At 33.7% G+C, this 71018-nt stretch overlaps 7 protein-coding genes and 2 pseudogenes across 14 annotated transcripts; 3 read left to right on the top strand and 6 right to left on the bottom strand.

Moving 5' to 3' along the window:
- The first annotated feature begins 6990 nt into the window (after positions 1–6990).
- Positions 6991–7671, top strand: LOC145604240 (secreted RxLR effector protein 161-like). Its single transcript, XM_081660174.1, has one exon. The coding sequence runs from the start codon at positions 6991–6993 to the stop codon at positions 7669–7671; it is 681 nt and encodes a 226-aa protein (XP_081516300.1).
- Positions 7672–14360: 6689 nt separating this feature from the next.
- Positions 14361–23000, top strand: LOC145604735 (uncharacterized). 3 transcript variants are annotated; one of them, XM_081660665.1, is made up of 11 exons: positions 14361–14546; positions 15886–15989; positions 16079–16210; positions 16292–16365; positions 16471–16576; positions 17158–17226; positions 17407–17471; positions 17560–17658; positions 18615–18714; positions 18802–18895; positions 22592–23000. In XM_081660665.1, the coding sequence occupies exons 1-10, from the start codon at positions 14393–14395 to the stop codon at positions 18862–18864; spliced, it is 966 nt and encodes a 321-aa protein (XP_081516791.1). In that variant the 5' UTR covers positions 14361–14392; the 3' UTR covers positions 18865–18895; positions 22592–23000. The 3 variants fall into 3 exon arrangements, with proteins under 3 accessions (XP_081516791.1, XP_081516790.1, XP_081516792.1); XM_081660664.1 differs by having other exon boundaries at positions 22563–23000; XM_081660666.1 differs by having other exon boundaries at positions 22560–23000.
- LOC145604239 (germin-like protein subfamily 2 member 2 pseudogene) lies at positions 21426–22680 on the bottom strand (annotated as a pseudogene).
- A 1838-nt stretch (positions 23001–24838) lies between the features above and the next one.
- Positions 24839–26501, bottom strand: LOC145605953 (uncharacterized). The gene has a single exon (XM_081662019.1). It carries the CDS (start codon positions 26312–26314, stop codon positions 25127–25129), a length of 1188 nt encoding a protein of 395 aa, XP_081518145.1. The 5' UTR covers positions 26315–26501; the 3' UTR covers positions 24839–25126.
- Positions 26502–33269: 6768 nt separating this feature from the next.
- On the top strand, positions 33270–37751 carry LOC145605686 (dynamin-related protein 5A-like). Its single transcript, XM_081661760.1, has 8 exons — positions 33270–33688; positions 34119–34310; positions 34401–34607; positions 34843–35271; positions 35484–35711; positions 35800–35995; positions 36674–37325; positions 37456–37751. Exons 1-8 carry the CDS (start codon positions 33308–33310, stop codon positions 37640–37642), a joined length of 2472 nt encoding a protein of 823 aa, XP_081517886.1. The 5' UTR covers positions 33270–33307; the 3' UTR covers positions 37643–37751.
- A 532-nt stretch (positions 37752–38283) lies between these two features.
- On the bottom strand, positions 38284–41643 carry LOC145606175 (putative FBD-associated F-box protein At1g61330). Of its 2 annotated transcripts, none has more exons than XM_081662225.1 (3): positions 40926–41643; positions 40483–40644; positions 38284–38905 (listed from the first exon to the last, which is right to left on the bottom strand). In XM_081662225.1, exons 1-3 carry the CDS (start codon positions 40950–40952, stop codon positions 38531–38533), a joined length of 564 nt encoding a protein of 187 aa, XP_081518351.1. In that variant the 5' UTR covers positions 40953–41643; the 3' UTR covers positions 38284–38530. The 2 variants fall into 2 exon arrangements, with proteins under 2 accessions (XP_081518351.1, XP_081518352.1); XM_081662226.1 differs by having other exon boundaries at positions 40483–40631.
- A 1276-nt stretch (positions 41644–42919) lies between these two features.
- LOC145604238 (FBD-associated F-box protein At1g61320-like) lies at positions 42920–44310 on the bottom strand. The gene is made up of 2 exons (XM_081660173.1): positions 43369–44310; positions 42920–42937 (listed from the first exon to the last, which is right to left on the bottom strand). The coding sequence occupies exons 1-2, from the start codon at positions 44308–44310 to the stop codon at positions 42920–42922; spliced, it is 960 nt and encodes a 319-aa protein (XP_081516299.1).
- A 5399-nt stretch (positions 44311–49709) lies between these two features.
- On the bottom strand, positions 49710–56184 carry LOC145604821 (bifunctional riboflavin kinase/FMN phosphatase-like). Of its 2 annotated transcripts, XM_081660790.1 has the most exons (11): positions 56064–56184; positions 54760–54871; positions 53452–53638; positions 52606–52736; positions 52442–52511; positions 52159–52224; positions 51191–51345; positions 51003–51098; positions 50364–50515; positions 50204–50287; positions 49712–50106 (listed from the first exon to the last, which is right to left on the bottom strand). In XM_081660790.1, the coding sequence occupies exons 2-11, from the start codon at positions 54845–54847 to the stop codon at positions 49978–49980; spliced, it is 1158 nt and encodes a 385-aa protein (XP_081516916.1). In that variant the 5' UTR covers positions 54848–54871; positions 56064–56184; the 3' UTR covers positions 49712–49977. The 2 variants fall into 2 exon arrangements, with proteins under 2 accessions (XP_081516917.1, XP_081516916.1); XM_081660791.1 differs by lacking the exon at positions 53452–53638 and having other exon boundaries at positions 49710–50106; positions 52606–52710.
- A 1573-nt stretch (positions 56185–57757) lies between these two features.
- Positions 57758–63352, bottom strand: LOC145604820 (pentatricopeptide repeat-containing protein At4g32450, mitochondrial pseudogene; annotated as a pseudogene). Of its 3 annotated transcripts, XR_014104960.1 has the most exons (6): positions 63218–63352; positions 60715–62625; positions 59617–59882; positions 59456–59512; positions 58532–58640; positions 57758–58073 (listed from the first exon to the last, which is right to left on the bottom strand). The product of XR_014104960.1 is annotated as a pentatricopeptide repeat-containing protein At4g32450, mitochondrial pseudogene, transcript variant X1 (transcript). The 3 variants fall into 3 exon arrangements; XR_014104961.1 differs by lacking the exon at positions 58532–58640; XR_014104962.1 differs by lacking the exons at positions 57758–58073; positions 58532–58640; positions 59456–59512; positions 59617–59882 and having other exon boundaries at positions 60691–62625.
- Between the last annotated feature and the right edge of the window lie 7666 nt (positions 63353–71018).

The following is a 71018-nucleotide window of genomic DNA, read 5'->3' as shown; positions in this document are numbered from 1 at the left end:
ATGTTATCTAAAGAAGATGGTTGACTTCTTGATTTCATGTTTTTTATGTTACGAGATCATGCACCTATATTTATCATGCTGGCTTGAATATTTTATTTCTTTTAATGTCTCTGATATGTTTGTAGAGTAATATAATGTATGTGGTGCAATTTAATAATATGTAATTAGTTTAAAATTATTGTATGACTAGGGTATCCTACGCGCGCGATGCGCGCGGAGGGGCTAGCTCTTGCGGAGAAATTGTATTGGCGTGTATTTACACCTTTGGTTAGGGTGGTAGACCTAGTAATTTTAATACTGACTATTTGATTTATGTGCATATGTGGTGAATTTGTAGAATTATAAGAAAGCCACCAAAATCTTTTAAGACAATTATTTTTTAAATCCTCAAAAGTTTGATAGTGTTATATCAAAATTATTATTATATAATATTTGATTGTTTTCCATCCCTTCATATTTTAAGCGGCCATTGTTAGTTTAGAACTCTTAATTGTTGTGCATGTTTCAATAGTACTTAGTATAATATTTCTATCGTGTTTTTCTTCAAATGAATTTTTTTTGTGAGCTTTGGTCATGTGGAGTAATAATATGTAAACAAGTTCTTTAATGTTCTACGACGACCATCTAATATCTATATCAATACTAAAGCAATAGCCAATTAGTTATATTTTTCATCTTAAATTCTCTTCATAATTAATACCATTTTTTTCTACCACCGATTTCCCTTGATTTTAGGATATTTAGTTCTTTATACCTCTTGATAACATACGCCTGCTCAAATATCACCAAACTATTTAATATATGAATTCCATTCAAATTCTATGATGGATGTTGTTTATATGTAGACTTAAAAAGCTAATAAACCACATAGTGAGGGATAACTCAAGTAGTTAGAGCTCCCCTCCCGGTCCAAGAGATCTTTGGATCGATTCTCATCATTCGCCCTTGTGGCTCTCTAAACACCAAAACAAAGCTAATAAACCTTAACAATAGTTGCAATTAAAAAACGAAAAGATTTTTTTTTTTTTTTTTTTTTTTTTGGAATGGGGGGGGGGGGGGATGATAAGTTAGTAGGATTTTATTCCAAATCAAGGTTCGCAAGAGTCAAGAGACTTTGCGGAAATAAGAAGAGCAACTATGAAAAAGTAAAAATAAACAGTCACTTGGTAATAAACCGTTTCATTGTACATACAAATTTTTTCTTTTTAAATAATAATAATAATAATAATAATAATATCATATAAGTGTAAAGCATTAGAATTTTTTTATTTTAAAAAAAATCATTACAAATTATTTGTTAACAAAAACAAAATTAATTGATGTTATGTTTAATGATAAAAAAAACATTAAATATATTAATGATAGTAAACATATTAACATATTAATGAGGGTATTAAAGTAAATACACATTTTGTACATAACTTTGTACATAGTTTTGAGGGTATGATTGGTAGTACACTATTCCTAAGAGAATGTTTCTACTTTTTATAAGGTAGGGATATATGATCTACTAATCGGCACATTTCATTATACTAATCGTATGTCTTGGACGGATCTATTTTGGCTTAGCAATTTGCAAACAGGATTATTATATATAGCTAGTCTGAATTTTATGCCGTATGATGATCCCAAAGTTTTACTTATTTTGTTAGTCAAAATCATGATTGCAAGATAAATAAGTTGTGTACTACTCTCCCATATATAAATTAATGTATGGTTGGTGCACCCGGGTGTACCATGCGCATGGTGCACCCGGTTAAAAAAAAAAGGCGGAAAGAACATTAGGTGTATGAAAAAGAACATTTAGTTTCTTGAAAAAGAACATTTAGTTTCTTGAAAAAGAACATGCATTACTAAAGAACATAAAGACATTACACAAAGAACATGATAAAAACTTAATTAAATTTCATGAAAAATAACACATTAACGTAAAAATTCTTTACCAAATATTTCAATTTAATTCCCAAAAATAGTTTTTTCTCTCTCCAAAAATTTTACTTTCCATAATAATTTTATTTTTCTCTCTCTAAATTATTTTCAACTAAAAATAATTCAAGATTTCATTTTAAAATTAAATTTCAAAATTTAAAATAACGTAAAAGAACATAAGTTAAAGAACATGCGCTAAAGAACATAAGCTAAAGAATATACGTTAAAGAACATATGTTAAAGAATTCATTACTTAAAGAGCATACGAGCCATTTTTCAAAAAAAAAAAATAAAAATAATAAAAATAAAATAAAAAATAAAAAATACGAGCCAAATTCAAAGACATACGAACCAAAAAGAACACATTTTGTATTATTGAAAAACATGTTATCAAACATATATATGTTTGTCAAACACAAACATGTTCTTTTGCCAAACACAAGATGTTCTTTTTCAAACACTAGTATGCATGTTTTTTTTCAAACACTAGCATGTTCTTTTTCCAACGCTAGTATGTTCTTTTTTTTTTTCCATGTTCTTTAAAATATACCTAATGTTCTTTCCGGGTGCACCATGTGCACCATGCGCATGGTGCACCCGGGTGCACTATACAATTTTCATATATAAATTGGTGTACTTTATTTTATGATTAATTCTATAAATAACATAAATTCATATGGATTTTTCAATTAGTTTGATTAATCTACTTTATATCAGTTCACACTTTCAAGCAATTTTTTTTTTATGTATTCTTGTTTAGTATAGATTACATGATTACTTAACTCACCAAAACCCCTAAATAATAATAAAAAAAAAAATTTATTTAATTACTCTTAAAAAGTGTTTGTCACACACCCTTGTATCAATTAATTTTGGACTTATATTTTTTATACGTTGTATCCGGGGGTTTGTCTCACTGATATATGTATTAGTTACATCAATTTTTTTTTTTTTTTTTGAAAAGGCGATACAAGAAATAAGTGATGACTTATGTGATCGTCGGGTGGGGTATTTTCATATGTTGGTGAGAGTACTTTGTGTATTTTACGATAAAAGACAAGATAGAAAACCAGAGAATGGGAGGGATGTGTTTTCTCTGTTTTCATTCTATATACACTGACTATTTGTATTATGGAAATTTAAATTAAACAAAAAAAAAATGCACAATGAAGTTGGTCTCTTTTACAGTTTGCATCTTGCAATATTATGTATGAATAGTTGTATTCCACTATCTATTTTAATCTCTAAAATTACTAGTTGTAAATGAAAACTCATATTCTGTAAGTTCGTATGTCACTTGCATGTCTTCGTGACGAGTGGCAAACTATACTCAAGCATGTTTGACTTTATATTATTAATTATTGCAAATATGTTTAGCATAATTTATAATTAAATCATACACACATGTTTCAAAGATCATATATATATCTACGTGAATGATCTTTTTGGCTAATTTGTTCGGCACTGTAGTATTAAGTATTGGGATATGAATTGGTTTCATAAGTTTATATACGTATTGTTTCTATATGAGCAATAATTAAATTGTTATCCATCTTTTCTTTTTATCATAAGTGATGATATATTACTAGCTTAGTGAAATTTTCGAACTTGTGGTATAAATAAAAGATTTTAATAATTTAATTAATTAATGTGCCTAATGTCCATTGTTAAATATTTGTAGAAATGGGATCCAAAACCTTGATTGGAGATTTGTCCTCTACTGACAAACTTGATGGCACCAATTATGACATCTGGCATAGGAAAATTCAATATTTGCTAAATGAACACGAGGTTCTAGAAACCTTAACCACTACTGTGACCAAACCCAAAGATCCTAAACATGAGAATTACAATGAAGAAATGCAAACTTACCTTGAGTGGTCCAAAAGGGAACGTTCTGCACGCTATATTATGTTGTACTGCATGCATAATGACCTTATTGGTGAGTATGAGAGTTGTTCCAATGCTCAAGAGATGTGGAACAAACTTAAGATCACATATGGTCAAACATCTGCTACAAGGCTTCGTGCTTTGAACCTGAAATGGATGCAATACTCAAAGGATCCAAAACACACCATGGCAGAACATCTTCGTGTGATGGGAGCCTTGATTCGTGATCTTAAGACTGCTGGGCGTGAAGTTTCTGATGAAGAACAAATCTTGGGTGTGATTCGTTCATTACCCGATGTACCTGAACATTGGAGGAACTTCAAAGCTCTCATGACTCACAGTGAGAATATCAAGACCTTTCAAGACATCTCTAGACACCTTGAAATGGAGGATGAACGCTTACAAGCTGCTGGTTCGTCTAAGACTGCTAGTGCCAATGTCGCCCATGCTGTGAAGCGCAAGGCTAAACATCCCAAGAAAAACAATAAGGCTAAGGGTAAGCGTCCTTCCAAAGGACCTAAAAATGGTGAGATTCGTAAGCACCAAAGTGGTAAATCCCAGAAAAAGAATGTAGCTCACATGACGTGCTACAACTATAGAAAGAAGGGTCATTTGGCTCGGGAGTGTCCTGAACCAAAGAAGGTATTGTCTTTCTCCAACTCTTCTAAGTGTTTTGTATGCTCTAATGCATTAGTTGCTAATACTCTTCCTAAATGGATTGTAGATACAGGAGCAAGTAAGCACATAGTTCGTGATAGAGTTGGCTTCATGGAATACCATCGAGTTCCAGTGGGCACGCAGACTGTCATGCTTGGAAATGGTAGTGAGGAAGAAGTCCTTGGTGTTGGTACCTACCAACTTAAACTTCGTGGAGGAAAGACCTTACTATTGCATAATGCTCTTTATGCTCCTAGAGTTCGATGTAATTTGATTTATGTCATTTCATTGCTACGTTTAGGATTTTCATTTAATTTCCAATCTGATAGTTTAGATATTCGTTATCATGACATTTTGTATGGACATGGTAGTTTGGTTAATGGTTTCTTTAGACTTGATTTGGATGATTATTATTATAATAATAATTCCACATTTGCCTATGTCTCTACTGTTAACTATGAATCCGAATCATTAAAATGGCATGCTAGACTTGGTCATATTGGCCAAGAAAGAATGACAAGATTAGCTAAAGAAGGTTTGCTTGAAAATATCACTAGGGTTAAGTTACCTAAATGTGAACCATGTTTAGCAGGTAAAGCATGCAAGAAGCCTTTTGGTAAGGCTCATAGGGCATCTCGTCCCTTAGAATTAATTCATTCTGATATTTGCGGACCTATGAATGTCAAAGCACGTAATGGTGCTACATATTTTCTCACATTAATTGATGATTATTCACGTTTTGGTTATGTATATTTGTTATCTCATCGTTATGAAGCACTTGATTGTTTCAAACGCTTTGTAGCGGAAGTTGAGAACCAAAGGGAGATCAGTGTCAAAACTCATCGAACTGATCGAGGTCGTGAATATTTATTTGGTATGTTCAAAGATTTTTGTGAGAAAAAGGGTATACTTAGACAGCTTACGATTCCCGGCACTCCACAACAAAATGGTGTTGCGGAACGGAGGAACCGTACTTTACTAGACATGGTAAGATCAATGATGGCCCATGCTAACCTCCCTATTAGTTTTTGGGGGGATGCACTTTTAACGGCCACCTATATCCTTAATCACGTGCCTAGTAAAAGTGTACCCACCACTCCATATGAGTTATGGACTGGAAGAGAGCATATCTTGAACCATTTACGCCCTTGGGGTTCAGCTGGATATGTTCACAACCCTACACACAAGTATGGGAAACTTGGTCCGAGAGCAACCAAAATGGTGTTCATTAGATACCCATCCCAATCAAAAGGGTATGTTATGTATGGTGAACATCCTAATGGAGGCATGACTGAAATAGAGTCTCGCAATGTTGAGTTTCTAGAGGATGAGTTCCCTAGTGTAGGTGAGATGAAGAAGGACCTAAACTTGTATGAGTTACAAGAAGAGCCTTCACTACCTGTTGGTGTGGGAGGGGAATTTGAAACTCCTAATGAAGTCACCAATTATAGTGAGGTGTTACCCACTAGTGATCATGATCCTACAATCTTAGGTGATAGTGGGAGAGAGTCAACTAGTTTGAGTGACAATGGTGGTCCTACTTTAAGGAGGAGTGGGCGTGGAAACATACCGCGTCGGTACTTTCAAATTGAAGGTGAAGTGTACCTTTGCACTCCTTTAGCTATAGATGAACCTTCTTCTTATGGAGAAGCAATAAACTCACCTAATAGTTCGAAATGGATGGATGCAATGAGAGATGAGATGGAACCAATGGCAAAGAATGAGGTTTGGGAATTGGTCCATCTCCCAGCCAATCGTAAGTCTATTGGAAATAAGTGGGTCTTTAAAATTAAGCGAAGGGCAGATGGATCAATTGAAAAGTTTAAGGCCCGTTTAGTAGCGAAAGGCTATACCCAAATTGAGGGCATAGACTATGAAGATACTTTTTCTCCTGTGGTGAGATTAGCTTCTGTTCGCTTACTTCTAGCCTTGATTGCTCATTTAGATTTGGAATTATTTCAAATGGATGTTAAGACCGTGTTCCTCAATGGAAAGTTAGAAGAAGAAATTTATATGGATCAACCCATTGGGTTTGTCTCAAAAGGAAATGAGGATAAGGTGTGTCGCCTCAAACGGTCCATATATGGTCTTAAGCAATCATCAAGGCAATGGTACTTCAGATTCCATGAAGCTATAACTGCAATTGGCTTAAGCGTTGTGGATGAAGATCATTGTGTGTATGTCAAGAAAACAAACAAAGGAATTTTGTTTCTTACTCTGTATGTAGATGACATACTTATGGCTGGAAATAACATGGAGATGATCAATGCCACTAAGGCGTGGCTATCCTCCACCTTTGAGATGAAGGATATGGGTGAAGTCAAGTTTGTCCTTGGTGTTGAAATCATTAGAGATCGTTCAAAAAGGCTAATTGGTCTCAGCCAAAAAGCCTATATCAAGACATTGTTAGAACGATTCCGAATGCAAAATTCTAAACCCGTTGATACTCTAGTCGAAAAGGGTCTAACCTTAAGCCTTGACTAGTGTCCCAAAACAGAAAATGAGAAAGCAAAAATGAGTACAATTCCTTATGCAAGTGCAGTAGGGAGCTTAATGTATGCTATGTTATGTACACGGCCTGACATATGCTTCGCGGTTAGTTTGGTAAGTCGTTACCAAAGTAATCCGGGACCTACTCATTGGCAAGCAGTGAAAAGAATCTTGTGTTACCTTCGTGGTACGATTGATCTAATCCTATGCTATCAAGGTGGAGATTTGAAGTTAAAGGGCTACACAGATGCAGATTGGGGTGGTGATGTAGATGAGTCTAAGTCCACCTCTGGTTTTACATTTATTTTGGGAGGTGGAGCAGTTTCTTGGTGTAGTAAGAAACAAGATTGCATTGCACTGTCTACCATGGAGGCAGAGTATGTAGCAAGTTGCCTTGCAGTACAAGAAGCAATCTGGTTGAGAGCCTTTCTGCAAGATCTCAACATATCCTCCAAAGCAGATGATCCGGTATTGATGTATTGTGATAACACTGCTGCAATCCAATATGCTCGGAAACCTAAGTTCCATCGAAAGACCAAGCATATAAAGAGGCGTTACCATTTTGTTCGTAATGCTATCAAAGAAAAGGAAATAGTCCTTAAGCATATTCCCACTAATAAGATGGTTGTTGATCCTATGATTAAACCTATCCCTAGAGATGCATTTCAAACTCATATGAAGAGTTTGGGTTTACGTAGAGTTTGATTTAATGGGATTTTTTTTTTTTTATTGTAATGGACATATGATCTTGAGCATTTATTAATAAAGAATAAGTTCTTTTTTATAAATGTTGTATTATTAGGCACATTTTTTTTTAATTTCACTAGGCTTTGATCAACCTTCTCACACAGGTGATCTCCCTAGTACCTAGGTGGTAAGTAGGATGAGACTGAAATCATATTTGAGCTAAGTGCGAACAATATTCGATGTTTGTGTATATACAATTTGGTGTATAAAGAATGATTTCATAAAGTCGCCTTATTTAGTATAAGATGAGACTTAATCTAATAAGTCGTGTATGAATTGTTCCCGAATTTCATATTAAAGCCTAATTAGCCGAATAAGAGCAATTATTTATGTGTTGAAGCTCGGTGTAAGTTTTTGAGTAGAAACTTACTATATTCGTATGGCATAAAAGTGACATCTCCTAGTAAGTGGGAGTTATGCCATAACATACAAATCATACTGTATGTGCTTATATATCGACCTATAAGGAAATGACATCAATTATCCCTTGCTTGTCATTGTGTGAGTCCTTTGGACAACTTAATTAGTCCAATTTTTTATACTCTTTGTACTTAAAGCCATGTTGTGAAGTCAAGCTTGGTGATGCTACTTTAGCATGTTTTCTTAAGGCCATGACCATATACGGTCTGAAAGAGCATGTCTAGGAAAGCAATCAAGATTTGATGGATCAGTATGTGTGTTTAAGGAAAAATTGTTTATCATCACATTAATGCCCGGGCAATCATGACATATTGTGTTGTTATGATGACATTTTGAACAGTGATTAATTTTGGTACGGGATATGTGTATGCCAAAATTTTGTGATGATCAAACAGTTTGGGGTATAATGATGTGTTCTTGATTTGGTAATATGTTAGTTAGACGATGGCTTAACATATTATTGGTTTTTGTTTTAATTCTGGTCGCACGCTGCACTACTCGTATGAAATGAAACCTCAAGTTTGTTTGTGGATAGCCTTTGTGGCCAAGTGGGAGATGTTGGAGATTAAGTGGCCTCCAAAGTTTATCTTATCCTAAGTAAGTATTTGTTACTTAACTCTATCACTTAAAGGGGATAATATCCATATTTTAGGAAAGTAAATAAGATGATATTTATCCCATTGAGAGTTGGTTACACCCAAAATCTTAAGTGATAAGGACTCCTAATATTATAAATATGATATCCGTTGTGGCCAACAGACGTACATTCACAGAGAAATATTCCACAAAATTGAGAGTGTTTTCCATTAGAGTCATCGTCCTAGACTCTGGGTTTTGGAGTGTGACAATTATTGAGGACTCTAGTAGCCCTCCGGTGCGGTTCGTAAGGCGAGTTCTAGATCTTGTTAAGCTTCCGCTAGAGAGGTAAGTATTGTACCTTACCCTTTTAATTTCTATAGGTACCAATTAAAAGCTTGGTGGAGCAGGTAAGGATTTCACCCTAATTGTGACTTTGAGGTCATAGGTTTGAGCCCTACCAGCTACATTTGCTTGGGAGTAGGGATAGTCCCTTACCTCCCCCGTCCCCTCTACTCTCAAACGTTATTCTGCGGTGCTAGAATGCATGGGTTCACCTGTGAATTTGTGATTGAGCATTTTGAGTTGAAGCAATGGGTTGGGTCCGATTTTACAATACTTTCGGGTCAAATTGGATCAATTTTAAGGCTAGTTGGGGGATTATAAGCCCATATATCAGATGTCTTTTAATTAGTATGTAACCTATTATTGGGCCTCAACCATTAATTTAGTTTAATTGGTACTATTCCTAACATGGTATAAAAGTATAAGAGCTAGTGTGACACTAATGCCAAGTATATGGTACGATCAATGTAACATCTTCCTTTCAACCTCAACAAGATCTCATGTGATAATGTTTCAACTTTTTGCTTAACCTATTAATTGAGTTGGTCCACTGACACATAATTAAATACAGTACTAAGAATGACAAAAGTATAAACTAATTACATACTTCCTCCGTTTTCTTTTACTTGCAACACACCTTTTAGGTACGCGGTTTTAGGAGATGATTAGTGAGGGTAAACGAGCGATTTTATTAATATAATTTTTACACGAAGATTAGAATAGGGTTAAGTATCATTTGTAAAAATTATAATGAATAATTTATCCATTTACATTACATAAACCCGACCTCAAAACACGTGTCACAAGGCTGTGTTGCAAGTAAAAAGAAACGGAGGAAGTACATTATTTTCACATAGCAAAAACTCCTCTAGTCTTGCTTGAAATAGAAGTGCATACTAGTCTACATACACTTAACAATCTAATTGCTACTTGAGTGATAAGACATGAAATGACAGACGAAATTAAACAAGCCCTCAAATTTTGAATTTTGTTACTCCTCGTTTATTATTAGGTGTTCGTGTTGGAATTATTCAAGAATAAATAAGTTCTCATCTTCCAAAATTTCAAAAATATTAGATCATCGAACGGGAATAAGGGCCTGTTCTCTTACGTTGAAATTCAGTTCATGAGTTCAGTTCAGTTCAGATCAATTCAGTTCAGTTCAGCTCTTAATTTCCTTCTCTTATAAAATATTCATTTCAGTTCAGTTCAGTTCAGTTCAGCTGAGTTTAGTTCAGTTCAGTTGAGTTCAGTCAATGAGAACAGACCCTAAGTTGTAAGTTGCTCGCGTAAACCGTAAACGTTGATTATTCTGACAATTAAGTTAGGTGTAATAGAAAGAAATTAATGGTAGTCCAATTATAGTGCATGATTGTCCAAAATGACCCATCTTAAAAATCTATAAATACCCATCATTCTTAAACCAAATATATCACTCAAAACAATTATAAGCAGAGACAATTACTTAAAAAGAATTAAGAGGAGTGAAAATGATGAAGATGAAGAGCATTATGGCTATTATGGTGATCATCATGACCCTTACAGTGGGTACATCAATGGGACAAGCAGGCCAATGCGTTAACGGCCAGTGTCCCAATGGGCTGTGCTGTAGTCAATATGGCTACTGTGGCAGCGGACCAGCTTATTGTGGCGGCGCCGAGCAAGTTCAAGCTCACCCATCTACTACTGATGTTCCTCAAGTTAGTAATGCTGTTAGAGGCCCAGGCGGACATAATGGCGGGGTCGAGCAAGTTCAGGCTCAAGTTCACAACTGAAAACCCTTGATTAACCAACTCATAATAAGTAATCTCTTTGTGTCTATCCACTATGAATAAGCTCCTATATATACGTATAGGGGCATGTTAAAGTTATCATACTACTTGCAACTTGTTCTTGAAAAAACGAATAAATTCGCACATGTAACATGTTTGATTGTGTATTTGTATATAATTTCTTCAAAATTCATGGTGTTTTTTGTTGTAGGGATGTTCAGAGTGTGGTCTAGACCGCACCAAACCGCAAACAAAGAAATTTTGTGATTTGGGGCGGTTTTCAAAATTGACCAAATCGTGGTTTGCGGTTTGGTACAATTTTCAAAAAAAATTAGACCAAACTTCATTTTGATGTGGGTTGTGGTTTAGACAGTTAAACCATTTTTATACTACATTTACTTTAAAAAAAAAACTTAAAAAATTGATTAATATTTGATTATTAGCTAATAAAAGGTTAATAAAAAGTTTATTATTTGAACTATATTGCAAATGTACACCAAATAACACATAAAATATGCAAACATTTATATCATAATTGTACACAATAATATGACAATATATAATGAGAAAGTACCCAAAAAAAAAACCAATCACATATTTAAATGAACATTTTATTTACCATGAATGTTCATACATAAATTACTCCTTAAAAATCTAATTTTATTCTTTGAGGTAATTTTATTGCTTTATTGTAATTATGCTTTCTTTAATAGATTTAGCTTTAATTATTTAATTCATGATAGAGTAGTTTATTTTTAGGGTTTAGGAATCCATGTTTATTTTATGAATCTTGATTGATGTTATTGATATTTTTTATTATTGATTTCTCTAATTGATAGTGTTTTATTGTTAATCTTGTAACCTGATCAATTGTTTGATTAATTATTGTTAATAAGAGTTTGAATTGAAATATCTTACTTTTAGAGGCTTACCTACAATTAGCAATTCTGATTATGTTAGCGATCGAACTACATATGTTGAATTGAGATTTGAGAGCGTTAAGACTCGACCGTAGGCTTAGCAATTGCTCTAGATAATTGATTGATTGATTAAATTTTTACTGATATTTGATAGATTTCAAACTATATACATGGTGAACCATAACCCTAGGTCTTTTTATTAACGGTTTTATTCTTTTTTTAATTTATACAACTTTTCTATCCGAATTTCATGACTTGTTTAGTTTCACCAATTTTTTAGAGGTTAGGTTGAATACCATCTCTCTGTGGATTCGTTAGGAATTTATTTTAGGTGTACGACAACCTATCAGGAGTAGAGGAGAGAGAAAACCTCGATTTGCATAACACACGCAAAACGAGGCATTTATAGTAAATTTTGTCAATTCTAACCTCAAATCGAATCCAAAGGGAAAACCGATCACCTAAAACCTCTATACATCATGTGTTTAGAATGAAAATCAAATTTTTATTTAAACTGTTAGATGACAGATGTGGAAAACATTTTTTAGAATTTTTTTTTTTTGGGTGTTAAAATAAAACTTTTACAAATTTTGGTGAAAAAAACACTTTGTGGTGATAAAAGTTAAAATAAATCCAAAAACATATTTACCGAAAATATGAAAATTATATGATAAGTTTTGGAAATTACTTAGATAATAGGAAATAACATCAAGTTATAGTACAAACAAACTTTTACTATGAACTCACAAAGGAGTGGTACAGAAATAGGAAAAGTGGATTAAAGAGATTATAATTATTTAGAGAAGCTAGGGACACTCGTAAATAGGATCGGAGCATTGGAAGAAGTGTGTGGAAACTTCTACACTCATACTTGCTCTTGAAATTCCACTTAAATTTGGAAGCATCTTGAAAATTCCACTTAAAGAACAAATAATGAGTAGAAAATTAACAAGCAATATTCCAATATGAGGAGAAATTCAAAGTCATCAACATAATTAAAACAGGGGGCAGGTGGGCAGTGAAGGCTCATTTAGCAGACAGCGAGCGAGCAACAAGCACCTACTCCTTACAAAATGAAAAGCAGCAAGCTCCGACGCAACAAAAGCGAAGCATTCCCCCAAGGATGTCCTAAAGTTCCCACGTCCTATGGGGATCATTGAATCAATAGCAATAAGCCCGATAATCTATATTGTTACAATCAAGAAAGTTCACCACTACCAATGGCGGATCTTCTGCATAGGCCATTAGGGGCCTGGCCCCTAGTAGAAGCCCAACAATTTCAATTTAATAAGCCCAAAAACTAGGAAAAACTTCATTTTTATTTTTTTATTTTATTTTATTTTTATTTTTATTTTTTTGTGATACAGGTATCATTTCTACTTTTTACTTTGTAAGTTTTATTTTTCTTTTTCTTTAGTTTAATAAGAGTAATCATTAGTTTGTACTATGTACTCTTTAATTTTTACTCCATAGTTCATAGTTCCACTCCATACTAAAGTAGTATTATCTTTTAAAGTAAAAAAATGGGTTAATAATTTCTTTTAACTTTTTTTTTTATATGTTACGGAATACATAGTAATTTTTATGTGACTTTTTTTTTTTTTTTATTTATGTGACTTTTTGAACACCAAAAATCAATTTACACTACCAAAAATCAATTTACACTATATACACAAAATTGATAAAAATGTATATATAAAAACATTCTAATATATTGGCCCCTAGAAGAATTATCTTCAAGATCAGCCACTGACCACTACCATGATTAAAGATTATAGGATTAACAATTGAAAGTAGACAAGTACTATCAAAAATGGTAAAACATACCATTATGTGTAAAAATACAAATGCATAAGATTAATCTTAATTAGGGTCTGTTCTCATTGACTGAACTCAGCTGAACTGAACTGAACTAGCTGAACTGAACTGAACTGAACTGAACTGAAATGAATATTTTATAAAAGAAGGAAGTTAGGAGCTGAAATGAACTGAACTGAATTTCAACGTATGAGAACAGGCCCTAATCAATTATGAGTATATGATACAATAAGATTGAAAATAATAAAATAGTTAATTGTATGCATTAGCTAACGAACTCATGTACTGTATTTTTTTTTTTTTTTTTTTTTTTTTTTTTTTTTTTTTTTGTAAATAAAAAGATAGTATTAAACTTATTTAATTTTAAAAGGGTTAGGGCACGTGCCCTACATGACCCATCCTCCCTCCGCCAATGGTTGTACGAATTCCCGGCTAACTGAGTTTCCCTTGTCAATGTTCCGCCGACTTAGTTGGTAGTCAGACTCGGTGATGTCATGTTGATAATTGAAGCGCGCCACTTTGGGTGAGGCTTGGAGCAAGAGATAGCAAAGCGGAGCTATCCCATACAATTACGTATCTAATAAAATCACATTCGATATATTTTTTTCTTATACTTTATAAAAGTCATATACTCTATATTTAAAGTCAAAGTTTAGTCAATGCATACAATAGATTTAGATTGAATTAAAGTCAAAATATTACATTGACACTTTGATACGTGTTCAAGTTTGACTTTGTTAATAATTAAATATTAATCGACAATATTATGGTTCGATTATCCTATTCAAAGGGAAGGAGAAAGTTCAGAATTTGCAAAACTCTCCAACAATGAGCATGCTATCTCGAGTTCAATTCATGGCTTCTACTATTCTCATCAATCCAAAAGGAGGATTACTATCAAATGCAGTTCATCGCAACAATCTCTTTCTTTCCTGCCCAACTTTCCGTTCATTTTCTCTCTCCTCATCACCAATTTCTCCAGGTAATAAATTTCATTTCCCTTTTTTTTTTTTTTTTTTTTTTTTTTTTTAGATTTAGCAATATGGGTTCTTCAAAATTTCACTTAATTTGTATGAGATTTTCGCACCCAGAAGTTGCAGGTTCAAAAAGAGAAAATAAAGATTGATTTTTTATGTGGGATTTATGTTTAGTTAACGTGTTTATGTTTTGCTTAATAGGGTTGGATGATATTGTCCCCCCATTTGTGAAAAAAGTTGAAATTTGTTGCTTTCACCCAATTTTTGAGTTTTTGTTTGAGGGATTTTTGATATTGTACTTAAGTTGTTTGATGAAATGCCAATGTGGGTTACTAGAATTTCAAGCAGTAATTCATGCTTATTTAATGTAGACTATGTGTAGCTACTACTCTACTAGCTTGAATACTGAACTTGTTTTCATTGTATGAGCATATGAATATGGTTACTTTATGTTTATGGTGAAAGGATATACAAAGAATGGAAGTGAGTTTAAGTTAGTGGCTTTGATAAGGAATTAGGAGAAAATTTTCAGCTTTTGTATGATAGACTTTGGAGATCAGGGGTAGCTTACCTTGTTGGGGTTGTTATTGTTGGTTGTTGAAAGCTCGAAGCCTAATTTTGGTTTAGTATCCTGGAGCCTTAGAGATATCAAAGTATGAGAATGTGGAGAGATATCACTAAGTAGAGGATATTGTGAGAAAGATTGTACAGTGTAAGACAGCTAGAGAAAAATTTTGGCTGTTTGACTTCTATAATTATTCAGTGTTTGAGATACAAATTAATAACATATTTAGTATGATGGGTAAAATTAGGTTGTATTAGTCTTTCAAACTACCTCCATATAGGCAACACTGCAATGGTAAGGCTGTACATGTATGTTTCTTCGCAGAGCTGGCTAGATCCTCATCAAATGATGGCGTTTCTGAGTTCGGAGACTTTGGACCTCAAAATTGGATGGGGGGTGGGACAAAGGACATTAGGGAGAAAAGGAATAGGAAGGAGTTTGAGGGAAAACCAGAGTTTTGAGGAAGGGATAATTATATGGTAGAATGGGTAAGCTTATACTATTCTTTCTTTTATGCAGCATGGTTACATGAGTCTCAGACTTGTCTTGCCAACAAGTGAGCAACTAATTGACTACACGAAGTTCGTTTCCGTGTGCATGTTTATGCTTTTTGAAAACTCTGCTAGTCTGCTCTTGATCTGTGAGTTATATTTTAATGTATATTAGGCTTTTGCATTTTCATGGTGGTTGTAACCTCTAGAAAATCCACTAGAACTGAAAACTTATTTTGGACTTAAGTCTGCATATATCTCAGTTTAACAGTCTAGCCAAATATGCAGAGGTATGCCAAGTAACTCAAGCTACAAAGAATGAAGTGGATGTATTACTTAAAGGAGTTAGTGACAGAAACCTTGTTGAACAGATAAAGCATATTATTGATATGGTACTTGGACTTCCTTCTCTCATCTTATAAACTGGCGTCATGTTTGTAGCTATTTTACTAGTCTAATAGGAATATTCTTTGATTTCAAGGCAAACCGGGCATCATTGAGAAGAGAAGTCCTGCATACAGATTTTCTTACCCCACCTGTATTAGATGAGGCTATGGTGGCCTTAAAAAAGTTAGCTGATGTGACTGCTATTCCTAATGGTGGATATTTGGAGGTCAAAATCTTATTCTGAAGCTCGTTGTCTAATTATTGGACTTTGTTAATGACTTTGTTTGAGTTTCTCTAAATTATGTAGGCAGAGCGGTGTCGACTTTCAGTGGGACACCCAGAAGTTCTTAGATCTGTTTCTGATACCGCCGCAGCATTGAGGTAGGCCATTTCTCTTATGTTCTAACTTCTTTTGCTAGCTATGTGTTTAAGCATAACTATTGAGTATGTATATTGCTTAATGATTAGATTGATTTCTGTCTCTAGCATTATAGGGAACTTCGGATATCAACCACCTACCCATGGGGATTTCCTTGGCTCAATTCTAGGCACAGGGATTGCCAGAGAAAAGCTTGGAGATATTCTCCTTCAGGCATGTCATGTAGTCCACTTGACTTTTACTTTTAACTTTCTCTTGATAATTGCTCAATTATAGAAAGATGTAGGTATGGTAAATTGATCAAGTCAAGCTTATCATGTTTTCATGGTTCAATGCCTCTCTCTCTCTCTCTCTCTCCCTTCTTTTTTCTAACGGCTAGATTGAGGACTACTTATATGATTGAGCTGACCTCTGATTAGTCTTGAGTAGATGTGTAGAGAGTATGTTATAGAACTAAATGAAGCAGCACTGATTAATCCAAATTAATTTGCTGACGCCATCTCCTCCTGATAGTGATTCATATTATTACACCAACAAGCTCCCTTATATATCTCCTCAAGATACAACTAAAAGTGTATTGCACTACCAATTATGCCCTTTTGAAAATGCCAGTTGCTCATCTTGAGGATGAACATTGAACAAGTGAGTTGGTTTCTCGAAAGGATGCCCTGGGTTTGAGAGGGGCTTCTTTGAAAAATGAAAAAGAAATCGCAAATAGTTATTACGTATGTTGTCTAGCCTATATATATGGCTATGACTAAATATATCTTGATTATATATTTTTGGATTTACAGGGAGAAAAAGGGGCTCAAGTTCTTATTGTTCCTGAGCTCGTTGACTATATGATGTCATCATTAGACAAGGTAGATAACTCTCTGTTGGATCCCTGTTTTGCACTTGAGCTCAATAGAGTGTTTCAGTTGTTTTATTTGTAGTTTTGTACTAATGTAGTATTGAAGCTTTAAGATGAATGGTGAGCAAGTTTAAGTATCACTAAATAAAATGTTACCAAAATCTTTTTGTGAGCAGCTTTTCTGTGGCAGGTTGGTAAGGTCCCTGTCTCTTGTACATTGATACCATTGGAAGAACTCAAATATGAACCACCAAGGTAAGGGTTGTTGTTGGTTCGTACACTCTCATAGTCTCATGAATTATAGGGAATCTACACCATAAGCATCATTATTTGTTCAATGCAGGATCAAGACACTAAAGGCAGTAGAGTCGTCATTGAGAGTTGATGCTTTAGCTAGTGCTGGATTTAAAATTTCACGCTCAAAGTTTGCTGATTTGATAAGGTAGATTTGAGCTTTACCTTTCATTTCTCATTCATTGGATTCTGTTTATTATAATGGATGGTGGTAGACTAATGTATAAATATGGATATCCTTTTATCTGCCAGCTCCTTCTTAGTTTGTTGGGAATCCCAAACTGCATTTACCTTGTTTTTTATTTGTAGAAGTGTGTTATATGAGAAGGTGTCTCACCATTCAATCTACAAATTGTAGGCTATTAGCCATTATTTCTGGCTGTAAATTGTCATTTTCATGGATGCAATTTGTTCATTTTCTTCTAATTTTTTAATAGTTATAGATTGTTAATGGTGTGATCCATTACATTTAGATTTATGGCCTTTGCAATATAGCATACGATACAGAACATTCTTCATAGAAACAGTTGCAAAAGGAGAATATATATATATTCTATTTGCTGCAACTTCGTGAGATTTACCTTTGGTTGTTTCATGTAGTTATGATCAATGTTGGAGTGTTGGATGTGTGTTGCCTACTACACAAGTGGATTTGCTTTCAGTTTTGGTCACATATATCTTCATTTGTGTTTAGGGATTAGTCTTCCAACATGCAGTACGTTAGCATATCTTTTGGTGTAACAACTTACTCCCAATCTCCCATTGTTATATGCCCACATTTGACTTGAGTTTTTGTTTCAGCGGATTGAGTCAAATTCCCCTAGTTGTTCTTCACTACTTAAAGTCTTACATTTCCATCATGCCATTGTAGATCTTCTTTGAATGTCTTAACTAATGTATCATTAAAGATTTTAAGGTGTATTAGCAAGGTTCAGATTCCAATATGCTAAATCTAGATTGTGATAAATTTCTACATTGAGTCTTGAGACAGCCCTTAGGGGCATAGGTCTGTTATTTGGGAAAGGAGGGAATAGTTAATATGATGAACATATGACATATGAGCCAGAAATAGAATTTGATGCACTATACTGATCATTTTTATAGCAAAGGAGATGTCCGCATCAACTGGAGTACTGTGACGAAAAACGGAGCCACACTTAAGACTGGTGACATCGTCTCAGTCAGTGGCAGTGGGAGATTGAAGGTTTGTTTTTGTGTAAGAATTCCAGTTTTTTTGTTCCACTTATCATTATGCCAATTATTATTAATTTTTTTATTTATTACTTTGCAGATCGGCGAGATAGTTACAACAAAGAAGGGAAAATATGCAGTTGAACTTATACGATATCTGTAGTGAGCTGACTGATATATGACCATATTCAAAGGTACTTTAAATTGTTACACAACTATTTCAAATACTTCGTACGTTGTTCAATTGGGTTTACTTTTTATTTAAATCCATCTTGTCTATTTGTTAACTCTGTGGTGATCTGCCATTGCTTTCATATGCATCATCATACATCAAGTCATCAACTTATACAATTAGTGGTTCTTCTTTCTCCTTGTCTTTGAATATGTTGAAAATAAAGTTTACATAATACACGTGGAACAATACAATATATTTACCTGCAATAATAAAAGAGAGGTTTGATGTTTGAACTAGGAGCGAGCCATACTTGAAATTTGAGGGGGACCGACAATTATGGCAAGCGGTTTGGGCTTAGGGGGGCAGATCAATAAAAACCATTTAATGGGAAACTCTAGCCTTGTTCTGGTGGGGGAAGGGGGGGGCGAGTGATGGCATGTTTTGGCATCTATGCATTGCCAGTAGAGCTGTCAAAAACCGACCCGATCTGGTGAATCTGAACCGTTTCGAACGGTTCCGAAAAGGAACCGAACCGCTATGAATCTGTTATTTTAAAACCGTAAACCGACTCGACCCGATTTTTTAAAACCTGAAACTGAACCGGTCCGAATGTTTGAGAACCGTTAATGAAGCCGAACTAATACAACCCGAAACCGAGAACAACCCGAACCGAGTACTTCCGAACCCGATAGCAACCCGACCCATTGTAAAAACCGAAACCGATTAAACCTGACAAAAACCCGATAAACCCAAATCGTTTACAACCTGTAACTTAAAGCCGAACACTATATTGTATTAAAAAAATATGAATCAAAAGCTAACTCTAGATTTGTTATTATTATTTGATCCTGAAAATCTTTATACAGAAAAGGGACTTAATTTAAGCTAAACAACTAATTAATACTCCGTATGATCTATTGGAATAACTAATTATAGAATGTTGAGGATATAGTAGGATATATACGTTAATGTAACCCGTTTAAAACTGGAAAAACCCGTTGTCAAACCGACTAAGTTCAACTCGAGCCAATTTTGACCTGAACCGATTACAACCCTACCCGATTAGGACCCGATATGTTTTGACCCAAAACCCGCTTTAAACTGACAAACACCGTTTTTTAACCGGCCGACTTTAACCCGAACCGATTATGACCCGAACCAATTATAACCCGACCCGATTAGAATCCGACCCGAAAAGAAACTGTAATAAAAACAAACCTAATCGAACCGACCCGAAATTAATTAAAACCGATCCGAACTGACCCGATAATAATTCCAACCCATTAAAAACCGATCCGTTGTAAACCGAAAACCGATAAACCGAACCGCAAACCCGATTGACACCCCTAATTGCCGGTGCTTCAAAACAACCCTTTTTTAACATTCCCTTTTTGAGTGTATTATTGAGGAGGATAGAGGGGCTGGGGTTAGATCAGATAATTATTTGCTTATTCATTTGCTTGTAACTGTTAACAAGCCAAAGTCGGCTTTTGAACAACTTTTAGAGGCATTGTGTAATCAAAGGTTACTTGTATGGAGATTCCCATAATGGTTATACTTCTTGGAACGAAGAATAAAACTAAGTCAACTAATAATCGTAGTAAATTTTCAATTAGTTTGGATCACAGCTCTGATGTCACTATACATTCTTGTCACATTTATGACTTCTTCATAGTTAAAACCTTGATACTCAGACAGTATACTTTCTTGAACAAGAAGAATAATTTAAGCAGCTGCAGGAGGATCACACACTACAATCAATCAAAGCCTTAATCCCAAAAGTGGGGTCGGCTAACATGAACCAAATTTGATTATTCCGTGTAGTCATCAACATAAATCTTTCTCTTCCATCCCTTACGGTCCAAAGCTTCATCTTCATGTAAATCCATGCACTTCATATCCTTCCTAACTCCTTCCAACTAAGTCATTTTTGGTCTCCCTCTCCCTCGTTTAATCCCTCCATGGTCCCATTCTTCTACTCTTCGCACCGGTGCACCCTCGGGTCTCCGTCTTACATGTCGCAAAGTTAGTAAATTGGTGTCCACATTGTAGGAATTAGCTATCATTAACAGTGGCCGCAAAGTTAGTAAATTGGTGTCCAATTTGTTTTGTGACCAAATCATAATGGTTGCTAAACATTTTATTTATTTTTTTTTTTCTATTTCTTTTCTGTTTTTTTTACTTTTCTTATTTTATTTTTTTTTTTATCTTGGAAAAGACAGTCCAAGAAATTGGGATAATCTTTGTGACCATTTAACCTATAGTAGGAGGAATAATGGAGGATGTACAAGACAACGATACAACATGCTTTGAATTCCAATAAATTTCAAATCAAAGTTATGGCAAATAATATAAGTTGGTATTAATGATACAAATTTGATCAACTTACATACACACCAGTAAAGAATAATACTTTCCTCATGGAATAAAAATTCAATAATGAAAAAGATATTAATCCAATTGATTATGAACAATCCTTATTGCTAATAACTTAATGTTACAAACTAACATCTGAATTAAGATTTATGTTATATTACCATGGAAAAAGCCTACATTTTAGGAGTAAGGCCAGCCCTGATCTTCTCAACATTATGTTGGTCAATGTTAAAAGCCTTAGCTAGCACATCACTAGGCACAGGCAGGTCGGAAGTAAAGAGAGCAGCTGCAAACTGTTGAGTGCCTGGGAGTTGGCTGTTGAAGGCAGCTAAAACAGCAGCTGGGTGTTTGGACATATTTTTCTGGAAGTGAACCAAACCTCTAGGGAAAACAAATACTTCACCGGCCTTAACAACCTTGGAAATGAGCTTATTGCTGGTTGTTATGAAGCCAACATATAGTTCACCTTCGAGAACAAAGAGCATCTCAGTGGCACGGGGATGAATGTGAGGTGGGTTTAGACCGTAGGGAGCAAAGTCGGCACGAGCCATAGAGATTCCCAAGGTGTTGAGACCCGGAATGTCTTGGACGTTTGCTGAAGTGACTTTTGAACCAAGGATAGTGTTTGTGATTTGGCCTGGTTGTGAAATCCCGGTGAAGAAGAAGTCTAGTGGGGATATTGTGCCAATATTTTTGCAAACGAACCCATTCACAAGTATTCCTGAGACAATGATTAGCTGACAGATTAGATTTCAATATCATTGTGAAAAAAAAAAAAACAATAAATTGATCTGAATAGCAGGTAATTATGTTTATGTTTATAAGGAACAATATATGTGAACTAATAAGAAAAAAGCATTCTCTAACAATGTACTAGCAGTCTAGCACAATTATAATGTGCATACACGGTACATGTCAAGATGGTGTAAAATTACATTTTTCTTTGGAAATTGTGTATTGGTAAGGGGCTGAGGGTGGGTTATCTTTAGAGAAGCTTCATATACATTTGTTTACCCAGTAAAGTTATCTCATAATCTTCATTCATGCTAACAATATTCATGTCAGTCCAAATGTTTTGCATCAAGATAGTACGGAGTAATTGTTTTCTTTTAAGATCATTTTATGAAGGACATGGTGTGTCACCCACTGGGGTCCTCTCTCTAGCCTTGAGGGAAGGGGGAATGCGGATTTGATCCGTTGACCTTGGGGACTGAGGGAGATGCTTGCTCCTAAGCTCCCCACCCTACCCACCCAAACACCTCTTGTTTTTAGATCTACTAGAAGTCTGAATCAATTGTTTTGATTAGTAGATTTACCTGGTGTACGATCTGCAACACAGACATCTTGAAGCATGTCAGGATCATTGGCAAAGGCCCCAGTAGCAATTGCCGCTAGTAGTACCACCAAGACTGTTGTAGCTCCTGCCATTTCAAATGTAATTCAAGATCAAGTAATGAACCACGGTTGCAATAAGCTTGGACAAGAGTAGAGATAATTATACTCAAGTCTCTGGGATTGAGAACAAATAATTTGGCATCATGTTATATATAATACATAATCTATAGAAGTGCTAAGGCATCAAATATAATTTAATAGTAATAGACTAGCTATTTGGCTGGTAACATGTCTTTTCTCAGGCTTGACCATTTCCCATTTTATATATTTACTTATTTATTTTTTAAGAAATTTTGTTCTTCCTATTTAGAATCATTATAAGTAACAAAATAAGTTACAGTCGGAAAAATAAGAGACGGAGCGAGTAATAAAGTTCAATATTTCATTAAAGAATTACTCTCTTCCTCTGATCCCAAATCTGTTGACAAATGAATTGGTGTAATGCATTGCATGTTGACAACTTCTCTATTTGTGAGTTGGCATAGCTACTTGCATTTTTTAAAATCTACTACAGTATATCAATAATGCAAACGGTACTTGCTATGAAGAAACACTAAATGATTATAGGATAATAATGGCATGCTCAAGGCTGGCATTTTTGGTTCGAAACATTCTTTCTTAGTCTTGACCATTTCAACTAATCTATGGCAATTATTTAATCTTAGTATTTTCTTGAAAGAATGCTTATAGTTGTTTTTTGATGATAATCACTCTTATTATGTAAGTAGACCTACTTGTCTGCTTGCTCGAATGCAGCCAACTTTCTTGTACTTGAACATTTTAAAGAAAACTACGGTGAATAGTAACCTTGTAATTTCTTGTAGTTTTGTTTTGTTCACTTTATTTAGGGGAAAAAAAAGTTCATACTTCGTATAAGATTAGTTTTGAAAATTAAGTTCATGCTTCGTATAATGGTTAATAAGGGATAATCAAGTTTAGGACTTTAGGTTAGTTTAGTATAGACAACTTTTGCTAAAATAAGTTTTGAGAAGTAAAATTCGGGAAATCAGCACGCTTTTTTAATTACTTTCTCTCGTTCTAGATCACAAAAACATGACTCGACTACAATGATTAAAATGAGTGATTTTCACACCCCCAATCATTTATTTTGGCACTTTACCCTGTATATAAGCACATTATTTTGTGCTTCACATACATAGAAAAAAAGTATGTAAAAAACACTCCAACATTATTCTTTTCCTGATTTCAACTATCTTTATGTCTTGGGTTTTTCTACTTCAATTAAGTTGTCATTAGTACAACAGACAGCATAAGACCAATCTTTTACACATATTTCTGAAAGACAACCGTTTCCTTAGACCTTAAGCCGCAACACTTTTTTCCACATAAAAGGTTTCCTGACATGCTTTTATTTACTTATGCAGATGTTCAGACATAAACTTAGCTTTTCTTAATCATGTTTATTGCATATATTAAGTGGTAATTATACTATAATGTTGTCCTGCAATCACTATCAATGTGTATGGTAAGTTGGTAACCATATCTTTGTTTACACCGAAATTTTATTCTTTTGCCTAAAGAACATTGCTTTGACATTTGACTTCTTTTGTGGATCGTGACTAAACATCATACATGCTTTCGCGTTTAGTCATTTACCTACTGTTGTCTGAATTTGATAGTCACATTTACTGAGTCCTACTGTTTAATGTTCGGAAATAACTATCAATGTTCTTGAAATTGTGATGCTTTGTTATCGATTTTACAAAAATGATAATATATCGATTGATGGAGAGAGTATGCAAATGATCCAATCAATTTACATGATTTCGAGTAAATTTATGTTTATACTTTAATATAAGGTGTTTAGATAATGTGACTATTAAATATCCAATAAGTTTGCTTAAATTTTTAAATGTCCTATTAAATATTCGTCTTAAAGTCAATTGATATAATTATATCAACACTTTAATAGAATCCAGCAACCACAAATGTATGATGCAAAATGCAATAATTTCTCATGTTTGACATGATACATGAGCAAAAAGATAACAACCAAACCAAACAAAATATTGACACATCCTAACTAGTAAGCCCACTACTTTTTTAGCAAATAATTTCTAGCATGCTAGTAGCAAAAGTTTGACCAAGTTAAGTGTTATTTTTAGTTATGCAACACAATAATCACTTATTATTATACAAATGTACGAATATGTAATCAAGACCTCGCATCTATCAGATATTGTCTATATCATTATCTTTTGCGACTCTCTATAGAACAAAGAAGATACAGAATGCGGATAGAGAAGAGTCCTATTCACAAGCTAGAAAGGAGAAAAGGAGGATTTAATAACACATATCCCCTTTGGTTGTTGGTGTAAAATTAGCATTTCCTTCACCTAATATAAAGCAAGAAGACCTCAATTTCTTCCAAATCAACTTAAAATAGGAATAAACCTAATGAACGATACAAAAACTAGGAATATAATTTAAGTATGTATTAAGAACAGATTGATTATTCTTATGAATTGAAAGGACCATGATCATCAAATTTGCCAGAATTATCAGTCTGATGCCTGGAAAACCATTTCCAAACTTTGTAACTCTTTCTGCATTTCCTCAATTCTCTTTCACTAACACTACTAACTCTACATGACCCTCCACCATTTCTGAACATCTCATGCCCCAAACCATCACCACCACCACCACCGCCTCGAAACCCGAACTCCTTAGTTGATAACCCAAACCCACTTCTCCTCATTGCAGCAAGATCAGGTGGCATTTTCGAGCTTTCCGAAGACATATCATGAAGTTTCAAATCAATGAAAGCATGATCTTCACTATTAACAAACTCACTCTCTCTCAATGAGAAAATATTACTCTTGTTTGTACCAACAAAATTAGAAGCATCACAATAATCAAAGTTGCTCATTCTTGCTTCAGATTCACTAAAACAGCTCATTTTAGCTGAATCTAGAACAAAATTTCCTGTACTTACACTTGAAGCTCTTGCAGCAGATGATGAAACTGCAAAACCTCCATTTTCTTGATCAGTATCATAAAATCCCCTGAAACTGCAAAGTGATCTTGATCTTGAAACCCCATTACACTCATAATTCTCTTCATTATTATGACTATTCTGATTATTATTGTTGTTGCTGATATTCTGACTGTTTTTATCTCTCTTTTTTCTGAACAATCTTCCAATCTTCCAAAACTTACCAGTTTCTGATCTTGACCCATGATTGTTATTGTTACTATGATTATTATTGAAAGCAGTAGTAGAAATGCTATTGCTTCTTCTAAAATGGGAGAAATCATCATTGTTATGAGCTGATCTTCGTTCGATTCTTGACCTTGAACTTGAGATCTCATCACCATTCTTGTCATTCTCTAGTAAGAATGAGATTCTTCCGACATCGGCCGCGGTGGTGTTGGAGGAGGAGGAGGTATCATAGCTAGTGTAGAACTTATTATTAGTGTTAAAAGAGCAAGAACAGTAGTTAGAAAGCCTCTGTTCACCACACTGAGGGCAGACTAACTGAGCAAGTCTATCAGTAAGACAGTAAGCACAAATCCCACCTGAAGAAGAAGCTGAATTTGGGTGTTTTTTGCAGGGAAATTCAGGGAAATAATTGTCACCAACAAAATTATAATCTCCACCATTATTGTTATATGCTTCAACCTCTCTTTTTCCTCTGTCTCTCATGACTTTTGGGGGGTGAAATTCTTGTGATTTAACTTCTGGGGTTGTGAAATTATTGCAGAATTGAGGTATTTAAGGAAGAAATTGAAATGGGTTGATGAGATTTTGGCAAAATTTTGAAAAAAAAGTAGGGAATTTGGGGGTGTATTTTGAGGTGGAAAAAGAAGGAAATATGAAAGTGATAGTAGAATGAAAGATTGGAACTTTAAGAGGGAAAAGTAAAGAGAGAGAATGGCGTTAGCTTTACGTTAAGTGAGAGTGATGAGGTCTGCAGGTATTATTGTTGTCATGGAAATTGAGTGAAGGAATGAAAGTATAATCAATGAAATACTGCATGCTCTGCTATTATTTACCCTACTTGGCTGCCCCTCTTAAAAAGAAATGAAATTTACCCATGTTTGGGTGTGTAAGATAAAAAAAAAAATGACTTATCTTTTCTAAATTTAGTTGTCACACATGTATGTCATAACCTCTTAGAATCGGGAGGAAAGGTTTAACCACTAAGCGAGAAAAATCATATTATGAAGTATGGTACTTCATTTGTCCCAAAATAGACACATTAAACTTTTTTAAACTGTTTACATAATAACTTGATCATAGATTTTTTGTGATGTATCATATTTTAACTTGAGATATGTGGTTAAATAAATGATAATTTAAAGTTTCATAATATCAACCTTTTCATATTATTTTATCAAAATTTAATTTCACACTTCTATATTTAAGGATAAACTTTTACATTGACTCGTATGTCAAGTTTGGTTGTGTAAATTATTCTAACACAGGGAGTAAACTTTAAAGAATCTCCAATAATTTGTATTTGGGTATACCTAGACTCGAGTTTACTTAGTATTATACAAGAATATAAGTTAATCAAATGGATTACTGGTAATATATTTTCATCCAAATGATCAGACGAGTGACATAATAGCCTTTTTCATATACGAGTAGTTTCAAGTGTACTCGAAAATAACTAAGAATGTACGCAGTATAAGATTAAATTGAGGCGGAGCGTGGATAAAAGAAGGGAAAAAAAGGTATAGGGTATAGTAGTGATGTTGAGCAGCATGGACCATTGTCTCATGTAATGTGTAATGCCTTTTTGGCATTCTTTTTCCACGCACTGCTTTTAAGAACAATCAAAACTACGAGTATTACCTGTGCTGTCCACTTTCTATATTTGTTTTACAAATAATAATAATAATGCACAAATTTTTTAAAAATTTTATGGCCCCTTCTACTCGTATCATATGAGCTTTCCTTTTTTGTTCTTTTTCCTTCTTCTATGGTTTTCCTCTTTTTGCTTTATGGCAGCAACATACCCTTTACCACATTCTATTCTTCTAGTGAAAACCAAGGTTACTGGAAGGTATAAAATTTGTCAGATGGTGGTTCGATTTGTCTAAACGAGCACTTATATGTTTAGATCAACTGGTGACGTCGTAAGGGAGTTGTTCCAGTTTAACTAGAGGTGTCGAGTTTCAATTATATTAATGCAGCAGAATCGATAGGGATTGATGGATTGTATATCCCATGTTTAAGGTCTGTTTTAGCTTTAAGAAATTTTCATACTAGGCTACTAGCATAGGCATTAACAGCTCACTTATCCTAGGAATGTTTTTAAAGAAGAAATTTTTATTTACTTTTAATGCAAAAGATTACTAAAGATTATAGAATAATACATGTGGTGAACTGGTGATGCATTGAAAGTAGAATTTTGTAATATCAAGTTTTATTCAAATGTATTTGAAAGAAAATGTGCGCCTTTTGTAAATCTAACTTGAGTTTTCTTAGACTTGTTTAGTCATTAGGTTGCTTTTTATGTAAGATTGATTTCATCAATGAAATCTTTGCATTATTGTATAGTCTATATTTCAGTACAGTAATATTCATGGACTAATATGGTGTTATGTTATGGATTAATTTAATTAATGGTGATCTCGCATAATTTTTGTGCTTGGAGCTTCATCAGATTGTATTGATTATCGTATATATGTTTCTTGTTCATAAAATAAAATTGATTAAGTGGACCTGACATTACATGATGAACAACTCTAGTTTAAGGTGTTGTTAAGCATGTTTGAACATAATTATATTATATGAATTATACAAGCTTAAGCTTCACAAGTGAACCCTTTGAAATTCGTCAAACTACATATCCTAATTTCCAATCATGTACATAGATATGGAATATGGAATTGAGAGAACGTTTTGAGTGTAAACAATATAGTTAAGATCACGTTTACGAGTTCGAGTTTGGATTAATTAACTCGATTAAGTAAGATTAACTTAAGATGAGAGCATGAGACTACTAAAGAAAAAAAGGGTGTTACTTGATATCAATAAAGAATGTTTGGGTTAAAATTAAAGTGTGTGCATAGTTCTTGGTACTTTATATGTTAATTGTTGTTGAAAAACATGATGATCTAAAAAGTCAAATTTATTGAAGTTGGTATGTATTTGAAATTTTGAACAAAGAGATATGGTGATATGGATTGCATTGTTGGAGATGGAGTGCAATCTGGTGACAAGATATCAAGGATGAACAATGATGATATAGAATTTGGACTTTTTTTCTTAGGAAAATTCGACAATAAGGGGATTTGTGGCTATGTATTACAGACTACAGAGTACGGAGTAATATTTTGGTGCTCGTTCTTTATATGGTTGGTTTTATTTGGTTAAAATTCTTATATAATGTCCTTTTCTTTAATTTAAAGGATGTGTATTGATTATGTATCATTTATATTAAGTAGTCTTAGCTTTATTACGAGCATTATACATTGAGAAGACTATCATATAATCTTTGGTGTAAAAAAACTAATTTTGGTTGATTAAATTAAGATCAAGGTGCTTAAGCTCATTACTATGCTCTATTATATGACAAATGTCAAATTACTAGCAAATCAAATTAGGATTACTATGAAACAAGCCAATTCGACCAATGGAAACTTTTTATTGAAAAAAAAAATAAAGAGAAATTTCGCTGCCTTAGCTTCTAGTCTAGTCCAATTCATGTCTGGTCCAAGATCAGAAATTTACCAATCTAGTCATTTATCCTAGTCTAAATGGTTTGGTCTTAGCTAGATCAATGAACCTAAACAATAATCATTACTAAAAGAAGAACGACATCTTCTCTCCTTACTTTAACCAACCTCTCATAACTAGTCTATAGCATAGATATGCGACATAGGAGCTATATTATACTTCCGAAACCTGCTGAAATATTATGATATTTATGATGATTTCGACTTATGTATTAAATCTATCAGTCGTTATTACTTACATAAATTGGATTGGCGGATCGCCATCAAAAAAAAAAGAAAAAAGAAATCACATAAAACTCCCTAGAATCCTAGAGTAGCAATTGATTTAGGATATACAGCAGTGAATACTAACTTTTTGGTGCAAACCCTAATTAATGCTCCTACTAATCTACTAATGCAATAATGGCATAGTCACCCCACTAATCACACTGGCTGAAATAGCGACCTATGACATTGAGCCCCGACCTTAAACTTAAGCTACATATATGCTCATCTATTGCATGCCTTGCATTAACAAGCAACCTTTTAATTAGTTGCTGCTATTCTAGTTACGTTTTGGCGTGTCGTGGTGAAACTTATAAAGTGCTCCCCTAGGTTAAGCTATCTTGTCTCTTTCTAGACAAACTATGTAACTCATCACTATTTACCTAATCTCTTGCTCACTCTAATTAATACTTCTTCTATCCTACAATTATAACTAATATAAGGCATACTGCGCTGAAATAAGGCCTTGTTTTGTTCACTTGTACTTAGGGATGTCAATGGGGTGGGTTGGGGCGGATGTTGGTCTTTCCATCCCAATCCCCACCTAAAATTTCCATCCCCATCCCCATCCCTGCGACGGGTCCAAAAATCATCCCCATCCCCGCCCCGGCGGGTACAATTCCAAAACCATCCCCGCCCCACCCCCACTTGGATATCCATCCCCACTTAATCCCCACCTAAGACCCGCCTAATCCCCACCTAATCTCCACCTACCAATACACAATCCAACATATATAATATAAAAACAAATAAAATGATTAATATTACACACTTATTTTATTATTAGTTATAAAATAGGTGAATTACAAATTATTACATCTATTATTTTATTTTACATATTTTTTTTATATAAAATAGTATTAAAGTATATAATTTTATAAAATATATAAATGTGGATGTGAGGTAGGGATGAGGCGGGTACGAACTGGGGCGGGGTGAGCGGGGTGGGTATGAGGCGGGTACAATGTCAAATCCACCTCGCCCCATCACCCATGATTGGTATGATTTTTATCCCCTTCCCCACCCCATCACCTACCAAACCAAGACCCACCCCAGTGGGGCGGGTCTCCTACTTGACCCGCCCCACTGACATCCCTACTTGTACTATATTCCACTTATTTTAAAAACAGAAGTAAGGGTCTCGTATTGAGTTAAAAAGAAAATGTAGGTAAACACTTTATAATGGTAAGAGGTAACGGAAAGGTTACTCCTATTATCATATATACGAATTATGATTTTGTGATAGAATCTCCTTAGACTTGTGAAGTGAAGTCTTTCTTTTGGTTGCGGATGGTGCCTAGAACCGTATGTAACAGACTAACAGTAATCAATTTGCTTAGAAAAATTTGAACGTTTTTTTTTTCTTCATTTTGGAAAAAAGTTTGAACGTTTATGTGGGAGCAACCTATACCAATATCTTTAGTAATGGCACTCATCATAATATTAAACCATGGTACTCACTAATAAGGAAAATAACAAAAACAAATGAGCACTTTGCCTTTGTTTAATTTATTCTTACTTTTAAGACATGCTCATGGTGTTGGTCTATTAGATTTGAATTGTTATTGAGTTATAATTATTTAAGTGATCCATCGACATTCAATATCATAGTCCAAATTTTCATTTCCAAATTGTTAAAAGATTTCATCACTTTTTGCCCACTCTTTACTCTATTAGTGGTATTCTTATCCTACCCTACTACTATATTAAAATAAAACAAGTTGTTTAATGTATCTTACTCCGTATAAGTGATTTTCTAATGTGTACCCATGGATACATGAAGATCGGAGCTACAACACTAAGTATATTTGTTAGTATAATTAGATATATAAAGAACATTCTGTCTTATCATGTGCCCATGGGCATACATCAGAAATTTTCACAAATTTGTAGCTAACATATGCCCATAGGCACACGTTAAGATAAACCGAACAAAGAAAAGTTAATCCATCATGTTAGTTTTGTAGAAATATCCATATATAGGCTGATAGCAAGTGATTCAATATTAGAGTTAAGGCCTTGTTCATTGAGCTTCTGAGCACACCAGATCAAATTTCAGCAGATTAGGGTGGAACATGTATCAGCAAATTATTAATACTCAGTAGAGCAGAGCTCAGCAGATTTTAGCAGAATAGACCGCAACAACTCAAAAGAACAAGGCCCCCGAAAGTTAGAATAGTAAAAAATAAATAAAAAGATATAATAAATAAATAAATAATTAAATAAAAGTTTAATGACCTTGGATACTATAGCTACAGAGCAAGTAGGTATGTGGTATGTAGCATATGATAAGCACGTTAACGTCCTTTGATATAATGGGTAGATCCGCACGCCCCCAAAACAACGCATGATCCGATGCACCCCTCACTATCATCATTCTAATTCTAATTGTTGCATACCAACAGTTGACTAACACTATCACACAACTACACAAGCCCATATTATTCTTGGGAAGATGGAACGTGTACGTTTGGGGACATTAATGGGAAGTCAATGGCATAGGCCATGGCAAATTGAAGCGAGACGAGACTAGACTGAGTCAGATTTGAAAATTTGAATTGTCTTTTAATAATTCAAGCTAACTTAGCTAAGTGGATTAAATTAGGTGTTGTAGTTTCTGGTTATAACCAAAAGATAGGATTGTCATATAAAGTGTATTTGTGAAAATGATTAACTAAATGAAGCGGAATTATATGAAACTAAACTAAACTAAACTTACTGAAGTTTAAGTGAACTAAAATTAATTGTTTTAAAAGGATTGTTTACCTATATAGTGAACTGAAATGTATTTTCAATATACAAAGAGTTAGTAAATCAATGATACATTGCTATGAGGGAATGTTAGCAAAAGGAGGACTATAATAGTTATAATTATTGAAAAAAAAAGCTAAAGTTGTTGATAATCTAATCAAGTTATAGTCTTAGGTCTTAAATACCATGATTTAAACTTGACCTAAATCTGAAGCCCAGTCAATCCAGTATATACTGAATTTAAGACTAAGCTAATTTGTACTGATGTTGATTCGATCCAAACTTGACCCAAACACGAGGCTCATCCGATCTGAATTTACTATACCAGAATATCAAATGATTTAACCTTTAATTATACTCGAAAGCTTATCTAATCCAAATTTGATTCCAACTCTTAGTACTCCGATTACAAGCTACCCCCAACCTAATACTCACATGTTTCATCTTGACTTAAACACGAAACAAAATCAATACATACTCGTCATAACATGAAACGACTCAAATCAAACCTCGGATTTACCGAAACCAAACATCACCCAAATCAAAATTAATCAACCCATAATGTCTCTTCTGCCAAAATTAAAGTCCCCATAACTAATCCGATTCAAATTTAAACAGCGCTGAAACTTGGCAATAACACATTACTCGAATTCGATATGATCGATACGTCCATAACCAATTCAAACCCGAGCCACACACTTGATTTGATAACTCTTGTGTCTAGTTATCCCAATGAGTTTAGGTTGTGGATCATCAAAATCAAGTGAGCCCATATTACCAAAAGACTAACAAACAAAAAGCCCACATAAATCCTAAATCCATCTCTCTCTTCTTCCCTCCTCCGCTCCAACGGCTTCCTTTCCATATTCAAATTCAAATTCCTCCTCCTTCTCAACTTCACTATTTCCCCCCATTTTCTCTCTCCTCTTCAACAATGGCGACTCCAAGTACATTCCTCAATACCCCCACTAAAACCCCATCAAAAACTTCATCATCTAAACGACACCACCATCAAATCGCCCAAACCCAAAACCCTAACCCTAACCCTAATTCCTCAATGCCATCTTCCAGTGAATTCAAATCAAGATTCGAAGCATACAATCGATTACAAGCTGCTGCTGTTGCTTTCGGCGAAAAGCTTCCGATACCTGAAATCGTTGCAATTGGTGGACAATCTGATGGCAAGAGTTCTCTACTTGAAGCACTTCTTGGATTTCGATTTAATGTTCGTGAAGTTGAAATGGGTACTCGTAGACCTTTGATTCTTCAAATGGTTCATGATTCTACTGCTTTGGAGCCTCGTTGTCGATTCCAAGTTCGTATTCTTCTTCTTTAATTTCCCATTTTCAACATTTTTGTTCTTTTGATTTATTTCTAGGTTTTGTATGATTAAATGAATCAAATTTTTCAATTTTTCCTGGATTTTTGCTTGATTTTACCCTGTTTTATTCATTAAGTTGTAAATTTGGGAACAATATCGTCTCGATTCACTAATTAGAAAGGGATGAGCATGATGAAATTTTTAATTTTTGTTGGGGAGGGTTATTTTTGTAGCATTTGAAATGATTAATTGTTTCCCATGTTAGTAATATTCTAATTGCAGTCATTAATTAAAACTATAGGCTTAATATTGTAGGAGAAATCGATAAACAAAGGTTAGATTGTTGTGTATAAGTAATTAAGTTATTCATGACATTGGTTGTCATTTTTATAAATTGAACTGTGGTTCGAAATTGCTATGACAGGATGAGGATTCTGAGGAATATGGTAATTCGATTTCGCTGGCATCTGCTATTGCCGATACAATAAAATCGCGTACTGAGGCGCTTTTGAAGAAGACTAATACAGCAGTTTCTTCCAAGCCAATTGTTATGAGAGCTGAATATGCTTACTGTCCAAATTTGACTATCATTGATACCCCGGGTTTCGTTCTAAAGGTAGATTTTTAGTTTGCAGTGATATGATGCAAATGCCAAAACATTTTGCAGTGTATGATGCTTATGACAGATTGGAATTCTGGTTGACAGGCTAAAAAGGGAGAGCCAGACAGTACACCTGATGAAATCTTATCAATGGTGAAGTCATTAGCAAGTCCACCCCATCGAATTCTCTTGTTCCTTCAGCAGAGTAGTGTCGAATGGTGCTCATCGTTGTGGCTGGATGCTATTCGTGATATTGATCCTACTTTTAGACGGACAATAATCGTTGTCTCGAAATTTGATAACCGGCTTAAGGTATGATTTCTGAATTGCATGTCCTTCATAAAAGATTGGAAACATATGAGCTGCATAGTGTTGGACCTGTTAATATAACAGTAATTTCGCTTTTGTATTGGCTTGAATGAAAAAATTTGCTAGTTAGTCACTATTGTGAAATGTGAGAGAAGTGGAGAGTGATCAACATTTCGTCCTTAACTAAGATATACTCTCAATGATGGAATAGTTTGACTAACAGGCCTCATGTCTTTAGGAATTTGGTGACCGTTGGGAGGTTGATCGGTATCTGAGTGCAAGTGGTTACCTAGGAGAAAATATTCGGCCTTTTTATGTGGCCCTTCCCAAGGAGAGGAATACAATCTCTAATGATGAGTTTCGACGCCAAATTTCTCATGTTGACACAGAAGTTCTGCGCCATCTGCGTGAAGGTGTCAAGGGAGGTTTTGATGAAGAAAAGTTTCGCCCCTTTATTGGTTTTAGCTCTGTTAGGGAGTATCTGGAATCTGAGCTTCAGAAACGTTACAAGGAAGCTGCCCCAGCAACACTAGCATTGCTTGAGCAGCGTTGTGGTGAGGTTACCTCTGAGCTGGCTAATATGGAGTCAAAGATACAGGCAACTTCTGATGTTTCTCATCTTCGAAGATCAGCAATGTTACACACAGCTTCCATAAGCAGTCATGTGGTGTGTATCTAGCATTCATTAAACATTTAAACTTGCTTTATTATATTCTTTATATCCCTTTCTTGGTAAATCCTATTAATCGAGCTCTAGTTTAAGTTTGGTTTCTGAAAACTGAATATAATAATTGAAGGTCTTAATCAATATTAAGGCTTGAATCTTTCCCCTTCCAAACTTAACTTAAATGGACCATTTTTATCCATTGATTTTTAAAGGTATCATTAATTGGTGGAGCAGCTGATCCATCTCCAGAGCAATGGGGAAAAACAACTGAGGAGGAGCGTTTGCACAGTGGTTCTGGGGGCTGGCCTGGTGTTACAGCTGACATTAAACCCCCAAATTCTACACTGAGGCTTTACGGAGGGGCTGCTTTTGAACGAGTCATGCATGAGTTTTGCTGTGCTGCATATTCCATTGATTGTCCTCAAGTATCCAGAGAAAAGGTAGTTGTATTATTAGTGTAATTTAGTTTGGCTGGTCTGGCAATCTTGCGTCTTCTGATATATAAATATCACATGTATCCCCCAACAGGTGGCCAATATCTTGCTTGCTCATGCTGGTCGTGGTGGGAGTAGAGGTATAACTGAGGCAGCTGCTGAGATTGCACGTACTGCTGCCAGATCATGGCTAGCACCCCTGCTTGACACTGCATGTGATCGACTTGCATTTGTTTTAACAAATCTGTATGAACTTGCCAATGAGCGAAATCAATGCCAGAACTCAGAATGTAAGAGACCAAACTATGAATCTTTTTTGTATTCTTTTTGTAGTTTTCCTGGAAAACTGTTTCATGAATTTGTGACATGTCCTCTTTTTCTTGTACAATTCTGTTTTTTAAACATCTTGACATGTGGTTTTTTGTAATAGATTGGCTTTAAGAGGGGTATTTTGGAAGTCTAGTATTATTATTACGTTTTGGTTCAGTAGCTTTAGTATAAATAGAGGGAGGGTAGAAAGAAGAAGGCAGGCAGAATTTTGGAGTAGTTTCTTAGGAGAGTTGTGACCTAAAGTTACTATTGGAGCTTTGTAGGCTAAACCTACTACTATCGTTTGTAAAACCATTAATTTGTTTAATCAAATTTCTGAGTTTATCTCCTTCGTTGTACTGATATTTCATCGAGTAATATCAGTTTATTACATTTTTGTTGAATCTATTACTACTGTAGGTTAAATTGGTTCGAAGTCATTTTAATGAAAAAAAGGATAACTTTCCTTCACTATCTGCAACTTTACATCTCTGCACTACAATATTTGGAATTACTAGTCATTTGTTAATTTAAGTTAAATGGGGAGAAATACAATATCTAAATTTCTCCATTATATTTAGGACTCTAATGTATTTTTCGGAAGGGTATTTGACATGATGATGAACCATCTAACTGAGCAGGGATTTTGTTCTTTTTAGATGGGAAGAAAACAGGAGACATGGATGGTTACATTGGTTTCCATGCTGCTTTGAGGCACTCATTCAATAGGTTCATTAAAGATCTTGCTAAACAGTGTAAACAGCTAGTTCGACACCACCTTGATTCAGTGACAAGTCCGTATTCTCTTGCTTGTTATGAAAGTGACCAAGGTAGCCTTATAACTTCCAGTTACAGACAAGTTTCTCCTGCATCACTTTACCTAGATATGTCAGATGGTGCTCGAGGTTTGCAAAATGAAGCAACAGCAAACCAAGAGAATATACCACCTGAGAAAAATGTGCGGGAAACCACACCAGGCAAAGGTCCAGAAGACAGAGAAGCTCTTCGTGATAATCAAATGACAGTGCCTGAAACCCCTTCACCTGATCAACCATGTGAGTTAGTTTATGGTTTGGTGAAGAAAGAGGCAGGAAATTATATGGAAGTTGGAGCAAGGAAAAGGCATCCTAGAATATTGGGCAATAGAAATAATGCCAGTCTTTATTTTGGAAATGGAGATAATGGTTTTAGATCAGGTTCTGCATATGCTGACATATGCTCTTCGGCTGCTCAGCATTTTGCTCGGATACGTGAGATTCTAGTTGAGAAAAGTGTGACAACTGCACTAAATTCTGGATTTTTAACTCCATGGTAAGTGGCTTTCCTTTTTTTTTTCTTTGTTGACAGGAAGTGGCTTTCTTATACTACGTAAATGGCATACTCATGATAGATGTTTGATGGAATATACTATAATCTTACTCGGTTTCTAAAATTAATGCAGTCAAGAAAGGCTTATGGTATCACTTGGGATGGATTTGTTTGCTGTAAATGATGAAAAATTCATGGAGATGTTTGTTGCACCTGGGGCAATTGATATCCTTCAAAATGAAAGGCAATCTCTTCAGAAACGACAAAAGGTTCTTCAATCTTGCTTAAATGAGTTTAAGAGTGTTGCTAGGACACTCTGATCGAGCTACATTTGCACTTGTAAAAAGTTCCTGTATTGCCCTTCAAAAGCAGCTGTTGCATTTCCGACACAAATCAGGTTGATGTTGCTGTTGCTGTTGCAATTGTTAATTGGAGATCAACTGTAATATCTGTTGTACTAATAGTAAAGTTTCAATGCCACTGCTTTGTGGCTGTTCTCTGGGTAATTTACTGCCAGTAAGATTTCAGTGATTTGCTCTTGTATAGAATGAGTATTTTCCCTTGAGAAATTTGTATCACTAACTTTCATTATTCTGGATCAATTAGATGATAGAAAATTTTTAGCAAGAATCACTTTATAATTTGTTCTTTTTGCGAAGAACTATTTAATGGAAAATTTTGTGTGCTGAGTTACCTCTAAATTTTGTGTGCAAATAAGGGCTAAGCCTGATAGAAAAATCTAACTATAGGACATTTTTTGCTAAAAACATGTCTTGTATATCAATTTACCAGACCTGAAACAATTTCAAACCAGAACGAAGAATAAATCAAATCATATAACAAAACAACAAATGATCTAATATCGAAAACATACTTGATTTGTCTAGCAAAGGAAAAAAACAATGTTCAAACTTGAAAACGCCTACATGCAATGCAGGATACAGTCTGCAGTAACCGCAGTTATTCTTCAACAACAAAATGAAAAAAAGGTTTACATGACTCTCACAAGTCATAACCAGAAGTTCATAACCTATCAAATAGGTCGATTAACAAAGAAAAAGAAACAATGTTTAAACATCAAAACGCCTACATGTAATGTAGGATGCAGTCTGCAGTAACTGCAGTTATTCTTCAACAACAAAACGAAAAAGTTTAACATGACTCTCACAAGTCATCATAACAGTTCATAACCTTGCAAAATAGACCGATCAATAAGGATAGAGCTCGTTGAAGGGTCGATGCTTAGGAGCAATAACACCATCCTCTTTGTCATTGTACTCGTAAAGAACCACTTTGATTGTAGGAGTTGATCTCAAAGAGTTTGCAAACTCTAAAAACTCAGCAACAGCAAAAGGATGCTGCTTCAGGCAGTAGTTCTTCGACGCAAAAACAGCAATGTTCTCCATATTTGGCACCTTTATCAGGAAGAACTTGAGCAGCTGTATTTCCCAATCATTGAAGTTGAAGTTGGAGAACTTCACTAGTTTCAGGAAGGATAGGCGTTTATCATCATGTTGCTCGAATTTGAGATTATCTTTCATTATCAAGTATTGGTTTGTTTGTTGAAAAGCAAAGTTTTGCATCTGTTCAATGAGATAAATAGATTATTGTTAAAAACATATGTAAACTAAACAAATTGAAATGGATTTATACCAAATTGTCAAAAATGTACACATTAACAAAAGAGAACAAGCAATTTGACTATGCTACTTATATATTGTAAAGGATAATAATGATAAAAGATTATTATTATTAGTTATTGTTTATCGTTTGTAATCCCTTGATGATGATTATTTGTATTATTGTATATTATTCATAATTGATATAAAGAATTAAGGTTTATATGTAGTTTTGTTATTTTCTTAAATTTAATTGTTCTTTCTAACTTTGAACATATATATATTAGATTAAATTGATGTTAATCAATGTAATTAATGCTTAATTTAAAAAAAATAATCAATTTAAAATTTTTCCAAATTTGGGATTATCAGAAAAGAACATGTTGTAATAGATTCATGTTTAGTGAATTGAATTTATAAGGGTTTTTCAAAACCAAGGAGGTGGAGGTCGCCAACGGGGATAAGGGGGAAAGGGAGGTTAGCCGGCAGGGGAGGTAGGTTGCCGAAGGAAATTAGAAGAAATGGAAGGAAATTAGAGTGTAACTAGCCTTCTGTCCCGTGCAATGCACAGGTTGTTTATAGATAATTGTATTGAGAGATGAGTGAGGAAATATCAATAAATTAGTATGGGTGTAATGTGTAACAAAAACCATGATTAAAGAAATTTATCTTTTTAGACTTTGATTCATAATGAAGCTTTGTAAAAAAGAAGGTGGGGGGAACTAAAATTAAATAAGAAAAGGAAAAGGTTGAATTGAAGAGGGGAGATGAAGATGAAGGGTTTAATGAAAGAGTGAAGAAAGATATTTATAAAAAAAATTAAACATATAAGATGACATGTGGCACATTGGCTTGGAAAAGAAGATGGAGAAGTGTAATAGGATGAGGACACATGTCTTTTTGGTTTGAGTTTTTAAATACTAATAAAGTATAGATTAATTAGAGGGTAATTAAGGAATAAATTTCCTCTAGCAATAAATAAATAAATAAATAAAATAAGCGTGGTGGTTTTTTTAACCAAAAAGCTTTTAAAAGGTTTTTTTTCGCAAAATGGTGCTTTACAAAGGTTTTTTCTCACAATTTTTCCATAAAAAAATTAAATGTAAAAACTTTTACTGAATTTTATAATACCAAGTAAGTATACGCAAGTAATAGATGGTAATCTGAGGCAAGGTTGGTAATAGGAAGGTAATGAATTTCCGGTTAAGTGGTAATGTTGGTGTAAGTTTATGTTGATACCTACTTGAATGGGGATAGATATGAATATATATTTGCCATAAGTAATTGATATTAAAACTAAAATTAAATTACTCAATATATAATCTTTATACTTAAATTAAATTTTCTAAAATTTGGGGGCTTAAGAAACATGAGGCCCTGTGATGTTGTGTTGTTTGCACAACCTAATAGCCGGCCTTGGAGATGAATAAGGTATTAAGGTGTATAATTTTTTCGTTTGTGATAAGGAATATATCAAATTCAACAACTAGCTTACTATCACCACATATGTATATATAAAGCAAAGTCTAAGAGATACTTACATCAATGAAAAGTCTCTCAATAATTGGGCATCTATCAACAAAAGCAATAATGTCAAATGGATTGCAAATGCTTGTGGCCTTCATAAGCACTTGGAGTTCCTTTACATGAAAGAGACCATGTAGTCCGTTCATCTTTCCAATTTTGAAGGCTGCAAAAAGATCCTAGCATGACAAACAACTCCATCATTAATAATATAAATAAAATGTTTCAAAAAAAATAATAAAATGTAACGAATTAATAAGGTAAAGCGTGGGTTGATTCAATTGAACCTACTTAGGTGGCTAGGTCAATACAAAACTTTTCCAATATGTCACAACCATATCATAAGCATGACATGACATGAACAACATAATTGTTAATAAGCCATGAATTATTTAAAAGTTAGCAAACGTATGACATTTGGGATGACATGTGTGTAATTATATTAAGATGATCCACTTACACGACATGATCTGATTCCATTCGACATGGCAAAAACCTAACACAGCTTCCAAAGCGTGTACTTGTAACGGTCGACTGGGGTCTTGCCTAGCTCTAGCACCACCCTTAATTATTAAGTTTCCAATCGGGGTGAAATTTCAATTCTGTTACCATACAAATGATTTCTTAAACTTATCAATGTAAAAAATCTACTAATTAAGATAGGGACCACCTTGCAAAATTTATTTTTTCAAGATCTAACAAGTACTTCCTCCATTCTTTTTTAATTTCAATGTTTTGAGATATACACAATTCACATACATACAAACCTTCATCTTATTCTTTCTCCTTCCTCACACCCACCTTCATCTTCTTCCTCCTCCTCCCACAATCCTACTCATCTTCAAGTTACTTCGATTTGGACATCACCAATACCAACATTTTCTTCCTCCCACTCATCTAGCTTAAAGCTACTTCAATTTCGACATCCCCAACGCCAACAGCAGCTTCGCCGCCAAATTAAACGAAAACCCTAGAAACAAATTGAGAAATACAGGGTACGGTATGTTTAACCCTAAAGGGTAGGTGATGAGTTTTCCCTCCCCCGTTCACCATTAAAGCTGAGCCTCCCTTTATTATCCATTGAAGCTGAGATTCATCAATGGCAGCCCGTACTTGATTTGCGACAATTACTTTGCGAAATTAAAATGAAATTACCTCATTCTTTTGTGCAATTGATAAATTAATATATACATTGATAAATTTGTTGCTTTGTTGGTGTTATTAATTGATAGAAGGAGGGGGGGAATTATCGAGGAAGAGAGAGAAAATGAAAACTAAAGCCCCCTTTCACTGTTATATGTCGCTTTCGATCAACTTGAAAATAATAAAACAACAGCTAGAAAAAGTAAAATTAAAATAATGAACAATAACGTTCATATTTACTAGTTTGCCACCAGATCAACAAAGTTCGTTAATCTGGCAGATCAACTTGGATTTGCCGCTAATAAAACCAATATTTTAATAATTATGAGAAACTACCTAATAAAAAAAATGTTATATTAAACTACCTAATAAAGGGAACATGTTGTAAAAAACAACCTAAAAAAAGGTAAAATGTTGTTAAATACTACTCATACCGGATTTCCACCGTTGACCGACCTCAAAACACTCTCGAAATCACCGTTTCATTCCCAAAACTAACACATTTTGCTTGAAATTCACCACACCTAAAACACCTTTCAACCCGAAAACCATCACCTCTAACCCCCAAAAACCACCATCCTGAAGCACTAATTTACCCTCACCAACTCGGAACGTCCTCCAACTACCCCGAAAATAACCTTACCATCTTGGAAATCAACCCTCACGGTAGTTTCGGGGGGTGTTTTAAGGTGGATCAACGTCGTAAAATTAAGTCAACAGTGGAAATTCGGTCAAATGTGGTATTTTACGACATTTTACCTTTTATTAGATACTTTCTTACAATATTATTTAATTAGGTAGTTTCTCACAAAATTTTGGTTTTATTAGGTAGTTTCTCACAAAAAGTATAGGAATTTAATGACAATTTATGTTAGTTGTACACTCACGAGTTAGGGCCTGTTCTCATTGACTGAACTGAACTGAACTCAGCTGAACTGAACTGAACTGAAATGAATATTTTATAAGAGAAGGAAATTAGGAGCTGAACTGAACTGAACTGAACTGAGCTGAGCTGAACTGAACTGAACTGAACTCAACTGAACTGAACTCAACTGAACTGAACTGAATTTCAACGTAAGAGAACAGGCCCTTACTATGAGAAGTTAAATAGTCAATACATACTACTCCTTACTAAGATAAACTATAGTTACATGCTCATTTCTAGGCATTAGAATATATTTATTATCTCAACACAATCATGACCCGGCATGTTTAAATCCGACAAAATGGTGACTCGAACAGGATATGACCCAACTTGCAAATTGAGACCCGAGTTAATTCAGGGTTTTGAGACCCGCACGACATGACCCATTATGGAGATGATCTGATCTGAATAAAAATTAAACCGACAAATTATTGACATGAACTTAATTCGACCCAAACCCAAGAATGCCCTTAACTCGTTATCACTTTTTGAAACCCGATTTTAACCCGGCCTGTTATAAATCCGACCCAAATTTAACCCGACCTATTATTTACCCGATCTGCACCCGACTCAAAATCAAAAGGAAATGACCGAACCGAGTTGACTCGACTCACAATGAACCGACTCAAACCCAACCCGAATACCCAAATCGACAGCTTTAGACTCATATGTTGTATTTTTAGATTAGTCTCGATTTATAACTACAAAATATTAATATTTTTAATTTTTACTAAAGTATAATTTAAAATATTTATGACATAAAATATGCATTGCAAGCGTGAAACTAAAATGGTGCAATTACCAAAAAAAAATAAAATAAAAAAAATAAGCGTACCTCAATTAATGTGCTACTGATAGTCAAAACTCTAACATGTGCGATGTCCATCATAAGTTTCTTCAATTTTTGCACATTGATAGCAAGCGACACACGTTCGCAATCGAGCATTACATCACTTAGTTCAAACATTTGTTTTTCTCCAAAAGTCAAATTTCGAGGGGTTCCATCAATGTGGAAATTGCTCATAGTCCGAGCATCTACAAAGACTGAACCAAGTTGATAACAATCGAGAATTTTTAGTACCTTAAAAAATTTTAAGGCTCTTGCATCAACCTTAATTTGACGGATTTCATGACATTGTACAATTTCTAAATGTTCTAGGAGAGAACAATTATCAATTACAGTCTTGACAAAAGATCGTTTTAGATTGATATGCCTTAGGATCAGAGAGTGCAAAAATTGTAAACCCTTAAACTTGGACGGTAAATTTACCACACAATATGAAATTCTTAGAGTTTGTATAGATTTAATATCAAGAATTTCAAAAGGAATTTGTAAAGGACTTGCATAAGGCTTTCCCATTAAAAAATCCAAGTCTACTTCTTTAGGCTCTTTATGCAAAACTGTAACAAGCCATAAATTAATCAAATGCTCAATATTGTTTGAATTCAGACATAGCTTAAATGTTTCAATTTTCTCACTACAGTGATGCATGATGACACGATCAACAATGTTAACAGGTTGAAATTGATAAAATTTTCTTGAAAATAAATAATCAAAGCACAAGTGCTTGGAATGTTGCCATGACTTCTCAAACCTCTTAGCGAGGATTGATGTTTGGCTTGCTTCTTTGATGGGTAAAAAAGATATGATGTGTTCAACAACATCATTAGCGAGGGTGACGGATGGAGTATTTTGACCTAGATCTATAACATCACACATGATTTTTAGTTGTTTTTTGGATGGGTTCTCTTCATCTTTACTCGAATTGCTCTCCATTATTGATCAGAATATGAAAAGGTGAAGAGAGAAAAAGCCCAATTTGTTTAGGTTTTATGATGATATGTAAACTTCTACCACTTTATTTATGCATGTATTCAAAATTATTGTTATCTTCTAATAAGGAACAAAATCAACCTTGATTTGTTTCACACCTTAGACCATTAGAGAAGTGTGAAAACTATTTATTTGTACCATAAAATCATTTCTTGATAAGGTATAAAATCATATTTTTTTTCATAAAAGATGGAAAATAAGTTGACACTCATTAAAAACCTTTAGAAGAAGTTACTCCCTCTTAATTATTTATTTATTTATTTTTATTTTTAAATTAATAAAATTAATTTATTTATTTATTATAGTCTCATGTTTTTTTTGTTTTTTTTTTTTTTTTTTTTTTTTTTTTTTTTTTTTTTGCATAGTTTTCAACCCAATATTTATAAACACAAAGAAATGTCTCTTTGACCAAAACTTAATGATAAGTAAAAACCCTTGACTACCATAGTGTATTGGACAGAAGAAATAATTGAGTTTTTTTTTAGAAACCTAAATTCATTCATTTTCCTTTTCATTAGCCCAATACTTTTTTGTCACCCTTTTCTTTTATTTTCAAGCCCATAGTTATTTAGCATACAAATCAATCCAAGCTCATTTGGAAGTTTGAGAATGTTTAAAGCACAAAAAACAACCGAACAACGCGTAAAGCAGAAAATAAAAGGAATATTCTCGTATTCCTTAAGTGAGGTGCATCACGCGCTAATTTACTCGGTTAGGGGTTACTCGAGGGGTTACTCAGTCATAGTTTACTCGAGTTACTCGGTTATGGGTTACTCAAGTTACTCGATCATGGGTTATTTAAATTAAGAGTTTGGTCAGGGGTTACTCGAGTAATTTGGTTAGGGGGTTACTTAAGCGGTTCGGTCAAAGGGTTACCCGGTCGGGGGTTACTTGAGGGTTACTCGGTCAGTAGTAACTCAAGTAACCCCTGACCGAGTAACTTTAGTAACCCCAACAACTCGAGTAACCCCTGACTGAGAAACTCGAGTAACCCCATCAACTCGTCTAACCCCTGACTGAGTAACTCGAGTAACCCCTGTCGCATGGTACAACAGGCCGCATACAAAAAATTGTGTTTCTTTTCTTGTACTCTATTTTGAATAAGCTTTCACCTTTTCCAATATAATCTTCTACTCCCTCCGTCCCACAATATAGTTTTTACTTTCAATATTTGGAGACTCAAAATGTTGTTTCTATTTCTATTTTTGGATAATATGTAAAGATCATTATACCATCATTTCTTAACTTTTTTCATTGAATTTCCTAATTTATACCCTCAGATTATCAATAATCCTTGTACTTTTTTCCACTTTTTCTCTCTAACTTTGGTCTATAATTGGACTTTTCACTTTTCTCCCGTTAAATTATCCACATGCCTTATACTTTTGTCTAACTTTTGCCCACTTTTAATGTACTTCATTTACTTTATTCTCTCATTTCTAAATACCGTGAAAAAACACAAACATGAACTATAATATGGGATGGAGGGAGTACAATTTCTCCTCTAAGTGTTCCTAAACATTCAAACTTTACTCAAAACTCTGTCGGCATTCCACGACATGAAAGGTGAAAAAATGAGGATTTAAAATCTACACTTTCTTTTATTTTAATTTAATTCATTCACTTGATTAAATATTTTATTGAAATTTATTAACGTTCTATTATGATGTAGTGTGGAAAGGTCCGCAATTAACGTAAGTAGATTTTAATTATACGTTTAGGTTAATTAACTTTACAATATTTATTCCTATAAATATCATGTCTAGAATTGATTTCAAATATTACTATCATGTTTAGTTGTTATATTAATCATATTAGTATCATGCCTAGAATTGTATAATAATTGCTTAAATTAGAATTAATAATTATGATAGGATGCATTAATTCGTTCTTTAATTATTATCAAGTTGCTTCCATTATTTTATGTTTGTTTATTCTATTTGTCTTTAACACAGTATTGCTTACTTTAATTAAGACCTAAAATTGAAAATCATGCTTAATAAGATAAGTTGGACAACTGGTTTAGGTTCTCAGTAATCTTGTTGCTAAATCCAAGTAATCACAATAATTAGATTTATGTGTGCATTAATGTTCAACAAATTAAATTCAACAAATTAAATTCAACATAGATTATTTGGAGCGAATCTATACTTATATATATATTAAAAAGCGTTCCTAAAAATGTCAATGTGCCACGTGTATCTTATTCTTGCACCAGCATAATGCCACATCATCGTTCAATATGCCACGTGTACCTCTAGCATATATTTGTTTCAGGTTATGGTTAACCAAAAATGCATACAATAAGGTTTGAACACAAGATCTCATTGAATGAAGACCAACTTATTACCATCCAAGCTATAAACTTATATTGTTCTCTCTATGCACATAAATATATAAATACATATTAGAAATAAAAGCAAAAATTATTCAAAACTATGTATTATTGTTATTGTAATACGAGTATTATAATTTCTGACAATAAAATTCTTTCAAGCTCTTTGATAATAAATATGATAAAAATACTTAAAGTAACACCCGGAGCAATGCCCGGGCCGAACACTAGTTGAATATTATTTATATGTTTTTTAGGTTGCAAATTAATAGGTGTCGATACAACAATCGACTAGAGGCCAATATTGGTGGAATGGACTTACTAATTCAATTTCGTACCATCATTCTTGAATCCAATTATGGTTTAAGACCAGGCCAATATAATATAGAGTTTGTAATCTCATGGATTGTAAATGGGATGTGAGCTTCATGGATCAATCCATTGTTGTCTTTCGATTTGTCCCTATTCATGGTTGTCTTAAATGATCCATGATACATTTGCAAGTTCCTTAATTACTTATTGGTGGCTCATTACTTTTTCGTCCTTAACATGTTATTATAAGCATATTCACACATGCTAAGGTAGGTGCACTATAATCGACACCCATACTATATTAAATGAAATAAACATATGTACTTTCTCATTCCACACAAAATATTGCAACAATTACCATGCCATTTTAGAAAGTTTCACAAATATCGTACATTTTCTTATTTTCACATGTTTTCTCTCCTCTCTCCTTATCGATCACATGGGTCCATATATTAATTCCTCATTATTTCTCTCTCATTTTTAAAATTCGTGTCCCCTACCCAAGGTGTAATAGTAGGGGAACAGAGAAAGTATGAATTTACATATTTGAAAAATAACAATCAAGACGAATCTAACAAGATCTCACGTGATCAAGTTTTGAAGTATGAGAAATTATTAAATTGTTTGATTTAATTTGTCATGCATGAGAATCTTAAGATTTTAAATGAGACAAACATGAAAATTAAATGGGGAGCTTATTATCATCCAACAAAAAGCATATACATTTTCTATGTACATTTTTGTAAAGGTTAGGAGAAGATTTCAGATCAAACATGAACCCTTGTGGTTTTTTTTTTTTATCTGATATTTGTAGGTCAAATACTTTGAGTACGGGGAGAGGTAAATTCACCTCCAAGTACCATCACTTTGTAAGATTTAGTAACTAAGGTAAGACTCGTACCAGATATGTTTATCCTTGCTTTCTTAGTGCGTATAGGGTGTAAATGTATATGGTGCTAGGTTCCTAAGGTTTTGAAGTGATGACAAGAACCTAAATTGATTGGTGTTTTTTTTTTTTTTTTTGAGTTTTGAGGAAGATTGGTGTGTTCTTTAGTTGTTTATCTGTGCGTCAATAAGTCATTCCGATTATTGAAGTGTCTCATCCCTTTAGATAAAGGTCAAGAAAGAAGTAGATCAAAGTGACTATATCATATTAAAGATTCAAGGATTTGAAGTAAATGAAGTAAATGAAGATAACAAATACAAGTATTTGAGTTTCTTAGTTAGTTTTTACGTATTGTAAATGAACTTCTAAGTAGATTATTGACAAAGTGCTTCTATAAAGGGACCGAAAATTAGTGAATATGGACAAAATTTTAGGGCTTGAATTCGGGTTTGAGTCGGCCGATTTTTTTTTTTTTTTTTTTTTTGGGGGGGGGGGGATTTAGGCAACCAAAAAATTATTTTTTAGTTAAAATTCTAGCATGGCCTAAAAATGACTAGAAAATCCTGCTATTTTTTTCCTCCCTATTAGCTAATTTGAGCACAACTTTTTCACCCTAAAAAATGAGCCACCTTTTTTTAGCCCTGGGTGTAAGACCTCATAATTTTCTTATTTATTATAAATTAAAATTAATATCTTTAAATAGTATTTGAAGAACTTAATTATTTTAAATGGAAATAGAATTAGTTAATTGCACGAAAGCCAATTTAAATTAGGGTAGATATTTCCATAAACTAGCTTTCTTACTTCATTTCAAACCCCTTAATCATCAAGGGTAGTCTTGGCAAATCACTTTTAATAGGGTTTTAAGCTGCTTATAAATACTTTTTCATGAACAAATTTTTAATTGCTCAAAGGTGCTTTCCAAATAGGTAAATCTTTCTCTCCCTCGTATTTTTTCAATTCCCCCCCTTTCTATCACTGTAAAATTATGATAACTCTTTGTCAATTCTGACCTCAAATCAGTTTCAAAGGACCAAAATGACCCCCAAAATCATCAAAGAGCATGTCTTTGGTACAAGAAGCAATTTTTTTTGAAAAATTTCATTAGATTTAATGGTTTTTGACTCCTGGTGATGAAAAATAATTTTTTGAGTTTTTTGGTGGTAAAATAAAAGTTTGAGAAGTTTTGGTGGTAAAAAAAAAACAATTTCGTGATTTTCGTGGTAAATATCAAAATTCCCATTAATTAATGGTTAAGAGGGGATTTTAAAGGAAATTCAATGAATTCCTAGGGTGTTACACTATACTCGGTCAGTAATTGGGACCAACTAGTATTCAAAACACTACCAGATCAATAGGCATAACAAAAAGTGTGCTTACTTAAACGTGTCTCGTTAGATGGCAGACATCTGATTCTCCCACGTCAAAGGATACTTTCCTAAAAGTGTTATTATTAAAGAACATATTCGATGGCTAAGAGATTGCATTTGTGATATTTAGGAGATGAATTATTTCGTATAATATCTTGAGAAATTATTATGCTTCTAATATGCAAGATTTTTTTCATTTTGTGCATTTATATTTTGAAAAGTATCTATTCCTTGTTATATGATCTCACTAGGTTTCTCAACAAAAAAAAAAAAAAAAAAGTTATTAGGAAATAACTCATCCAGACTGGCTATTTAACACAATATTTGAGACTAGCTTTTTCCATGTAGAAAGAAAGACTTATCTACTTAAAATGCTCCAAAACTTCTCGAAACAACTCAACGATTTTACACACCAATACACCATTGGTGCACACTGCATATAGTATTTTGCTGACTTGAATTTAGATCCACAATGTACACATGTTATGAAAATTGAAAGGAGAAGCCAAACCGGCTTATAACCAGCCCAAAGCTCGAACCTGAAGAACGTGTTCTATCATTATTGCAATTTGATAAAAATGATTACATATTCCATAACAACAGGATTAGCATAAAATTCTGTTTCCAGATGCAATAGAGTTTCCAAGTGAAATATGTCTCTTCATATGCAATTAATCTGCAATAACTTGTGACTTATGAGTAGTGGTCTACAATAAGCTTTTAAGATAAGAGTCATCTTTGTATTTTGAGTATATGGGAAGTTCAAGTGCGCTCTCTGCTATTCTCCGGTCCTCGTAAATCTTTGCTACAAGACTTTCCAAAGAAGGAAAATTGGCCTGTAAAATTCGAAGTCAAAACTCAAAACACATCCAGATCATGGTATACATTATAGGATGGAAAGAGGATATGAGAAGTTTACAGATAACACAATACCTCGGGTCGTATATAACCAACAACAACAAGGCGTAATTCTTCTCCATAAAAGTCGTCCTCAAACTCATGAAGCAGCCAAGGTTCCTTCAAAAACAAAAAAAGTTGTTAAAGGTAAATCTTATGTAGTAGAAATAAAGCAAAATTTTCAAGTTGAACTTACTATTGTCTTCTCTGGATTGTTAAAGTACGGATTCCAGCCAATGCTCATTACCATCTTGTAAATTCCTCGTTTGGAAACTCCCGCCCAACCAAAGTATACACCAGATGGATATTCAGAGAGAAGATTTGAATAGCTCTCTGTGGACAAATTAGCTACAGAAGATTGAAGAAATGATCAGAACATATATTCAGACATTCTCAAGGGAATATGAACACAGGGCATGGCATGCCAGAATAACAAATCTATTGTAGACTTTTAGTTAAATAATTCTCATGTTCAATTATACTTAATCAATTCTTTTCACGCTTTTCTTTTTGTTCATAAAGTCATATGATGAAACAGTTAATCAGAGCTGCTACAATAAAGTAACCAGACAACTAAGATTATGACATGAAATCATAAATATGGCTCACAAATCCTCAAATTAATTGTTTCAATATCCTCCTTGACCTCCTATTCCAATCCCTTGTTACTCTGATCAAATTTGTGGATTTATCTAACATATTATACAAGAGTTGAGCTAGGATGCCAAATACATTATGATGGACTTAGAAAGCTATAATGGTTACACTAGAGAGAGATACATATATTGCAAAAAATTTATCTAACAAGGACAATACAAGGATATAAAAAACACACCTGTGGGGATTCCAAGTACCTTTGACCCGCGGCCAAAACCCTTAATAACAGGACCACCAATGTGCCAAGGTTCTATAGGAAGGGTTTCTTCAATCCCTGGACAAAATCAGTGAAAATTTCAGACATATGATGCAAAGGAGTGTTCCATCTCTCATATAGTCAGAGAACTTTAATTCATGGAAATTTACAATCTTCAAATGGGGGTAAGCTCCATTGCTCAGGACGTAAATCAAATAGAGAATTAATGACTTTGTCTGCCATTGTGTAGAGATGCGATTGTTTAGGCAGTGATGGTACAGCAATCACTTCCATTCCAGCAGCCTTGCCCGCAGTAACACCAGGCCTAAATCAGCCAGAGAAAAAAAAAAAAAAAAATCAAACTATTATTACAACTTTACAAGTGTCAATTATGACATATACATTATTGAATACAAAACCAAGTAAAAACAATCACCCAAGAAAAAAGGGGAATCCCATTGAATATCAATGCTGAAAAAAAAATGTGTTCAAGTTGGTTTACGAAGGTTAAAATTAGGTTTCACACAACTTTTTGCAAAAACCATGAACCTCCTTGCAGAACCATTCTGGGTGTCTGTAAGACTGAAGGCTAATGCCAGACTTAGAAAAAAGAAAGCATGCAGAGAAATAAGGGGAAACTTGTGATAACAGTGTACACTAGTAACAAGGTTAAAGAGTATTCCACGTGAGTGATAGTTAAAAATTCAGAGATATCTACTGAGAAAATCAAGATAAGGATTGAAATATCCATGTACTAACTAGCAAAACATGTCAAGACCACAATATAAAGACGTTAAAATCAAATAAGGATTAAAATATCCATGTACTAACTAGCAAAATATGTCAAATATCCATTTACAAGTTGCAAAGAATGCAATAGACAGCCACTCTTACACATCCAGACACCCAAAGTCACAACAAACTACATTATATTAGACATTAAAGATCATTCAACCATTATAGTCTACAACTCTACATCTCGCGATGTTCCCTGATAATTATAACACTACCTCAACCTTTGTCTTTCACGTCCAAAAGTAATTTCGGACTTTTGAACAGCTATTTGCTACATAATTTTAAGTTGAGCATCTCGGAAAACCTTTACTAGATACTTTTGAAGGAGTCATAGGATACTTACAAAGAATCTTCAATGACAAGGCAACTGGAAGGTTGGACGTTGAGCCTATTGGCTGCTTCGAGGAACCTTTTCACATGAAAATATGCAGCAAGCACATTACACAAAGGCATTTCTTAACTAGAACAAACATAAGATACTGTCTAGTTCCTCTTCTTTAACCAAAACCACAACAATCCTAACATGAATGCAATAGAATTACTCCCTTCATTTATGATGCAAGGGGAAAAAGAAGAGAAATAATATTATATGAAATAAATAATCTATTAATACAATTCTTACTCACAAATCAGGAGATGGCTTCCCAGACTTTACTTCATCTCCACCAATTACTACAGAAAATGATTCTTTCCAGCCTACCAAATGAAATATGAGTAAGAATATGGTAATGAATGGAGAAGTAAAAATATCAAAGTTCAAGGAAAGAGAAAAGCTCTAAGTTTTACTTACCCTGATTATAAGATAGTTTCTTCTCTATGAAAGGTCTGGGAGAGTTTGAAGCCAAGGCCATCAGTATTCCATGGCCACGCAAATGATTAATTAACCGGTTGGCGCCTGGAAGAGGTTTGATGTTGCTCAAACTACAGTCAAATAGCAATAACATGTTCAAGCACTCAAAAATGCAGACTTATTTACGGGTTGCAGAGTTTCAGACAGATATGCTTAATCTACCCAAAAAATAAACTACTTTGCTTCTTCATATGTATTCGAGTGGCAAGTGCACACACTCTGCTCCATGTAAAAAGAAACCAAATTACTGAGTAAACAATCAAAATCCCAATTTCTGAAGAATTTGGAGGTTGAAATAAAACAGGTTTCAGCTCTGAATTGAACAAATTTTACTATGTATGGCCTCATCCTAAATCGAAATTGTCTAATATGCCAACCGTCATCAGGGTGGTTGAAAAAAAAAAAAAAGAAACAAACATTCAACAGGAGGGGAAACCATTCAACAAGAACATAAACGGAACTTAGATCATGAACTCCATACATCAATAAGATAAATGACAAAGTGGAGCCAAAAATTATCTAAAAAAAACTCAATCATTGATCGATATAAGATTAATAATCATTTGTACGGGAGAAAACACAAAAATTAAACTTAACAGCTCATGAATAAATACCAAGAAGCTAACAAAATAATAAATGTACATGCTTTAGATATAACTTAATACTTGCAATGATATAACACACAAAGAACAAGAAAACACAAAGTATGGAAAATTGGAGACATCAAAATCTTGATATTCATCCTTGTATATATTGAAGAAGAAAACCAAGTAAAAGTTTCATTACTGATCAGAGAACATTGGGGTGAATGCTTTTGCGAATTCCTCTGCAGTGCAAGGTAGTTCATAAGCTTCAACAACAGCAGAAGATGCTTCCGGAGGGGTCTTTCCAACTATCCTATGAGCCTCTCTCCCATCCCACTGCTTTCCATACTTAACCAAGAAACTCTTCAGGACATCAGTTACTAATTGATCTGCCATAATATTGATAAATCATCATTAAAAACCTAGCAGTTTTCAAAAGGAATGATGGATATTAATACAATAGAGGTCCTAGAGCCCAGGCATAAGGTGTCTTCATTGAAGAAAAAAGGCTTAAGCTGATATTTCAAGAGCAACTGATACTGAATAGTATTTCTCTTATTCCATGTAATTTAATTGATGAAAAACCAAAATAATCCCACATTACCACCAATAATAATGCAAAGTACCTCCAATTCATCTCTCCAATCTTTCTTTTCCATTCTCTCTCCTCATGATACTCCCCAAGTCAAAACAATAAAAATAAATAAATTAACAGCCCAACAATGCAAATCTCTTCATTATTGGTTTCAGATATCTATCCTACATTTTAGTGGTCACCATTATTTGAAGAACCTAAGCACACTCGAGATAAAGAGGCTTTATTTCAAGTCTTGCAACTTGCAATTTTGCAAATTGTTAGAAAATCATAGATGAAAGACTCTTCCATGAATCTTTAACTACAACACCACCCACGTGGGAGAGCTCCACAATCTGCATAAAGATGTAGCCAAGAGTCCCCTTGTATCATGTTTAATGCATATCTTCTCATAATTGCTTCAATGTGAGCTTTAGCCAGCAATCTCCTAAACACTACAATAGCAGCAGCAAGAAAGCAACTATAAAAAGGGTTTTCATCACCACCCTATAATGCATGAGCAATCACCCATGTTTCCCTACATTGTTACAAAAGCAAATCCACAAAAAGCACATAATATTCCATTAGTCTGTGGTAGTAAACTTTGTATGCTTCAGCACCAAGCTTCAAAAGCATAACATAATTTATACCACTCAAATATATTATGAAACTTAATTTTACCCTTCTGTATCCAAATATGACTTTGTGGGATCATAAGATATCAATTATACTTTTGCCTCCTAAAGAACTCCCATGCTAATCACATACTACTAGTAGCATGAGCGCAACAGCATATTAATCTCACTCAAAATGTTCATACAAATTCATAAAAAATTAAAAAAAATAAAAAAAATAAATAAATAAATAAAAACAAACAAACAAAGATAGCAAAACCTCAAATGACAAACAGACATTAAACATCTATGGAAAGCACACCTGTATTAAGAAGTGTGCCATCCAAATCAAGGATCACAGAAGAAACTGTTTTCTTAACAGGATTAGCTATTGACATCTTGCCGATCATGAGAAGCTTGTAAAGCTTTTAATTCTGCATGAGAAAACATAAGCATTTACTTATTCAATTATCGGTATTAAATTATCAAAGCAAACAATTAGACAAAAACATATAGTTGCACTCCAAAAAATAAAAAATAAAAAAGGGAAGGAAATGAATAAAGAAACTTCATATCAATACTAAACCCATAAAGCCAACAATTGAAGGCATAATAGTAGCTAGCAGTTGGCATCTATGAGAAGTTCAATGCCAAGTGTAGAGACAAACTTCCTAATGTACCACAAAACATTGGTTTCTAATTTCTCAGCAATCGACTCCATCCTTTAAAGAATAAGACTTTGGTATCGTTATTGGTGTACCACAAAACATATGAATTTGAAATTAGAAGTACAAACCGAATGTTGGTCATGATTTACAACTACAGTATACATAGTTACATACTATGCAAGACACAAAAATGTTATCCAACTATCCATCTTCAAAATAAAAATAATATATTCGCCTCATTTCACTTGAACTTATCTAAACTTATTTGAACTTCTCTGAACTTATTTGACCTCATTAGAGCTTATTTAATTATTCATTGAACTTCAGTAACCCTTACAAAAACCTTACCAAAGCTTATCTCAACTTCTGAACTTATTAATCTTTATCTAAACTTATTTTTCTCGAAATTAGTCGAACTAAACCGGGCCTAAATATTTAAAACATCTAGAAAAATCTACCATTTACCCATTTTGAATAATATTCTTATAAATTCAATTTTGGCATCAATAAAAATATAAAATCAAACAATCTCATAAAACCTCACAATTCTTTACAACCCAAATTGGCCTCTCTATTAAAGATGAGTCTCTCCTAATTATGTTTTGCAACATATAGCTCTATGTTCAAACTACAAATGTTCGAAAAAAGAAAATATGTTCAATCTACAATTCCTAAAGCAATACAATCAAGTGACAATCAATTCCTAAAACCTTTCAATTCAATAATAATGATGAATAATAATCCAAGTAAAAATTGAATGGCAAATGAACAACTTTATAACTATATACCAACTCCAGTGAAAAATTCCAAATTCAATCCCAATTAAGTTTGGCAGATTATAGACTAATTTGTAATACTCAAAATTCGATTTCAGAATTCAATGCCAAAGTGACAAAAACCTATTAGCAATCTCAGCAAATTTAATCAAATAAGAAAGAATTCAAGCTAGAAATCAAACCAATTCGTCGCAAAAATGTGAGATGTTGAGTGAGAGATGATGATTTTGCTGCCGTGCCACGAATACTGCAGTAGTTTGCCCGTCGCTACGTCGCCATTGATAAATGAAAATTTGCAAATTAGATGGCAAATTTGTAATATTTGGGTTAAGGGTTGTTCACTTTAGCTTAATTTCAATTCAGATCGGTTTAGTTCAGTTCAGTTTAGCTCCTAATTTCTTTCTCTCATAAGATATTCATTTTAGCTCTATTCTGTTCAATACAGTTCATTTCAGTGCAGCTCCTAATTTCCTTCTCTCATAAAATATTCATTTCAGCTCTATTCAGTTCAGTTCATTTCAGTTCAACTCCAATCAATTCAGTTCAGTTCAATTCAGCTCCAATCAATTCAGTTCAGTTCAATTCAGTAAATGTGAACAGACCCTAAATTGTTAATATCATTAGCGGTTTTAGGGGTCATACAATCATTAAGGGCCTGTTCTCATTGACTGAACTCAGCTGAACTGAGCTGAACTGAACTAAACTGAGCTGAGCTGGACTGAACTGAATATTTTATAAGAGAAGGAAATTAGGAGCTGAACTGAACTGAATTGAACTGAGCTGACCTGAGCTGAACTGAACTGAATTGAATTGAATTTCAACGTATGAGAACAGGCCCTAAGTTGTTACTCCCTTCGTTTTTTATAAGTGTTCAATTGAGAGTTTTGGCACTATTTATTAGACATATTTTGACCGACGTTTGTAAGTTATATATAAGAAAAGTATAGTCTTGTAGGTACATATTTGAATCGTCTCAATCAATAGATTATGAATGTTCGATTGTTATAAAGATGAACGATTTCCCAAAAAATTGCTTAATTGTAAGTTAATTCCCTATTTGCATCAATTTAAAAATTTATTCCCACAATATTGTCCACGTAGAAATGGTAAAAGCTTTCTTTATTTTCCAACAATGAACCACTAACGGTGATAGCGATTCTATACTTATAAATCCGCAAACGATGTTCTTGTATTAGGTTTTAACCCTTGAGGTTTCCTAATACAAGACCAGCTAACATCGTTTGCGGTTTTATAAGTATAAAGGGTTTGTTCTCTTCAACTTAATTTCAGTTCAGTTTGGTTCAACTTCAATCAGTTCAGTTCCTGATTTCCTTCTCTTATAAATATTTCATTTCAGTTCAGCTCAGTAAATCAGAATAGGCCCAAAGTTGTCTTAGCTTATGGATAGAAGTCGTACAAAAGGTCTTTTCACCCCTATTATTGCTATTGTTTGAAAGAGGCTGCTGTACATCTACAAAGTTATCCTATAGCCAACAATGAGATGTAATGTTATCATTTATAGGGTGGCATGTAGATATCCCAATGTAATGAGAGGTTATCTGTTTGTACTAGTTGAGTAGGTTTAGTTCTTCAAATGAGCCTTTCGTAGAGATGGAGTTGAGAAGTTTCTTCCCCCGTTCTTCAGCCTGAACTGTATGAGGAAGAAATTCGTCTCACGACTCACATACAGTTCAAAAGCCTTCCTAGAGCGTGTGTGAGTGTGGAAACTAACTATGCAGAGTGGAGCTTTATTGATTTGTGGAACAGATTGTCAGCCTTGTAAGCAATTCTAGTACTCCATAGCTAACAACCACTTGAGAGGGAACTTCATTGTTATAGTGTCCTTAACCACAAATCATCATTTAAGCTGTCTTAAGAAAAAGTTTTTATCATATCAAATCAAAAGGCTTAGTTCAGTGAAGAGAATTATTTACAATCCAGAGCTAAGGCTATATGGCCCAAAGTGTCAAGCAGATTACAAGCAGAAAATAGAGGTTTTCAAGCATAAATACTGAACAATTCCCATCTTAATCACTTGGTACAACCATTGACCAAGTTCCATGGTTTAAAGAAAAGATTCATAGGAAAATGATGCTTAACAATTCCCTTTTCCAAACCATGCTCCAACAAGGGCACTCTCGAAGCTCCACGTCCTTCCCTTTCCAAGAATTCAACAGTCCACTCTTCACCGCCTGTAGAAAATGATAGTGCTTTAGTGAGCTAAAGAGCAATTACACATGTATCTCAAAAATTTTAAGCATATGCAGATGAGAGGTGTTTACACCAGCTTAGCAAGAATTTGAGAAACAGCTCTAACTAGAAACATTCATATTTTCTAGTCACCAACTTAGCACTAGACTAGATTAACTGATACGCACAAAGGGACACACACATTTACATTCGGAAAAGCATACTATTAAAATAGGCTGGATGCATTCAAAAATAGATTGAGTTTTGATAATGAGAAAACAGTACATATAAGCCACCATAAGCAACAGATGGACTCAGGGGATGTTGGCTACAACCTCCAGTTATACAAAACTCCAAGGTAATGCACACAAAAGGAAAAAGCGGTAGTAACCTATAATGGTCAAAGAAGTCAGCAGACTTAAAAACTTAACACATACACCGTCCTTTAAAAAAAACTTACCCAAACATGCCACAAGTTACCTTCCAAAGCAATACATCGCGAAAGATTCATAACAATCACGTAATATCTCAAAGTCAACACTTATTGATGACTTCATCAATGAAACAAACTGCATGAATATATAGTACGAGTAAGTCAGAAGAATATTGGTAATAGAGACTCGAAGAGGTTATATATTTCAATAATAAATTTCAGCAAAAATCACTTCAAAGTTAAAACCTGTAAACCAGAAACCCCGTATCATTTGGTACCCCAGCCCCCAAGTATGCCACATATTCAATTTTGTTCTATTTCTCTCTGTACTTTCAGGGGTAAAGTACCAAGCCTGTGCATAAAAATTGAGTTGTTGATCAACCTTGTTCTGAAACTAAGCTTCTATTAACCACCAAAAATAAAATTAAAAATAAAAAAAAAAAAAACTACTACGTATTTGAAGTTTTATATGAATGAATACTATTGTTTTTGAAGATATAGGAAATACTTTGAAATAGGGTTCTGACTAAAACTACTCAAGCATAAAGCATCATAGCAAACAACAAACTCTAGTAGATTAGTGGTTGATTAAGATTTTGAAGTTAAGCAGCTGGTAAGGAGTCTAAGGACTCAGATATATTAATCACTGGCCAAAAAGGTTAAGGCAAGCACAAATGCACAATAGGATAAAATAAATGAGGCAAATGGCTACTAAAAGTTCTATCAGTCTGCCAATGCAAGAAACTAGAGAGCTCATCGATACTGGTCCTGTTGGAGCTTGAACTATTAGTTCTGTTATGTCTTATCACATGTGCACTGTTTAATTTTTATTTATTTTTTTTATTTATTTATTTATTTATTTTTTTTTTATTTTTTTTTTTTTTGTGATAAACATTAATCAAGACATTGACAGTTGTATCACACAAAATTTTACCCATTGTTGGACCTTACCGATTCAATAGAATAGCATGGTACCATTAAGATGACTCCGATCAGAAACTTTTGCTCCTAAATGCAACACCATAGAAAAGGATTAGTTTCTAGTTTCAAGTTTCAACACGTGAAAATAAAATACGTAAGAAGATACAAATTGAAGGGATTGAGATCACAACCTCTGGATTCTTATATGTAGAAAGGTGCTCGAAGACAAGGTATATTAAAAGACATAGGGTCAAAATCACAAAGGCGCCCGCAATAAGAACAGCCCATGGGCCATGGAGGAGCAGTATATGCTGGATCGAATTGTAGAATCGTATGAAAATTCGTCCTCATCAGTATAGTTTACTTGCAGCTAGAACTCCAGCAATTTCAGACAAAACCAGCATGATCAACACCAAATTTGGATACAGAATCTATGTAACTCCTTACGGATTCGCCCCTGCCCAATCATATTACCAAACTCTAATCAAAACTTTCAGCACCAAAAAAATTCCCACAACTCTCAGTCAACTAACAACATAATTCCAAACCCCTAGTCAACAATCTCACAGAAGATTCCCTAGCACATTTCAGTCAGACGATCAATTGAAAACCATAAACCCTGAATTTGTCAAACAACCCCAGAAAAAGAAGGGAAAAAATACTCTGTGTAGAAAGATTTTAACATAAAGAACCAATCTTTATACATAATGTGCATAATCTTCTCAACCCAGAACCAAATTCCAACCTCTTCAACCCCACCCCCAAAAAAATCATCCCATATCAGTTCAATTAAATACAACATTTACACATTGTTTGGATAGCAAATAATGAAAGGAAGGGGAGGGACAGAAGGGGAAGGGAATGGAAAAGAAAGGGAGGGGGAGGTGAGCTCCATTTTCCCTTTAAGTCTCTCCAAATTTGGAGGGATTATGCTTATTAAAGAGAGAGGAAAAATGGATCCCTCCCTCTCCTTTCTCCTCCTTCCTCCAATCCTTTACCCAAACAAGAGAGTTTGTCCCCCTCCCTTTCTCTTCCATTCTTTTCCTTCCATCTCCTTCTATCCAAACAAAGTGTTAAGGACAAATTATGAACAGAAAGAACTAAGATATACCAATAAATAATGAAAAATATAAAGTTCAATGCAATTTAAGTTTAAAAATCAGCAAAAGGGGAAGTTTAAAAACCATCTTGGAAATACAACCTTGGGCACATTAAATTAAGTACCAAGATCGGCTCTTAAAACAGAAATGTTACAATAATATATAACGAACAAAGTGATGCAGGGTTACCTTTTGCTGCCAGAAAATCATTCACCAGTAGTCATTGCAGGAGCATTTTCCATCATTAAAATGGTGAAATCTCTTAGCATCTCTCATAATGATCTCCCTACCTACAAGTTTTGAAATTATCTTGAAATAATTGTGGCAATCACCACAGACGCGAAGGTTTTTGATGATACGAAGTGGCATACGAGCTGGGTTCGTAAGTAGTGCATAGGTGCAAGCAAGTCTCTCACTGTGCGCCATGATTGCCTCCTCTTTGCTCTCCTGGTCAATGTCATGAAGAACAAATTTGGTCTCTGCAACATACCCAGCTTCTTTTACTGATTCTTTTATTCCCCTTAGAACTTTATAAATCTTGTCATTCTCCGGATGTGTTCTATCACCCGCTCTGTATTCGTGCTTTGTATGTGCCAGCGGATTATACTTCTTCACCTTCTTCTTTGGAGTGTCTGAATCATTAACCGGTAGAAGCCCATCCTTCAACTCCTTGCTCAAGCGAGCAGGATCCAGCTGCTCCACAATTTGAGCACAATGATCCCCTAATTCTATATTTCCTTGGACCCTGGCAATATTCATTAAGCTTTCCCAGACATCTGCATTAGGCTGAACAGGCATTTTCTCAATGAACTCTAATGCTCCATCTAGATCACCTGCACTGCCAAACATGTGCACTATGCTAGCATGATGAGCCATGGTTGGAGTAATGCCGTATATCTTGGTCATTGAATCAAAATGAAGCATTCCCTCAGTTGCATCTCCGAGAACTCCACAAGCATCAAATATACCAAGGAACATCTGACCATCTGGTTTCAGTCCTGCTTCCTTAAACTTGGTAAACATATCAATGGCATCTTCTCCAAGACCATTTTTCGCAAACCAAGTAATCATACTGTCCCATGATGTTAAATTACGCTCAGGCATACTGTTAAATGTATTATAGGCATCATCCATTGAACCACATTTCCCGTACATCTCCAGTATCTTGTTAAAAACGCTAACTTTAACAGGAGAAGTATATTTGACAATATTCTGATGAACATCTTGTGCTTCTTTTAAAGCTTTTCCCTTCCCACATGCATCTATCAGTATCAAGTAACGAGGCATGTCTATGAAAACTCCTCTCTTGCTCAGCTTTCTCATAAATTTCACAGCATGTTGAAGATCCCACTCTTGGCAAAAAACATCTAACTCTTCAAGTGTACCCTCAACATCATTATCCTCATCCAATTCATCATTTCCAGCTGATTGTCCATGAGTAGCACTTACTTGTTGCTGAGGAAGTATGTTAGGATTGCGGGATCCATTAAAGTTCTGCTGGTGAGGTCCCAAATGAGTGTTATGATATGAATTCAAATTCGATATATTGTCCACACGTTCTTGCTGGTAACCACCAGGAGGACGTTCTTGCTGGTAACCACCAGGAGGGGATGCCACTCCATTCCCCATATACATGTTACTAGGATTTCGCTGATACGGTCCATTACTCATTGTCTGGTGGTTACCGATTGGCTGAAATGGTGCATTTTCCCTGGCATTGGGGTATCCAGGGTGTTGTAGACCTACTTCAATCGTCTCTGTCGTATGGTGACCATTATTTTGAGAAGTCGTTGATTCATTAGTAACATAATGATTCGTTGGACTAGACTGATGCTGAAATTGTCCCACATTGTGTCTGTAATTTAAGTGGGGACTGGAGTCACCTAACTTATGAAAATCAATATGAGTTCCATACATCCCATCTGAATGAATATCCTCCTGAATCATATTTACTCCAAGACTCGAATACTGTCTCAGACAAATGTCATTACCCCAAATGATATGTGAGTCACAGTATCTATTATGGAACCGTCTGAATTTGGAAATGATAGGCCAATATCTATTCATCTGGATTTATACTCAAATTCGCTAGCAAAATTCCTATTGACAATGAATGAGAAAAATCATATGAACAAATTCTCTCTCCTTTCAAACAGGTTTGCATATCTTAAGGTTGCAGGAATTATCCTTCCCTGAATGAAATAAGGAAATCACTTAGCATTTTAGCCTACGTTATACAACAAGGCAAAAGCTAACAAGCGCCCCGCCCCCAGCCCCCCGGGCATTAGATAAGATAATTAAAAGCTAATGAGCGCCCCCGGACGTTAGATAAGAGAATAAAAGTGGAAATATTAGAGTAAAACTAACATTAATTCACCGAACAACGCGTGATTTTGTCATGCATTCTTAACTTAACACTATTTCAACCAATATAATTATTCCTTATTCGTTAGCAAGATACATACAACAATTAGCAACCAGCCTATCACTTGAATTAATCAATTACTTCCTCCATTTTTATAAGTTCCAACATTACCATATTCAATCATCTCAAAAAATCCATAATTTTAGGGACATTTGACTCAATAATCAAACTAGGTTCATAATTTTAACAAATACACTTAATGCAGTGACAATTAATTAAATTAGATTGTGAAATTGATATGATGAAAACATAAATCAAACAACTTACCTCAGAAGCTGCTTCAATGGGGGATACAGAAGCCTTCAACGGAGAACATTAACAAGCGAACGTTGAGTGCGCTTCAATTGAAAACTGAGATAGAGTAATTCAAATGCGTCGGAGGCCTTAGAGCCCTATTAAAAGCCATGACCCGCAACAGTTATAATTGGATTAGATCCGTCGTAAGTCGTAACAAATACTCCTAGAGTACGGATTATGGTACTCCTTACACAATACTTCATACAATTAGTATTATATACTCCTGGAGTACGGATCATGGTACTCCTTACACAATACTTCATATACTCCTTACACAATACTCCCTCCGTTTTTAAATAATTGCTTCATTTCTCTTGGGTACGCATGTCGATGCTAATCTTTGATCACTAATATCTTTAATTATCGATAAGTATAAATTCTAACAATTTAAAATTAATAATCTATTCATTGAGATAATTCCAACAAGTACCCACAAGACTATATTTTTTATTATGTAAAAATCACAAACATTAATCAAAGTAGGATAAATGAATAGTGTAAAAAATAGAAATGGAGCAAGTATTAAAAAAAACGGAGGGAGTATGTTTGAGTTATTTTGCGCACACTTAGAGGGCGTTTGGTTTGCGGATTATAAGTATGAGATATGGGTTTAGAATGACCAAAACCCATACCATATGTTTGGTTGTCAAAAATATGATTTTTAAACTCATACCTCAAACCTATGAGGTATGGGGTTTAGAAACCTTGGGAGGAGGTGGGTTTGACTCATTCCATTCTCTTAGGTATCAAATACATGAAATTAAGGGGATGATATTTCATTCCAGAATTGAACCAAACTCATGGTATTAAGTATCAAGTTCAAACCCGATACCACCTTAACCCTATTCCTGATTCCAAACCTATACCACTCTGCGAACCAAACGCCCTAATGTTATTTTGTTTAATTGTTGTGTTATATTGTTACAACAATATGTTATTTATACTTATTTATTACTTCAACATCAACTCATGCTATTTTTAATTTACATTAAATAACATGTACTTATTTAAAAATAACATATATATAAATTGAAATAATAATAAATTCACATCAAAATAACATTTGCATTGTTGAGTTTTAAGGCATTGTGAAGATAATCAAACACTTTAAAAGATACTAAATTTCTGGACATAAACACATTTAAACCCAAATTACCTTCAAATCAATTGATTTCTAAGAAACCTAGAAAATTAGAAGAAGAAAATAGGAGAGAGAAAGTGTGTTTGATTTGGAGTTGGAGTTTTGAGAGGAAGAGAGAGAATGAGGGTGAAATTGATTCCTCGAAAACCCAGAAAATTGAAAGAAGAAAGGAAAGAGAAAGTGTATGATTTTGTTGGAGTGGCTGAGAGGAAGAGAGAGTGAGTGCGGGAGGAAGATGAATAAGAAAAAGGGCGAAATAACATACATGTATTTAAAAATAACATATATATAATTTGAAGTAACAAAGATTAACATCAAAATAATACGAGTTTTATAAAACCTGGAGTACCGTGTACATGGTACTCTAGGAGTATGATAGAAATTGCGGGGTAGACCTTATAACTTTATAAGGGTTTTAAGTAAACTTGTTTTAAAAACTACTTTGTATTGTATTAATTTTCCTTTATCCATCCATCTCACAAATATTATTTTTACAGATCAGACCAAATTAAAGCTCGTATAGCTAGTTGTTTTTAAGTTTTTTCTAGATTACTTTTTTTTTATATATTTTGTAAACGGCTGAAATAACATTAGTTAAACTAAGTTTACAATAAACAAAAGGAAAATAAAGTTAATTAGTTACTTTAGGCATAAGAGGCCATTATACAACACTAACTAAGGCCATTAGCGACATTTACCTTTAAGTTATTACAACGAGTGTAGACAAACACAAATAAGGCTTATCAACTTACATTTAAACATGCGATGGGACCATTGATAGAATGGGGGAAGGTGGTGATGACGCTTCATATAATGCAAGGTCTTTTTTGAACAGTGAATGTTGCTGAGATGACGGAAAATGCCCAAAATTAGTATGCCTTATCCGATCCTAAGGGATGAAACCATTTCCCAAGGATTAAAATGGATAAAATCCTCTTGAGATCTGATCTTTGCTTAGTGTCAATCACATTGTCTTGTGATCTGACAAAACTATGTCTTGTATTCTCATACAAGGTCATGATGTTGTTAAACATATTCTATTTATGAGAATGCTTAACTAACATTGAAGTTCTATATAACCCCCAAACCAAGTTGGGGCGTCTGCTTCAAATGAAAATATTTTGTTGTAATGACCATTGCAGTTATCACATACAAATGGGTTTGACAACACCTACTACCTTCTTCCTTCGACAATGGTTTATATAAACCTGAAATAGAAATTTGCTCCATCTCCCAACAAATTAAACACAAATAACACCAAACACTTGCCAAGTTGCCACCTCTTTCACACCATCTATAACTCTAAACACATGATGTGAAATAGACACAGTCATTGAAAATTTGAAATTCAAAGCTTAGGTTAAACCAAAAATATATTTGAGATTCAAATGAATTTCAAATAAAGTGAATTTATAGGCCCATTTCACCAACCAATTAAAGACTACCATGTCATATTGTATGTGTATGCAATGTGTAGCATTTTTCCTATAAGTACTTGTTTGGTTCAACATGGAAAATTATTTCCCACATGAAATCATATAACATGGGGAATTTTATCCCTTGCTAATTGCATACAAATTGTGCAAAAGTGTTTGGTTGACATCATGGGAATTAAAGGGCTTGTTTAGTTTACTTTATTTTTGCTTATCTCAACTTATCTGATTTGATCTGATTATCTGATTTGACTAAACTTTGACCTTAAGTGTGTGATAATTTATGGAAAAAGTTTATAAAGTGGGGTCTTGTTAGATTTGTAATAATGTGTATTTTATTGATATGTAATTTTCATAATTTTTTTCATTACGAAATTATATTTAGCGATAAAAAGATGCACATAAAAACGATGATCTAAACTAAAGTTATTTTTTCTGATCTGATCTGAACTTATTTTTTCTTAAATAAGTTGAACTAAACAAGACCTTAGTATTTCCTAGGAAATATCTTCCTACGCATTGTAGGAATCACTCATTTAGGGGGCCTTATGCCATGTAGGAATTTACATTTCCCTAGGAAATTTCTAACCAAACATAACATAATTTAGATATTGCCTAGAAATATCCATTTCCAAGGAAAATACTTTTCAACCAAACAAGCACTAAGTAGCGGTCTAGTCCAAATGTGAAATTGGCTCAAAAAAGACAAGAAATGCACCTATATAAAACTAGTTCAATCGCAACATGTGCCCAAATTTAGCTTGATTAATGGTGGTGGCCTGGTGGGCTTAAAATAGAGTAATTTTTTGGTAACAAAAGTGGGCGTATACATTTAAAATTGATGTACTAGTGTAGTTAGTACTTAGAGTACTATACCATATACTATTAACAAGCTTATGCTAAAGTCAGCAGAATAAACTTATAAAAGTCGATTAGATTCCCTAATTATTTAATTTTATGCACACAACATATATAAATATATAATTAATAAGAAATTCATTGATCATTTAATTTGGTCACCATTTACAAGCGCACATTAGGGATTTAGGGAGCATCCCAAAAATGTGCCACAACAAATTCTTTTTATGTAAACCTAAAGTCAATGTCAAGCCGTCCATAAAATGATAATGAATTTGTTCTTTTGTTGCTCTCACAATACTAATATGAGTGTTTTTTTAAGCACAATGAATGAATCATGTAGGGATACTTTTTTTGTTCCTCTCGATAACAAGTCATGCATAATACTAGTATATATGGTATTTTCGATCCCTTTTTTTAAAAAATGCAACATTTTTAACTCTCGTAATAAACTAACAATTATATACTAAGGGCTTGTTCTCATACGTTGAAATTCAGTTCAGTTCAGTTCAGTTCAGCTCAGCTCAGCTCAGTTTAGTTCAGTTCAACTTCTATTTTCCTTCTCTTATAAATTATTCATTTCAGTTCAGTTCCGTTCCGTTTAGTTCAGCTCAATTCAGTTCAGTTTAATTCAGTTCAGTTCAGCTGAGTTTAGTCATTGAATATTTTATAACAGTAGGAAATTAGGAGCTGAACTGAAATGAACTGAAAATAAACGTATGAGAACTGAAAAGTGCTAACTTTAGCTTTGATTATACTTTCATTATCAAATGTGGAAACTCAATTGCTATATTATGTATGATATTGTAAAGTGATTTTAGATCTCTATATATATATTTAAGAATTAAACATATTATTATTTTGTAATAACTACTTTATAATTTAGGATATTAATTAGTAGATAAAGTTGTGCATTATAGAACGTAAATGCCAAATTAAAGTGGGCAATTAATATTAGAGAATCAATGGAGTATATGTTAAGTGTTTTGTTTCTTCACAATACATAAGTAATATAATCAAAGGCATTACAAATTACAAATGGGGGAGGAGGATTCAAACCTGTGACCAATTGTACACAAATTAAACTCGCAATCTTTGTTACTAAGTTAAAACTTCATTGGTCTAAAGCTAATTAATGACCTACGTAACTGAATAATAATTTGATGCATGTAAATCATACACACATACTTGATCTAATTTAAACATACTACGTATAAAATATAATAAACACATTACAATAATGCAAAATTAAGACAAAACAAGGTAGGTTAGAGAAGAATTTTAAATAAGTTTAATATTGGTCATGCAAATCTTCAGCAAACAATGGATATGAGTAGCCAACCAACTTTCTAATGCTGTTTGTAAAGCTAATACAAAGTGGCTTTTCTCTAAGAAGTAAGAACACTTTAAAAGAGGTGAATTTCAAAGTTACCTAAATTCAATTCATAACTATAATAAGTTAATAATATAAATTCGTTCAACTATAATAAGTTTAAGAAAATTCCTTTCAAAAAAAAAAAAAAAAGTTCAAATAAAATTATATATGGGTATAAGCTTAGTAAAAAAACAAAACACACCTTGAATAAAATTTAATTAGGCTTAAAAAGTATTTTAAATGTATTTGAAGATAGAAAGTCTGAAACTAATAACCTATGTTGTAAAATCATGAGATATTTTATACTCGGTTTTACTTGCTTATTATAAACCTTTTGTGGATTAGAGAAAATTTTACAATATTAAAATAAAATTATATTGATTACTCCTTGTTAACGACAATATTTTTATATGAGTGGACACCTTTAAGAAAGACATCATGAAGATATGAAAACCTTTTCTTGTGCTTAAATGTGGCGCACCCATTTTTTCATCTTACCTTTAGTTTTCCTTTTCAAAATTATGTGTGATTAAAAAAGTCATTAATCTAATGTTTTGAATCTTTTGGTCCTTTTGCTTTCCTCTAACATTATGGAAAAAGAATTTGGTTCTTTAGCTTTTTCGATTCATTTTGAAACATGTTTAAGAATGAATGAGCCAATTTGAATTTGGAATAAGGTAGTGGAAATTAAATAAGGTTTGTTAGTTGTATATTATTATTATTAGGGTTTTTCACTTTTTTTTTTGCATTTTAACAAGGATTCTAAATAGAATATATCTTTGGTTAAATAGTTTTGTTTTGATATGTGTTTTTGATATAGTTTTTAAATTTTTATTTGTAGAAATCTATAAAGACTATAATAGTTTATTAAAGTAAGGTTAATGACATAAGACAAAATCATTCTCTTGCATTATTCAACCTATTTATTTTAAAATCCTTTTTTTAAGAAAACCTTTATGATTTGCCTCCTATTTCAATTGGCTTATTTGTCATGAACTTTAGCTAGGATTTGTTTTCACTCAAAAGAAATCAAGCACTAGTTAAGGGAATTTGATCCTCCTTTAAAGAAATTCAAATCTAGTTGGTTCTTAATTAATTTTCAATAATATAGAACTAAAATGTCATATCATTATTATGATTTGTGTAGTATGCTCGAGTAAATGGAGGACATGTAATCCTAATGACTTCATATATGATTATGCACCCAAAATAGACTCATGTCATTATTCCCATGCATGTACGTTGTTTTCATCAAAAAATTCAATTGTCATCCAATATTGCTTTTCCTTGAGTTGTAATGGAAACTATGGTGCAAAATGCATGTGTGAGATGAACTTCTATTAGGATTTCGGTTGCTACCTTAAATTTTTTTATTGCAATAATGTAATTATAATAAATCGTTAAAGTATTTTCTCTTAGATTCATTTTCATTGGAATCTCTCGATAATTCAATTGGGACAAAAAAAAAAAACTGAAAGTACATTTTACAAATTTGATATGCATTCTCTGTATAATTTTATTCTATGAAATCGGGTCCCACATTTGCGCATTTTACTTGCTTAAAATCTATTGCCAAAAGTGTATGTGTCAGCTAAATTGAAACGGAATAAATGAAAAATAAATAATGCACTGAAAATTCAATCAACGTTAATTAAAAAATTTATTAGGATAAATTGAGAATAAATACCCAGACAATGGGTATAAATTGTTAAAGACGATGCACATAATACAAATTAAAAGTGGAAAGAAAAAAAGTAATTCTTTTTTTGTAATTTAATTATTACCATTGTAACAATGAAGATTTCACGCATCCATAAATTTTTTTACTCAAATTTATTAGAGGTGAATAGGTGATTAAACTCTCATATTAAGGTCGAATTATATCGTATTAGGGTTAGGTGATGTCATATATTTCGGTTATGAATTATTCTAGTTGGTTTCAACTAATAGATCACTTTCAATTTCATTAATTATTGTTAATTACTTGTATTTTGTAGGGTATGATAATCAAATACAGAATAATCAACATTAGACAAATTACTTTTCAAATCAAGTTTTAGTCAAATCAACTTTGATGCATATCAAAGTCAAGTCATCTAATTACAAATACTCTTTCAATTTTTCTGATTAATTGCAACACCTTTTCTTTTAAGAGAACAATATTTAACAAAAAAAACACAATTATTACTCTCTCCCACCAACCTTACTTACACTATATTCAGTATTACGAAGTGTAAAACTCTCAGTTTTGCATGTCGAACCTCCATTTTATCACCTTGATAAACAAAATTTTTTTATTGCGACAAAATTGTAAATAAATCAACAAAAATGCCTAATTAACATGACATCTTTGTAATTATTATACTAACAACTATGGAGCTCATACATCCATATTTTCCATTTTGCCACTTAATTAATATTTATCAAAAGATGATACTGTAAACTTGTGTATCTCTCGTCTTTGCAGATCATATAGTGTTTCAATTAATTAGAAACAAAGTTTTTCTTCCCCTATACTCTTAAGCGTTGACTTGCCGTGCTAAGTTAACTTAACTTGTGAGAGGTGCCGGTTTAGTAAGATTCAGAAAGAAAGAGGTAAGTATAGCAAAGTCATAGACTCTACGAGGAACATGAAATGGAGGAAAGTTATGCATTTGTAAATGCATAACATTGATTAAAATATTTTAAAAACACATGGTAGAGAGAGAAAAAAACACATGGTAGAGAGAGAAAAGAGGAGAGAGATAGGAAGAGAGAGACTTGTAGGTGGGCCCCACCTATTTTTTGGTCGGATTGTATCACGTGATGGGGGACCACATGCTGATTGTTCCACTGAAAGTTTATATTGTACCATTGAATCCTCAGTGGTACTATTTACGCATAAATTTAGTACAACTGAATGCATATATAATACCATTATGTGCATATATAGTATCACTGTATATTCAGTGGTACCATTTGATC

This window comes from Chenopodium album, chromosome 22, assembly GCF_948465745.1.
Source record: "Chenopodium album chromosome 22, dcCheAlbu1.1, whole genome shotgun sequence".
Lineage (NCBI taxonomy): Eukaryota > Viridiplantae > Streptophyta > Magnoliopsida > Caryophyllales > Amaranthaceae > Chenopodium > Chenopodium album.
The sequence above is the reverse complement of the archived record's forward strand: the minus strand, read 5'-3'. Positions and strand labels throughout refer to the sequence as shown.

Excerpts from the sequence above, each read along its gene's own strand:
- LOC145604240 (XM_081660174.1), top strand. The coding sequence starts at position 6,991 with ATGAGTACAATTCCTTATGCAAGTGCAGTAGGGAGCTTAATGTATGCT.
- LOC145604735 (XM_081660665.1), top strand. The coding sequence starts at position 14,393 with ATGAGCATGCTATCTCGAGTTCAATTCATGGCTTCTACTATTCTCATC. Across the intron at positions 14,547-15,885 it reads CTCATCACCAATTTCTCCAG|AGGTATGCCAAGTAACTCAA; the intron begins GTAATAAATTTC and ends CCAAATATGCAG. Across the intron at positions 17,659-18,614 it reads AAGTTTGCTGATTTGATAAG|CAAAGGAGATGTCCGCATCA; the intron begins GTAGATTTGAGC and ends TCATTTTTATAG.
- LOC145605953 (XM_081662019.1), bottom strand. The coding sequence starts at position 26,314 with ATGAGAGACAGAGGAAAAAGAGAGGTTGAAGCATATAACAATAATGGT.
- LOC145605686 (XM_081661760.1), top strand. The coding sequence starts at position 33,308 with ATGGCGACTCCAAGTACATTCCTCAATACCCCCACTAAAACCCCATCA. Across the intron at positions 34,608-34,842 it reads AATTTGATAACCGGCTTAAG|GAATTTGGTGACCGTTGGGA; the intron begins GTATGATTTCTG and ends TCATGTCTTTAG. Across the intron at positions 35,996-36,673 it reads TCAATGCCAGAACTCAGAAT|ATGGGAAGAAAACAGGAGAC; the intron begins GTAAGAGACCAA and ends TGTTCTTTTTAG.
- LOC145606175 (XM_081662225.1), bottom strand. The coding sequence starts at position 40,952 with ATGTCGAATGGAATCAGATCATGTCGT. Across the intron at positions 40,645-40,925 it reads ATGGAATCAGATCATGTCGT|GATCTTTTTGCAGCCTTCAA; the intron begins GTAAGTGGATCA and ends TTGTCATGCTAG. Across the intron at positions 38,906-40,482 it reads TTGAGAGACTTTTCATTGAT|ATGCAAAACTTTGCTTTTCA; the intron begins GTAAGTATCTCT and ends CTCATTGAACAG.
- LOC145604238 (XM_081660173.1), bottom strand. The coding sequence starts at position 44,310 with ATGGAGAGCAATTCGAGTAAAGATGAAGAGAACCCATCCAAAAAACAA.
- LOC145604821 (XM_081660790.1), bottom strand. The coding sequence starts at position 54,847 with ATGATCGGCAAGATGTCAATAGCTAATCCTGTTAAGAAAACAGTTTCT. Across the intron at positions 51,346-52,158 it reads CTTGTCATTGAAGATTCTTT|GCCTGGTGTTACTGCGGGCA; the intron begins GTAAGTATCCTA and ends TGGCTGATTTAG. Across the intron at positions 51,099-51,190 it reads CTTACCCCCATTTGAAGATT|GGATTGAAGAAACCCTTCCT; the intron begins GTAAATTTCCAT and ends GATTTTGTCCAG.